At 41.2% G+C, this 72,089-nt stretch overlaps 1 protein-coding gene and 1 long non-coding RNA gene across 2 annotated transcripts; one reads left to right on the top strand and one right to left on the bottom strand.

The window, feature by feature from the left end:
- The first annotated feature begins 20,533 nt into the window (after positions 1-20,533).
- LOC144458868 (uncharacterized) lies at positions 20,534-29,709 on the top strand. The gene is made up of 2 exons (XR_013488238.1): positions 20,534-21,815; positions 27,155-29,709. It is a non-coding gene; the product is annotated as an uncharacterized LOC144458868 (long non-coding RNA).
- On the bottom strand, positions 23,017-24,746 carry LOC117264391 (uncharacterized). The gene is made up of 3 exons (XM_033638302.2): positions 24,278-24,746; positions 23,865-24,147; positions 23,017-23,728 (listed from the first exon to the last, which is right to left on the bottom strand). Exons 1-3 carry the CDS (start codon positions 24,664-24,666, stop codon positions 23,060-23,062), a joined length of 1,341 nt encoding a protein of 446 aa, XP_033494193.2. The 5' UTR covers positions 24,667-24,746; the 3' UTR covers positions 23,017-23,059.
- Positions 29,710-72,089: the final 42,380 nt, after the last annotated feature.

A 72,089-nucleotide genomic window follows, 5' to 3' on the forward strand; every position in this document is an offset into this window, starting at 1 on the left:
TCCTAACTTTACACATTACTATTTAGCTAACCAGCTACAATACCTATCCAAATGGTTATATCCTAACGAAGACTACAACTCCTGGCTCGAACTAGAACAGGCGGACTGCAACAACATAAAACTCTCTGACCTCCCGTTTATCACCACTACGCTCAGACGTCATAACTGTTTTAAGAACCCAATGATTGCTTCCACCTTGTCTGCCTGGTGGAAAACACTAGAAATCACAAACTCTCAAATAGAACCTTGCTTGCTCTCTCCAGTTTGGCACAACCCGGATTTTGAAATTAACAAAAGACCTCTCCATTTTAGCACATGGGAGATGAAGGGAGTAACTCATCTCCACCACCTTTTCCAAGACAATATACTTATGACATACACAAACTTATTTCAAACTTCTGAAATAAGAAATGGAAATTTTCTAAAATATTTACAATTGATAAAAACAATCAAGAAGAGAATTCCAGTGCCTCAGGATACTTTGCAGCCACCAGAATTTGCCAAACATATTACAAAGCTTTCTCCGAGAAATAAAAAGAATCTTTCTAAGACTTATAAATTACTGTCAGAGACCAGTTCTATACATTTACCAATTTTAAAATGGGAAAAGGAGCTGGGTGTATCCCCGGACCCTGACTTGTGGACTCAGATATGCAAAAATACATTTAAGATGACAAGAAACACTAATATACAACTTATCCAATTTAAAGTACTCCAGAATACACATCACCCAACAAAAGATGAATAGAATGGGCTTCAGTCAATCTGACAAATGCACTCAGTGTACTCAGAACACTGCAGACACCTACTTTCATGCTCTCTGGTTATGTTCACCCGTCCAGCACTTCTGGTCAACAGTCACTCAAAAACTCCCATTATCTCCCAACCTGTGCTTAATTGGCGATGTGATGACAATTGACCTCCCAAACAGCCACTGCAATTCTCTTCTTGTAGCTCTCGCCATCATCAAGAAAACAATCCTAGTCAACTGGAAAGATAAACAGACCCTCAACATCAACCATTGGCTGAATCTCCTTGCAGAACATATTTTGCTGGAGAAAATATCTGCTGGCCACAGAAACCAATTAACATACTTTACAGAAAAATGGTCACCATTTATCCACTCACTAAACGTGTCTGTATAGTGCCACTCAGCCTGTGAGCATATGCCACCTGTACATATAAATATTACAACTCAAGAAAAACTATTGTGTAATATGTAATGTGTTTCTGTTAATGATGTAACCCCTAATCCCTCTATCTCTCTCACCACAATATACCATGGCGGTTCATCAGAATTCAAGGCCTTAAGCATGTGTTAGGTGCACCCTCTCTCCCTTGAATCCGGGCCTGCTCCCTGGCTCTGTGGGGGATCGCGGGGCTGGGCAGTTTTCGCCTGGGGGGCAGGTGTGTCTGGACTGCTCGCCTTGTGTGCCCGGGGGTGGCGGGGTCCCCTTGTGTTCCCTGGGCCTGGGGCAGCGTGGCCGGTTCCCCCTGGTGGGCTGTTTCCGCCCCTGGTGGTGTGGGGTGGGTGGGCTCCTCCCCCCTTCCTTTGCTCCTCTCCCACCCTTCTCCCTCCCTCCTCCCTCCCCCCTCTCCCTGTCCCTCCCTGCTCCCCTCTTCCCGCCTTGGGCAGGCCCAGGGGCCCTCCCCGGGCTGGTGATGCTTTATTGTGGAAACTGAGTTTTCGTCGAAGGGCGTGGCCACGGCCTGGCGGCGAACTTTGATGTTTCACCGTGATGATAAACGTTGCTGTAACTTGACTCCACGTGGGAATATCTTGCCAAAACTTCACACATATGATGACAGTCCAGCCCTGAACACATCTACAGAGGAATTTTGAATCACCGCCATAGCGCCACCTTCTGGCAACAGAAAGCTACTTTATACATTCTTTGATGTCCCACTTCTAGCAGGTTAATCAGACCCACCTCAAACGTCTAAGTCCTTAGACCTTGATGATGCTTAAAAATGAAGCTTTTTAGTTTTCATCAAACGCTGTCAGTGTGGCGCCGCCTTGTTCGCCATCGAACACGATGTTGTTTTGAAGGGACAAGGGATGCTTGAAAACTCACCAAACGTGGCATACACATCACAGGTCACAAGTCCTGTTGTCTGATGTGATTTTTGTGCTTTGATGCACCAAGATGGCTCAACAGCACCCCCTAGAATATTTCAATTAAGCAGCCCCCAAAGCTGCTTTGACCTGCATGTATGAAACTTGGTAGGCACCTGTAACACTCTATTACGTACAAAAAAGTCTCTTGGAGCGATGCTCCAAACCCAACAGGAAGTCCACCATTTTGAATTTACTTGTGCCACTTTTGTGTACTTTTGCCCATTTCCAGGGCTTGTAAATTAACGAACTTGTCCTACAGATTTAATCAGATTGGCTCCAAACTTGGCCATGAAAAACGAAATTGCTGTAGCTCTGGCATAAATGGTCCAATCTCCACCAAACTTCACATGATTCATATTAGTCCCGCCCTGAACACATTTTCATTACCATATTGCCTGATAATCATAGCGCCACCTAGTGTCGAAAGGAAGTACTTCTTATCAGACACTTATCTTTGGATTAACCTGAAATGTCAATGCTGTGGTCTATATTTGATGTTCACAAACATGACATATCATTAGTGTCTACGTGTGCTGCAGAGGGTTTAATTTTGATGTCTCGCCATGAAACAGGAAATTGCTATAAATTTGGAGTAAATGGTCCGTTGTCCACCAAACTTGACATGATTCATATTTGTCCCACCCTGACCACATTTATATGACAATATTCCGTGATAGTCATAGCGCCACCTAGTGGTGAAAGTAAGTACTTCTTATCAGACACTTATCTTTGGATTAACCTGAAATTTCAATGCTGTGGTCTATATTTGATGTTCACAAACATGATCATGACACATGACATATCATTAGTGTCTATGCGCGCTGCAGAGGGTTTAATTTTGATGTCTCGCCATGAAACAGGAAATTGCTATAATTTTGCCGTAAATGTTCTGATCTCCATCAAACTACAAATGATTCATATTAGTCCTGCCCTGAAAACATTTATATGACCATATTTCCTGATACTCATAGTGCTACCTAGTGGTGACAGGAAGTAGGTCTCAAACACTTATCTTTTGATTTATCTGAAAGTTAAATGCTGTGGTGTATATTTGATGTATAAAAACATGATGTATAATTAGTGCGCTCTCCAACTCCCTCTAGTGGAAAGAGGAAGTGATACAAAATGTGAAATACGTCATTCCAGCACTGTATCAGGGATATGCCAAGTCACTCCTGCATGCGATGTCTAACTTTGACAGAAATGAATTGACACATCAGAAGACGTTCTGCCAGCCCCCCCGAGTTGCGTGAAGGTGCGAGGATCCGTTCATCGCTGCTTGCAGCTTTAAGTATTATTACGAACATTTAATCCCCAATTTCGCCCCTTTCCAAAATTCAAAAACTCACCAAATTTGGCACGCGCGTCTGGTCTGGCGAAAAATTTGATATTTCAGCAGTGTTCTATGTGGACAGGGCCAAATGGTGACATAGCACCCCCTAGAAAATTTCGTGTCTCGAGCCCCACCTGTGAGTTTCACCTACATGCATGAAAATTGGTGGGCTTGTAGAACATGCCAAGACGCACAAAAAATCCTCTTGGACCCATGCCGTAAAACCCAACAGGAAGTCGGCCATTTCGATTTGAATTTTTGACATGTCTGAACGAACTCCTCCTAGGGATTTCGTCCGATCGACTTCAAAGTTGGTACAGATCATCCTGAGAACATGCTGACCAAAAGTTATTAAAAGCTTTACTCTATGTCAAGGGGCGTGGCCGCTAGGGCGTGACAAACTTTGGCGACTTTTCGTTTTCTCGCCATCAAATTTCGAACGGACCTCACGCCCACGTACTTGATCTCAGCAGCTTCAAACTTGCTGGTCATGATGATGGCTCCGCCCCGAATGACCAGATATATTAATATCCCACCTTACTCATAGCGCTCCCCGGTGGTAACAGGAAGTGACCAGTTTTTACTTTAACATGTACTGATGACACAAACTTGACTGCATTAACTTCATTCCACTACTAATGCATGCAGAACAAGTTGGTGAAGGTACTTTATGAACGCTGTGAAGCTATGTCTAATGGTGTCCCTGTGGCGGCATGGCGGGGGGACAAAATGCCTCTATAGCGCCCCCTTGAAATTTTTAAAAACCCCTCCCCATAGGGTTTTTTTTTGGAGTAGGAACATGAAAATTGGTACACATGTGTATGTTGTCCAGACGCACAAAAAAGTCTCTGGCACCAATGGTCTACTCCAAACAGGAAGTCGGCCATTTTGATTTTGACTTGTCATTTTGGCGTGATTTCCACAAGTTGTATTTTAACGAACTTGTCCTAGGGATTTCCTCCAATCGACTTCACATTTTTTCAGATCATCCAGAGACCATGCTGATCAAAAGTTATTAAAAGCTTTTCATTATGTCAAGGGGCGTGGCCGCTATGGTGCCTCCCTCGCCACCAAGTACGTTTGGTTTTTTGGTGGCTTCAGCGACCTCATATCCTCATGAAAATTGATACACAGGTCAAGAATGGCGAGCGCTTGCATCTGATAGGGGCGTCGCCCATGGGGGGGACAAAATGCCTCTATAGCGCCCCCTTGAAATTTTTAAAAACCCCTCCCCATAGGGTTTTTTTTTGGAGTTGGAACATGAAAATTGGTACACATGTGTATGTTGTCCAGATGCACAAAAAAGTCTCTGGCACCAATGGTCTACTCCAAACAGGAAGTTGGCCATTTTGATTTTGACTTGTCATTTTGGCATGATTTCCACGTTGTATTTTCACCAACTGGTCCTAGGGATTTCATCCAATTGACTTCAAATTTTTTACAGATCATCCAGATCAAAAGTTATGCTCTGCATGTCTGCATGTCAAAGGGCGTGGCTGCTATTACGCTGACAGTTTTGATCCATCGCCATGCATATTCAAGCAGCTCTTTCTCCTACATAATTCATCCAAACTGCTTCAAAATTTCTGTACATGATAAGAGCCCCGCCCTCAACGTCTCCATATGCTCATAGGCAATCTTGCACATGCCGCCCCCTTGTGGAAACAGGAAATGCCCGATTATACATTGACATTGTCCGATTTACTCGAAACTTCACGTGTGATGAGGGTCCGCCCCTGGACACACCTGCACACATTTAGTTACACTCCCAGTGCCCCTGGTGGATGAACAAAACATTGCGTTTTTTCGCTCCTGCCAGGTTTTTTCTCCCTTGTCGCTTTGCGCCACAGCCCCAGTGTGCCTCAGGCCCCTGCGGTTGCATGGGGGAGCGAGGGCCCGATCACAGCTGCTTGCAGCTTTAATTATCATTATTATTATTATTTAAAAGCCTATTGTGATTAGAGTTGGGTGAGGGTTACTTTAAAAGTAATCAAATTATTTTACTGCGTTATTTTTTTGAAAAGTAACCAGTTACTTTACAAAGTTACTCCCTGAGAAAAGTAACTCAAGTACTTTTAAAGTACTTTGGAGTATTCTACATTTCCTATTGGGCAATGGACCACAGGGCGCTTAGCCTACATTTTTTGTCTCCAAAATTAAAGTTATGGAGCACTTGCCCTTCACTGAGATCCAATGAAGTGGACAGATACCTATGCAGGATTCAAACAAATAAAAGAGGCAATTTTAGGAAAATACTAAAAACAATAATACTAAAATAAAGATAAAATACCATCACTGAAACAGATAAGCAATGTTGGCAACTAATTGCCCTGTAGATTGCACTGAGGTTCAGCAAATCAAGCAATTAGAATTATACAAAATAAAATAATTTCATAACTGATGACAACACAAGGTAATAAAAATAACCAAATGAGACAAATCTAATATAAATGATGTCCTCAGATGTATTTTTATGATTGCATATGTATGTTATCTCCTCGGAAAGTCAAAGGGTTTTCCCAATGCGTCACAGACGTGGCCAGCAAATCCTGTTAGAGTGTGGAACGCGGAAATACGATCTTACGAGAAGCACTTGAAGGCAGCACTTTCGTCTGCATGTGTTGGTTACGACACACTCTTGTCATCCAAATGTAAGAGGACACCACTTCCTGGTGTGGACTTAATATATAATAATAATGGACTGATGAGAGACAGAGAGGAGGTAGAGCTGCTGCAGTCGGTAAGTGCTCCGTGTGATCTGCTGCTGCAGTCATTAAGTGCTCAGTGTGATCTGTCCTAAATCACATCAGATCACACTGGGCACTTACTTATATACAACTACTCATATAAAAGTAACGGAAGTAACTGATGGCTTGTTTGAAAATGTACTCAAGTATTTGATTACTCAAACAGCAAACTAACGCCTTAGTTTACTCATTACTGCAACAAGTAATCAAAGCACTCTAACGCGTTGCTTTGTAATGCGTTATACCCACCTCTGATTATGATATAGGATATATTGTAACGTGAGTATCAAATAGGCGACAAAGTCTTCTATTTCAGGTTTCAGGTTCAGGTTCACAACTGGCAGGGACTTCCAAGAAGTTCCTCCCCAGCTGGTCAGGCTTGTTTGAAATCAATCAATCAATCATCAATCAATTTGATTTATAAAGCCCAGTATCACAAACCACAATTTGCCTCAGAGGGCTTTACAGCATATGACATCCCTCTGTCCTTAGGACCCTTGCAGCGGATAAGGAAAAACTCCCCCAAAAAACCCCTTTAACGGGGAAAAAAATGGTAGAAACCTCAGTAAGAGCAACTGAGGAGGGATCCCTCTTCCAAGACGGACAGACGTGCATAGATGTCGTACAGAACAGATCAACATGATAAATTAACAGTAATCCTTATGTCCGTAAAGTATCTTACAACAACATTAATTAAATTAATAATATTATAATTCTAATTATGGCTATTGTGGTACAATATATTGAATGTATATATTAATATCTGATAGTATACATATGTGACAATAATCACATGTGAATAATAACACTAGAAGTATGACTAATGATAACAGCAGCAGGAGGCATCAGGCAGGACCACGGCAGCAGCACAACCACACACGTCACACTATTCAGGCACTGCTGTGATATAAGTTAACCTGCAAGACAGTGGAGCACAAAGGCTCCAGAGAAGAAGCTAGAAGCTGTAGTTAGTGACATGTAGTACAGCCGAGAGAGAGAGAGAGAGAGAGAGAGAGAGAGAGAGAGAGAGAGAGAGAGAGAGAGACAAAACAGGCACCATCGTATAAGCGAGAGACCAGCCTCTCACCAAACAAAGGGGGGCAGTCTCCACTCCAAGGGGAAGGAGAAGCATGCCACTAACATGGCTAGAGCTGTTCTCAGCTGACCTGTCCTGTGCGTAATTCACAGGCTGTGTCACCGGCTGCGTGTTTGAGCTGCGTTTCTGAGGCCCGCATCCTCCAGTTGTCTGGGGTTGGCTGTGCCGTGTATGTATTAATTTGATTTCTTTAAAAGGTCAGTTTATTCAGTTATTTAATTTACTAAACACCAGGTTTGTGCTTTTTTTTTATTTAGTGGCCCGTTGTAACTCTCTGGCCCACTACTGCCCACCACTCCTGGAGCTATGCTGCTGTTTTGGTTCTTCTTTATTTGCTTCTTGCTTTTGGTTTGGTTTATTGTTTTTGGCTCTTGTTTTGCTGTTATTTTTGGGGGTTTTTTTGGTTTATTTGGTTCAGTTTCTTTTTGGCACACTTGGAGCAGACTCCGCCTTGGTCGGGTGCGGCTGATCACCGCCTGGGCCTGCTCTGGTTTAAAGGTCCGGTTGTTTCACGGGCTATTCTGGGGCCTGCATATCGCCCATGCCTAGTGACCAGGACCCAAACATTTTAAAAGCCTTTATTCCTTATTTTCTTTTGATTGTGTTATTTAAAACTAATTAAGTAAATTCCTTGTTTTTTTGCATTTGTTTCCTTCATTGGGTTAAATTGATTCATTCAATTATATTTTCTTGTATTTAGTTTGCCATGTTGAACAATTAAATTGTTTCTTTGTTTCTTAGTGATGTTTAGTTAAACAAATAGTTATTTAGTCCACACCAGTTTGTTTAGCCTTGGGCATGTTTTATTAACTTTTTGTTTGTTTCTCGTTTCGTTGACAGGTGCTGGGCTGATGGCGGCAGTTTAACCCCCGGTGGTGGTGCGTTCTTCACGGTCCCCCCTTTTTGGTTTTGTGTGTGCGCGTGTGCAGTGTCATGGGTGATTCATTTGAGGACCCCTTCTCCCCTTTTGGTTTGCCCTGCTGCATGGTAAGCCTGTCCCTGTCCTTATTCCCCCTACCCTGCCCAAGTGTTTATTTTATTGATTAACTGGTGTGTGACCTTACTTTTCTTTGATTTATTTTGTTAATAAAGTTTCTTTGGTACTTGAAACCATCTCTAGCCCCGTGGTATAACGAATCTGTGTGACCTTGTGTGTTTAAGAACAAACCTTAGCTTAGGATTTCTGGGGGTGCAACTCCCCAGGTGGTGTTGTCGGACTCAACTTCTGGTACTATACCAACTCATCTCGCCACCTATGCTCAACTCACCCTGCCAGCATGCACTAACCCCAACACCATATCCCTTCCCCATTCGAACCAACTTCTGGTCTGTTCCAGGATGAATCTCCCTTGGCTTTTTGGTATCCTCTTCATCCTACGAGTCACCTTACCAAGCGAGGTGGTTGACCCTGGTCTTCCAGGTAGAGAGAGGAGGAGGCGATAAGAGGAGGGGATAACAGGGAGTGTAGAGACAGGAGAGGCATGGCACATGGCACACCGACAGCCGAACAGGTAGTGAGGAGTTTTTTTTTCTTCTTTTTGTTTTCTTTCCCCCAAGCAGGTTCTTTTCCCCATGCTCGTTTAGGTGCTGGGGTTTTGTTGTTTTAGTTTGTTGTGTTAGTTTGGGCTGGAGATTGCCGGTAGTCACGTTATTCATCTCTTTTGTTTTTTTTTAGGTTTAGTTCATGTTTGAGATAGTTTCGGGGAGACGCTGGGAGCGACGGCCCACTGTATGGTTGGCCCAGCGTCTTCCCTCCTTTTGTTCCTTTTGGCTGGGGTCTCCAGTCCCTTTTGTTTCCTTTAGTTTGTTTGTGCTTTTGTTTAATGCTTTGGGGGTTACACAATGAAGCTGGTGGGTAAACTGTTACCTTTAGGGTGGCGTCCTCTTTTTATATATCCTGTCCCTATTAAGCCGGGTTTTGTTACTGTTTATATTGAGGCCGTAACACAGCCGCCAGCATTGGTTCCTTGTTCTCCATCAGCCTCTCAGCTGCCAACTCTGTCAGCACTGGAGCACTTCAAAGGCACATGGCTGAACTCAATGAAGAGATGCCAGAAATCCAACAGAGACTCCTTTTGCAACAAGGACAATTACAGAACATGGGTAAAACCCCTCAGGGTGATATAGTTACTGTAAACCTTCATTCGGCTTTGCTCAACAACACTGTGCATGCCTTAGAGACATTATCAGATGTTGTCAAGGAGGACATAACTTATGTCCGTGTAATTAGAGATCTCATTCAGGATCTCATCAGAGAAATCAGCTCCTCAGTCAACAGACTTAGTGCCAGTAGGATCCCATCCTACCTGGTACCCCTAGCCCTTGTGGAGCAGACTCTCAAATCCGCTACTACCCCGGTAGTGCAGCCTTCACAGGTATACCTGGCTTACAACCTTGGCAGCGCCATTCCAATTTTTTGTAAACCCACAGACTCTAGAGTTAGGATTTATCTTTAACCTGCCAGTTATTGAGATGCCAAATGACTACCGCTTGAAGTCAGTGTTGAACGTTGGGTTTTCGAAGGGTAACACACACGTGCACCTCAGAACACCACCAACACTTGCCTACCATGACGACAACCCCTCACTCTACTTCATTCCCAATCTTGCACTAAGATAAAAGATATCCACTGGGTTTGTCCAAGCAACCCCTTTATCCGAGAGGTGGCTGACTACCTTTGTGGCTTGAGGACAGACGCTCCTGAGCAGAAGTGTCAAGGTAGTTTGTCCCTCAAGGATGAAGGTGCAGAGACAAGGGTAGAGCGAGTTGGTAGCCGATGGCTCATTAGCACACCTGCTAATTAAGTCCTTATGTCATATGACCGCAATGATACAGCCACTAAGCTGACCCTACCGAACCAGACAGTATTCTTAACAGTTCCTAAAGGAGCCACAGTGCATATTGGTGACATTGTCCTCCATTATCTCAATCAAGACAGGCATGACGTGGAGATTGAGATTATGGACGCCTTTGTTGGTCACAATCTCACAATTGATGACACCATTCAAAACGAACTCCTAACTGAATGGACTTAATTGGTTAAGTTCAGTCTAAACCGACTGGGCTTACCACCACATTTTCTGGTCATGTAGCAAAGTCAGCTTACGTAGACCACCCAGTTAGCATGGCTGCCCTGGGGCTCCTGCTTAGTGTTTGGATCATCACGGCAATAACTGCACATGCCATGTACAAATACATCCAGAAACTGCAAGCCAGACTAGATTCCCTCCTCCAGGTCTCACCACGATTTTCACACCAGCGTGCAGCCGTACAAATGGTTAACCCTAATCCTCCAAGGAGGAGAAGGGAGAGCCTACTGACCTTTTTCTAACCACTATTTCTTTCTCCTCCCTCTTCTGTCTTTCTTCTTCTTCTTGTGTACTTCCTGTGTACTTCCTATGATTATTTGGAAGTATTGGTGGTTGTAATAAGAGCAGTGTACCCTTTTTATTGTTATCTGTGATGTAACCATGGCTTAGAAATCTTGTCCTGTCCAGACTGGCCTCTATGTCCTGCCCAGACTAGCCTCTATGTCCTGCCCAGACAAGCCTCTGAACATGAACTGTTATGAACTGTTTGGACAATTATGGACTTTTCTTTGCCAGAGACAGGTGGATTACTCGACCAGTGTTCCCGAAAGAACACAAACTGTTTGACCACCACTCCTGCATTTATGGACGCATGGACTGTTTGGCCCTTAGGTTGCTCCAAAGGTTGTGCTCAGCACCCCACCCTTCGGACCAAAGGGGGGATGTTGGGACCTCAGCCACATGTTTTAAACAATAGAGAGGCCTTAACAAAACCAGCAAGTCTGAGAACAAAGGAAACGCGCCAAGCTTCCATCGGTCCGGTAACTATCAAAGGTGTAAATCACTTTTGAAATTCAAACTCTTGCTCCCTATTGGGCGACAGCAGCCAGGTCCAGGTGGAGTCAGAAGGAATCCCTTCTGACGTCACTGAGACTTTAATTGCCACTGCGCGCTGACGCCCCTTGCAATCCCCGAGTGACAAGTTGCTGGAAGGAAGCCATTTGAAGTGCTAGGGAGCACTTCAAATGTTTGAATTCAAGCGACCTAGGCCGCCCTTTTGTTGCTTGACTCGCTGGACGAGGAAAGACACTTTTTTCTTTTTGTTTTTAACACTCTACGGAGAACCGGAGGAACGCCGCACAACCCCGCCGTTCGTCAGCATCTGCAGACTTTGGAGAAACCCCCTTTTCTCCAGAGGAAGACGGAACCACCGAGGCCCCGCTTCTTCAACGAGTCGACTCCGCTGATCCCTCTTCTGCCATGCCGAGGACAGCATCTTTCATCCCCACGCACTCATCTCAGAGCAACAGACGGGACACATGCTGTCGTGCCATGTGACTCGAGTAAGAGAGCTACAGTCTGGGCAGAGACTTTATATTTAGCGTGTGATTTAAGTGTGACTTTTTAACTGTGACTGTGAACTTTGAGGACCGCTGTGTCCCTTTTCTTTTGATAATCGATCTTTGATTGCTGTTTGCTGTTGTGCTCGCCAGAGCAAATTGATTGTGCCATTTGGTGGATAATATGCCGATAGCTGTGCCGGCAGCGCGCTCACAATACGCCGCATTCCTATCTGGAACAAAGACCAGCGGACGGTAGGCTGACCCAGTTAGTCTACTGGCCTCTGAGGGATAGGAAAGTGTTTGTTTCTGTGTTCCTCCTTGGCCGCCGTTACCTCGCGCGAACTATGAGCACCCGCTCTCCTCATCTTTCTCTCTCTCTGTCTCTCTGTTAACTAACCTACACGCACACTCGCATGCACACACATGTACAAGTTATACCTGTGGTAAAGTCACACATTGCCCTGTAAGCAACTCCTTAAGAGCAGTTCGCCATTACCACAGTCTACACACCTACACGTGTTGGCACAGCTACTTTGCTAGAGCATACAGTATGTTTGATCCCGCTGGACGTCATCTTGTGCGTACTATAAAGTGCACATGAGGCCAGCGGTTTTATGACCCATTGTCTTGCTCTAGTATCCCTCCTCAGTACTTGGGAACGTCTTTCCCGTCCACCCTTTTAGGTCTTTGGTAATTACTTACAATTAGTAATTGATATTAATAACCAACTTGCCTTTAGCAAATCCCTACACAGGTTAATCTGTATTTTATTTTCCACATGTACATGAACAAATGCTTCAAGAACCCATAACTTCTGGTTATATAGACTTTCCACCATTTTGATTTTTTTGAAAAACACCTAAAATCGATCTCTTCCTAGTAAGTTTGACTGATCTGCATGAAATTCGATGAACATAATCTAGGGACCAATATCTAAAGTTCCCTCTTGGCAAAAGTTGGAGAACTTACTAAAACTGAGCTTAAGGCAATAAATATTGCGGAGGGCGTGGCTCATCACATAAAGGTGTATAACATCTCAAGGGTTTCACCGATCACCACGCAACTTTGTAGGCATATGACCAGGGGACCAGGGGACCAGGGGACCCCTCCATTATTGACCCGATCAAACAAAATGGGGGCGCTAGAGAGCTAATTTCTTATCTAAGCCTAACCGCCATATTGATTTTTATTAAACTTGGTAGATATGTAGAACAGGACGCCTCAAGGTGGCTGGAGAAATTTAACTCTAATTGGCAACTGGGTGGCGCTATAACAACAGAAAAATGCTTAAAAATGGCTGTGGCCAAATGTTTTTTTTTTTTTCTAATTTTTGGTATGACTAAGTCATGGTATGGTAGGTATGCTGTACATAATCATGGAAACTGTCAGTGTGTCATTCTGTCAGTCAGTCAGTCAGTCAGTCAGTCAGTCAGTCAGTCAGTCAGTCATTCTACTAATGTGCCCCACTTTTAAGTCAATACAACATATAAACACTTAAACTATCTGCCTTTCAATGTGCTACCTCAACTACTAATGTACAGTTTATTACTAACTATCCCACTATTGGCAATGGTACTACTGTACTTTCAATAAAGCAATCATACTATCAAATTCACAAAAACTCTGTCTGAATACATTGCTCTTCTTAATGGGTTCAGTTGACTATTTAATCTGCAATTTCCTATGACCTGTATCCCAAACACACACCATGTGAAACTGTACGTGGGCAGCTGTGCACTCAATGGGTATGGACTAGTGTGTATAATAATAATAATAATAATAATAATAATAATAATAATAATAATAATAATAATAAATAAATATATATATATTTTTTTATTTTTTTATTTATTTATTTATTTATTTATATATATATATATATATATATATATATATATATATATATATATATATATATATATAAATAAAAATCACAACTACGTGCCTTTGGATATGTATGAAATGTATAAATGTAACGTATCCTTGATTTGCAGAAACGTACAATGCCAATATTGTTGACTAGCAACCTGGTCACTGGCTGCTCAGTGATACATCACATGTTAATAAACCATTGCTACCACCTCTTGGAAATCCAAAGTAAACTAAGAGGTTCCAGACTAATTTGCATTTGTGACTTGGCCAGGCAATGTCAGGCTAGTAGTTGGCACCTCGTGAATTAATCATTTTTATTAAGTATGATATAATTCTGCTCTGCTACAGTATCCACATACACATTTTAGAATATGTGACTTGTTCCTATATGCTGAATATAATACAGTTGGCTCTGTGCTCAACAGGAGATTGGACCCACTAAGAACTGTAGTGGAAAGGGGCATGTCGAACAAACTGAAAGCTATAACAGACAATTGCAGACACCCTTTCCACAGCCTCCTGGAGCGACAGGAGCAGCTGCAGTAGTCGGTATGTACTTTATTTTGTTTTTTGTCTTTTATGAGCTGCTAGACAGCTGAATTTCTCTTTGGGATAGATAAAGTTCCTTCTATTCTATTCTATTCTATTCTATAAAGGCTCTTTCTGAATATACAAATACAGTCATTGAAGTCATTAGTTTGGGAAAAGGTTAAAAAATTTGCACAATATTTTTTCTGTAAATTGTGTGCTTGTATGCTTTCATGTCAGTTGAGCCTGTTGTAAACAGAGGAAATGTGTCAATAAGTCTGATTACTGTAGTGACTTTTTCAGACTGGTTTAGTGAGAGTGACATGGAAAAATTGCTGCAACACTGAAAGAGTTATGCAGTGGTTAAAGTACAGTACAGTGGGTGACTGTATTGCTTCCATTTTTACTCAGAACACAGGTCAGGAGGAGTGTTATTAATCATTCATGTTCATAACACATTCTTGCAGATCTCTTCTTTTTACTGCTGTGTATATGGAACCAACTATTACTTTAACAAAGTGGACAATGTTTCCAGTGTGTCGGGGGACTCTTGAGAGCCCTCAAGGAGCAGTGAGCCTCCCAGCTGGACTGAGATCTCTGCAGTCCTGGAGGAGTTAGAGATAACAAACACATTACTCTATTTAAACTTGAAACAGTATTTTTGTTATCCCAGATGATTAGGTTGAGGCAGACCAATGGAGGGAGTTCTCAGTTTGAATGACTGATTTTATTTTAACACAGACTGAAAGAGCAGTGCTTTTCTGACCAGTGATAACATGTTCAGCCACATGTCATCATTCAACTGCTGGCTGTCAAGGTAGTGTCCAGCAAATGATGTGGGCTTCGTAAAGAATTGGCAGACTTTCTGGGGGAAACTTGATCTGATTAGAAAAGATGGCATTCATCCCTCTTTGTATGGAGCTGTTCTTATATCGAAAAATGTCTTTTTTTTCAAAGTCCAAAACGTTCATAACCCACTGGGTTGTCATGGTCTCAGACATCCAGAGGGAGCTGCTGCTCCTACACGTCGAAAGGGGCCAGTTAAGGTGGTCCGGGCATCTGATCAGGATGTCTCATGGGCAGGGCTGGACTGGCCATCTGGCATACCGGGCAGTTTCCCAGTGGGCCGACGTGCTATTTGGGCCATTTTTTTTTTCACACCCTCTCCCCTCTCCTGGCTATAGAGGCCAAGGGCCTCATGTACAAAGGGTGCGTACGCACAAAAACGTGGCGTACGTCCTTTTCCATGGCAAAGTTCAGATGTATCAAGAGTGAAATGACCGTGGAAATGTGCGGTGCCTCACGCCTACTTCATGGCTGGCGTACGCACGTTTCTACAGCTGTTGATCCTTTGGTGACACTTAGAGGTGATGCTGGGAAACTGTTATAATAAATAAATGTGAAAACAATTAGTCCTCAAGAGTGATGTGCACATCAGAGACACATGAACAATTAACACTGATGAACAATTTACACACCCACGTGTTTGCAATTAGATGAGTGGATATAAAAGCATGCGCAAAGTGGTGCCAAAAATACTGTTAACAACGTTTTAGCAGTATTTGCCGCATTGGTTCCCGAGGGCAATCCTCCTGGAACTGTGCGCAGAGCTGCGGCCGACCTTGGAGCGTGATACAGCGAGGAGCCATGCGCTGCCTGTATCCATACAGGTGCTGACCACACCGGGACTCCAAGCCAAACAGGCATTCCGGAGGGAGCTGACCGACCGATCGGGACTGTGCCAGTCGACCCTGAGCCGAGTCATGCCAGTTGTGTGGGACGGAATTATCCGCATGTCAGCCAGGTATATCAAATTCCCATATGCAGCTGAACAGGCCAACATTAAAGCGCAATTTGCAGCGAGAGCCGGTTTTCCTAATGTTATCGGAGCTATCGACTGCACACACATTATAAAAGCGCCATTGCAGGATGAATTTGTTTTTGTCAACAGGAAGCATTTTCATTCGATCAATGTACAGACCATATGTGATGCGCAAATGCAATTAACCAACATTGTGGCGAGGTGGCCTGGTTCAACACACGATTCATACATTCTGAGTAACAGCATGGTTGGGAACAGACTACAAGCTGGCACTGTGCGCGATGGGTGGCTTCTTGGTGAGTAAATAATTTATTCGTTTAATTGTCCTAATATCAATCCCCATGATACGCACTGAACATGTGCGCCCCCAAATATTATCCTGCCTTCATAGCATCAGTACTAGTCAGTGGTTAAAGTTAGTGACTTGTTGTTTTTTAAACTACAGCTTCAGAGCTTTCGAACAAGCCCCTGATTGTCTCTGTGTGTAAAGTACTCATGTCAATAAGCCCGTGCGTAAAGTGCAACATTTCCTAATCAGCCTCACCTTTTCCCCGGCGCACTTCTGCATTCATTTACAACAATAGCGTGTGATCTGTGTAAGTGGTGTATAAAATTAACAAATATAAACTGTAAATCCAGTTCACATAATTAATTGTCTGCTTTCAACTGACCCCAGGCAACTCTCCGTTCAAACGGGTGAGCTCCTCCTCTCCTGTCCCCCCGCCTGTTTTGGCCACACTTTGGCGGTGGGCAGCCCTCCTCTGCTTCACGTCCACCTTAATGTCGGACCACTTCATTTTTAATTCTGCGTGTGTACGCTTTTCTGACCCCACAGCATTGACAGGCTCACACACACTCTCCCACTCACTCCTCTTGCGTTTTGTATTGATGCCGGAGGACTGTGTGCCAAAACGTACATCTTTGCGCGCCTCCACTTAAATGAGTAGCGTTTCCAATTCGCAAATTTTAAAGTACTTAATTTAATGAAGAGTGGATTCGCTGGGTCGCAATATTTTGAGTGGTTTACAATTTTTATGGCTCTCTTTTGTAATTTAATTATTGGATCAGTGTTTGTTATGTAAGCGTTTCCCCATATCTCCACACAGTACGTGATGTATGGGACAATGAGTGAACAATATAGCATGTAAGTGGATTTCTGATTTAAAAGTTCTTTCATCTTGTATAGAATTGATTTTAAGAATGATTTTGGACAATTTAGATTTAATATTATTTATATGTGTTTTCCAGTTGAGTTTATCATCAATTATCATGCCCAAGAATTTATTTTCATACACTTGTTCAATTTCGACATCATTAATTTTGAGTTTAACTTCACAATTTACTTTTCGGGTACCAAAGATTATAAATTTAGTTTTACTTAAATTCAGTGATAATTTGTTGATATCAAACCAACTTTTAAAAACTTTAAACTCTTTTTCCACTGCACTCAAAAGCTGCTCCAAATGTTTACCAGAGCAATATATACTGGTATCGTCGGCAAACAACACAAATTTTAACAGCTTTGACGCATCACAAATATCATTTATATGCAAAATAAACAATATGGGACCCAGCACAGATCCTTGTGGAACACCATATGTAACTTTTAATAAATTAGAATTTTCATTGTTCAGATGTACATATTGGAATCTGTCTTCCACATAGCTTTGTAGCCATGTATAGGCTATTCCTCTGATACCATATCTCTCCATTTTTTTCCATCAAAAGCCTGTGGTCGATGGTGTCAATGGCTTTTTTTTTTTGTTTTTTTAAGTCAATGAAAACCCCCACTGTAAACTCTTTATCAACTGCAGTTGAGATTTCTTCTACGAGTTTGGTCACTGCCATCGAGGTAGACCTATTAGACCTAAAACCATACTGATGGTCATTCAGTATATTATGTTTATTTAGAAATTTATCAAGCCTGTGTATGAACAATTTTTCTAGAATCTTTGACAATTGTGAGAGCAGAGAGATCGGTCTATAGTTGGAAAATTGATGTCTGTCTCCATTTTTAAAGATGGGAATGATTTTAGCAGTTTTCATTTTAGTAGGGAAGATACTGGTTAGAAAGGATTGGTTGCAGATATGCGTCAGTGGAGTTACAATACATTCTATTATACTTTTGACAAATGTCATATCAAAACCCATCCAGTCAGTGGACTTTTTGTTCTTGAATTTATGAACAATATCAATTATGTCCTCTTCAATTACACCATTAACAAAAATAGAATAAGTATTTTGTCTGATTATAGTTTCATCCATGCCATCCTTATCTCTTGGATCCACTATCTCTTTTGCTAAGTTAGGTCGAACATTGGTAAAATACAAATTGAATTCATTAGCAATTTCCTTCATTTGATCTATAATTGTTTTGTCTTTTAGAAAGTAGTTTGGATATTCTGCTTTTTCAGAGCACTTTTTCATAATGCCATTGATTACTCTCCATGTTCCTTGAACATTACCCCTGTACTGTTCTAATAATTTAAGGTAATGATTCTTTTTATTTGCCCTAATTATACTTATTAATTTATTTTTATATGTCTTATATCTATTTTCTGCATCTTTAGTTCTGTGTTTTAAAAACAATTTATATAGTTTATTTTTCTTTTTACATGCATTCTCAATTCCCTAAGTAATCCAAGGCTTTTTTATATTATTATTTTTCATACTCATCTTTTTTTACAGGGCAATGTTTATCATACAATTCAAGTAGTGTGATTAGAAAGGCATCATATGATTTATTTGGATCACTCCAAGTGTAGTTCCTAAGGTCCATCTTGAGGGGAGCAACCACTTCTGGCGTTGTGTGTCGAACTAACTTACAAGTATTAATGTTACTCTCTTTTTTTGTCTTAAAAAAAATGGTGAAAAATGTCAAAGACAGGAAGGTGATCATTTATGTCATTTATGTCAGTTATTTCGGTTTCAAGTGTATTTCTAAATATGTTGTTTATCAGTGTGGCAGTGTCTATTGTTATTCTGCTTGGCTTTAAGATTACAGGAAATAGACTGCTGCTATGCATAGAATTGATGAAGTCTTGTTTTTGTGTTTCCACGTGGGTTTAATAGGTCAATATTTATATCTCCACATACTATTTGAATCTTATTATTCAGGTTTCCAAATATATTGGCTAGATGTTCATTGAATGTAGCCACACAGGATCCAGGCATCACACAGCTAATAATTATATTTTTGAATTTCTCAGAGATTTCAATTGTTAGACATTCCATTATATCTGCTACAGTACTTGACATGCTTTTGATTAATCTGCATCTTAAAGCGTCGTCCACATACAAGGTGACCCCACCCCCTTTTTTATTGTTCCCATTAGTTGTAAACAACTCATACCCATCCAGTTCTACATTGTGGGCTTTTTCATTGTCTAACCAGGTCTCAGATATAGCTATTACACTAAATTTATTGAAATTTGCTTAGGTAGTCCTTAATTTTAGAGTAATTTCTATGCAGGCTTCTACTAATGAAGTTTAAGTTTTTATTTACTGTATTTACTTTATTAATCCCCCTGAGGGGAAATTCAATGTTTTCACTCTTGCTTGTCAATTACACACAGGTCCAAAAGACACACACACACACACACACACACACACACACACACACACACACACAAAGTGGAGAGATGTCAGAGTGAGGGGGCTGCCCCTGGTGAGGCACCCCGAGCGGTTGGGGGGGTTCAGTGCCCTGCTCAAGGGCACCTCAGCAGTGCCCAGGAAGTGAACTGGCACCTCTCCAGCCACCAGTCCACGCTCCATATTTTGGTCCAGACGGGGACTCGAACAGGCAACACTCCGGTTCCCAACCCAAGTCCCTATGGACTGAGCTACTGACGCCCCAAAAGTATAAAATTGAAATGTATAATTGAAAAGGACCCTCCAGTTTTTACAGTAGAGCAAAATTGTTCATCTGTGTAGTATTTACAATTACTATTTATTTGATTATAAAAGTGGTTCTCAGGGTCAAGTTCATTTTCAATCTCATACATTTTATATTCATTGTGGTCAAATGTTTTAAGGTTCAAGCTATTACTATCATATTTTCTATATAGACGATGTACATTGTCAACAACACAGTCCAAGCCAGTGGATAAAGACTCTTCCTCATTGTCTTCATACAGGAAGGAGCAGAAAAACGGGTAGGGGAGACTGGGGTAAGTTGAGCATGGGGCAAGTTGAGCCGCCCCTTGTTGCTAGGAAACGGTAAATAAAATTGAGCATGTGACCAAATATTTAGGAGGAAAGCATCATTTCATGGAGTCTGTGAAGGTAAGAACCACATGGGTTAAGCAGTTAGAGATTTATGTCCAAAAAAGCATTTTTCACTCATGAAAGTGAATTTAGTCTATCCTAAGTTTCATGGGGATTGTGTTTAGAGCAAAATAGATCATTTAATTTGTTTTATACATCAATTGTGGTCTCTATTAGCTACAAAATGAGGTAGTACAGCTAGCATGAAAGTGCACCATTTTAGCTGTGGGGCTTAATAAAGTCAGTATGGTAGCTATGGGGTAAGTTGAGCAATTTGAACAGGGGTAAGTTGAGCCACCGGCTCACAGAGTTGGTGGCACAGCAAGGAAGTCCCGGCAGTTTGTATTCCCCTGCAACCTGGACAGATGGGATATTGAGTAAAGGGGCAGGTGGGATATGGATGGAAGGAAGAAGGGGGTGGATGGAACGAGGAGTTTAGAGAGGATGAAGGAGGACATATAGAGGAAGGATGATGAGAATGAGAGTTTTGGTTCAGTATGCTCAAATGTTTTAATAAACAAGTTGAAATCATAATACCTTAATTTCCACAATTGGCCCTCCTGTTAGCAAGGACACCAAACTAGGATTCACATCTACGGATTTAGTTCAGCGTTTTCTTTCCAAAAACATAGCTGTTAAGGTTCTCTTCCTAAGCGCACTTTAAGGCATTCTCAGGCCTGTGTCAAAATGTTTTAAAGTTGTTATATGCAATGATAATTTTAAAAAGATTGGTACCTGTTGAATTGTGTATTATAAACAAAAATACACATGGATTTGAAGAAGCGTCTTATTTAATTCAGTACAGACTTGTATAACTGTGGAATATCTTAACCCAGGAAGGGAGGGAGAGAGGGGAGGAGAGAAGGTGAGGTGGGGGGAAGGAGGGAGGGAAGATGGCTCAGCTTACCCCAAACACGGGGTAAGTTGTGCCACCAGACCACTTTTTTTTTTTTGGACATGCTATATTATCAAAACAGTTGTGTTCACTCATTCTGTTTGTTTGTAGGGATGCACAACATCCTGAAATATATGCACATATATTAGTTAGCAACAAAACTATAATATCCTTGATGTAGTGATCCCGAATATGAAAAGTGGCTCATCTTACCCCGGTCTCCCCCTATGGTTTGGACCCAAGAGCAATATAACAGAAAACGGGAACAGTTGTTAATGACTTACTGTCACCACAGCAAACAGGGAGCGGAGCAGAATGAGTCAGTTCAGTGCACAGTTCGTTTTTTGGGCGGAGTGCCCTCACACAGTCTCTAAGGCTCAGACGTGGGGGAGAGATGAGGCCGAATCCGGCCGCGGAACCGAAGGGAAGCACCAGAGCCCCCGGACCCGAACAGTTCAGTTCTTTCACAGCGTGTCGTGAAGGGAAGGAGCTTACTTCAGCCGTTGATGACGGAGCGAGGAGTCCGTAGCCTGAAGAACCAGCCGATCATGCAGAGGTGCCGATGAGGAGAGAGCAGAGGAGCAGTCGGAGACAAGCGAGGGGGTCGAAGCCAGGTGAGCAGTCAGCAGAGGCAGAACACGTGGTCAGAGACGGAAGGCAGGTGAGGAGAGCAGGTCGGGGACAGGCAGAGTCGGCAACGGGTGATCAGGCAGGAGAAGAACGCTGGAAAGTCTCGCATAATGCTGAAGAACAATCTGGCAATTGGTGAGTGTGGGACTGAGGCTTTTATGCTGGCTTGATTGCTGGGGATGAGCTGCAGGTGTGAGTGATCGGGAGAGTGAGAGCAGGTGTGGCTGATCAGGAAAGTGAGAGCAGGTGTGGCTGATCAGGAGAGTGAAGCAGAGGGAGGGAGAGTGGAAAATCACTGCAGCAGAGTGACAGGAGGGGAATGGGAGACAGAGACTGTGAGCACGGTTACATGCGCACAATAATCAGATAACTGTGAATAATCAGGTAATGGTAATAATCCGATTTGACGCGTTTACATGCACTTCAATAATCTGATAATCAGAAAAACCTGGTTTACATGATTCAGTCCTTCAGTTGGATTTCTCCTCAAGTACATGACATAAAACTCAAACTTCTTGTTACAGTAGGTACTCATATCCTTGAAAAACCTCGAAAAGTATGCAAGTCATATATTTGCAAAATAAAGCACTCATCATGCCAGCTTATATTTTTACAGTACTGTTCGTTTTTATCATTAACAAATACATGTGAGAGCATTCGAATGTGTAGTTTATCAATGTGGAGCCAATTTTACATACTTTGGGTAGATTTGGAGTAAAAGTACTGCAAAGTGCAATATACAAGTGTATTGTATATAAACTATATAAACTTGTCACAAACTTGCATAACATATAAGTAAGATAAAATAAAAGTGACAATTTAAACACTGAGAATATAAAAATATATTATTTTATGTAAAATCTTTATCTGAAAGGAAACAAAAGCTGTCAGATTACAGTTTTTCTCAAATGCTAAAACACATTTCACAAACGTTTCCTCTATGTTCCCCAATGTCTAAACACAACACCCTTTTCTAAAGCTACATAAACACAACCACACCTTCTCACTTCAAAACTCAAACTTTCACACCAAAAGAGCAGCTCGAAGCTTTCAAAAATGTAAACACTATACACATCATTACACACTACAGCAAAACAATTGAAAACACAATGCTCAATTTGTGAGAAGGTTCTTTGTTTCATAACTGCCAATGCATATTTTTTTTAGAAACTTTACAGTAACGGATCTTCTTAGATCTCTGTAGAGGATTAGGCATTTAGATTTGTGAGTTTCATATGAAGAGTATAAATCTATAGAAAATACTGCATCTACACTACTGTAACACAACTCAATGCAAAAACAGAATCTATTGCACACAACAACTCTTGAAAACATGTTCAGGGTGTGAAGTTTTTTTATTTACTTTATTCACACCACAATCACTGTGCGGCATCATGTCGCTGAGCTGCATCGGGCCACATCACTTCATCCACATCGCAGGCTATATTTTCTCTTGCCAGGCACCGCAGGAAAAACCCCCTGGAATGGCGAATCCATCCTTGGAAGGCCTCCACTGGGATGTCAGCACAGGCCAGCTCCATTGCCCTTAGGAGGTTCTCTCTAGTGTATGGTTGTCTGTCATAAACCTTCCATCTCCACGATGAGAAGAACTCCTCTATAGGGTTCAGGAAAGGGGAGTAGGGTGGCAGACAGACGTTTAAAAACTGGTTACTGTTGGTGGTGAACCACTCTCTGATTTGGTTTGTTCTGTGGAAGCGGACATTGTCCCAAATGATCACATAAATGGGATGTGCGGGCCCAGGATGGTGTTGTTGGCGGTCCAGGAGGATGTCTTTTAGCTCCTCTAGGAAGGTGAGGAGACGTTGGGTGTTGTAAGACCCAAGGACAGCATGCCGGTGGACAAGCCCCTCCGAACCCATGGCCGCACAAAGAGTAATATTACCCCCCCGTTGGCCAGGAACCTCAGTGATGGCTCTTTGGCCAATGATGTTACGGCCTCTTTGCCTTCGTTTCTGCAAGTTGAAGCCAGCCTCATCCAGGAAGAGGTACTCATGAGGTCTGGCCATCGCGTCCAACTGTAATATCCTCTGTGAAAATGTGAAAGTGCACAGGTGTTCAGAACAACAGTCAATCAGGTAGCACAGTATTGTCCAGAAGTAATGTAGGCCACTGAGCAACACAGTATGTCCACTAACTGTACTGTGAACATGGATGTATACTTACTTGCACATACTTGTAACGTAGGTCTTTGTGTCGCGCAGAGTTGCGCTCAAAGGGAACCCTATAGACCTGTTTCATCCGCATCTTTTGGCGCCGGAGAACTCGGTCTATTGTGGCCAAGCTGACATCATCAATGCTCTCAAAGTTGACATTATCGGCAATGACTTTGTCTCTGATCTCCCGGAGTCTGATGAGGTTGTTCTCACGAACCATATCCACAATGAGGGTTTCTTGTGCCGCTGTAAATATGGCAGCCCTCCCACCTCTATGTGGCATTCTTTCAACTCTAAAGACAGAAACGTGTTGTCAATTGACATGTTTTACAATAACAACTGATTTGAAATATATAATAAATAGACTACTTTCACAGGCTTGTAAAACTGTATTGTGACAAAGAAAGCAATAGAGTACAATACCTGTTGTGTTGTCTGAATGCCCTGATAATGTTGGCCACGGTGAACCTACTCAGGTTTGGACGGACTCTTAGTCCTGCTTCAGCCATTGTCATGCCATGGACAATGACATGGTCAATGACTGTTGCTCGCATCTCGTCTGTAATGATGGTGCGAGGTTGTCTTGCTCTTCCTCCTGGACCTTCTCCTCTCCCTCCTGGACCTTCTCCTCTTCCTCGTTGGCCTGCTCCTCTTCCTCCTCTGATTTGAACTCCTCTTCCTCGTTGGCCTGCTCCTCTTCTTTCATGGCCAGCTCCTCTCCCTCCTCTGACTCGGATTCGTCTTCCCCTGACTCTGCCTTCATCCATTGTGTTTGTTTGGAAACTGTGCACTCTGAACTTGCTTTTATACATGTGGTCACAGCATTAGCAACAGGTGTCTTCAATTTTGAGTCGTTGTGTGTAATGAATGACGCCAGGTGTGTTCATTGTGTTCAAATAATGCTGACTGTGGCAAGCATTTTGCATCACATGAGCTTTCATTTGAGAATATGAGCAGAGTTCTTTTGCAACTTGTGTTTTAGCAAGGAAAAATGTGTTTAGATTTATGAGAACGGAGGATTGTGTTTTGTGAATTGTGTCTTCATGTGAAATGTGTTTATGATATTGGCAAATGATGGCTAGATTTAGTAAATGTGTTTAGACAACTGGTCATTTGGTTTAGAGGATTGGCTTTTGTGTTTTAGCATTTGAGAAAAACTGTAATGTAGTGGAGTAGAAAGTACAATATTTCCCTCTAAAATGTAGTGGAGTGGGAATATAAAATAGCAAAACCCGAAAGAAACCAGATTAAAGGGTATACATGCACCGAATAATCTGACTACTGGGGAAAAAGCTAGATGTGTTTATCTGATTTCTCATAATCAGATAATGGTGTTTATCTGATAAAGTCTATCGGATTATGCTGTTTACATGACCACTTGAATAATCAGGTAACTCCAGAAATCAGATAATGATCGGTTTATTAGTGTGCATGTAAACGCGCTCTGTGACAAGCAGTCCATATCAGGATCTGTCATTAACTTATTGTATGGCCCATGTATATCCAACATCCATCCATCCATGCCCATGAAAATCATTTTCTACTTACAAAATGGTAGATAAAAAATATATTTGCTTTTTTGTTGAGAAAGATAGTGATGAGGGCTCTGAGAAACTGTGTCATGGATTATTTACCTTGGATGGTTGGATCTTTTTTATTTTTCTCTCCTAATTCTCTGGCTTGGGTTCAGTATGGAAACTGCATGAAATACCTTATTTTTGCCTTCTCAGTCTTGTGATGGATATTACTCATGTCCTATGTGTATGGAGTTAGATTTGCCTCATTAATACCTGTAAATGCACAGAGGGTGAACTACAAATATTTCTTGATCTGCACACATGCTTTGCTATCCACAAATACAAATTTCTAATTTGTAACTTGTATTTTGGTTTTTGGAAATAGATGTGTATTTGTAAATATATCATTTTTTCATTTGTAAAAAGAAAAGGCATTTGTAAAACTGAAAATTCTGTTTGTGAAGTGTGATTCAGCATTTGTGGATCACCAATCACACACATGCATCGCTTTCTTCAATGACGTAATTTTGAGATGTTCTTGTCGAATTTCCGCACAGATCCACAAACAAATAGCTTGTGATTCACAAATGGCCCACCCTCCTCACCAGTAGGTGGCAGTATTGTTCTATGCATACCAATATTCCTTCCACAAACACAAATTTCATATTTTTAACTTGTGTGTTGGTTTTTACAAATAAATGTGTATAGAGTGTGCCAGTAAACCCAGAACTCCGTTAGCGCTTTTAGCACTTTCGGTTCTCTCGTCTAAAAGTCAATACGTTTTATGAATGGGATTTTGGTAAAATGCCTCAAATAAGGTCTGTGGTTAACTAAAGCTTAAGCGAGTTTCAGGTTTTGTTCTACAACATAAAACATGTCAATAAATACCCTACTTGTAAAATTTTGAAGCTTTTACATGTCGTAAAAAAGGCAGTAGCTAACAAGTTGCTCAATACGACTACAAACCCTGTCGGGGACATTAAACATCATCACCCCCGAACAGGCGAGAGTGCTGGCAGTCCGCCATTACAGCTTCTTATTTAGCTTAAACAGTCCGAGTTCCCTATTAAGCGGCTGAAATCAGTTGAAAGCTTAGTGGCGGTGACGTCAAGAGTCATGCGACCGTGGAGTAGTCATGTAGTCTGTTAAAGCCTAACGTTAGCTTTTTACTTCTGGCGATCGAATTTAAGCTTCAAATGCGGTATGAAAGGTGTTCATATGTGAAGATTATCTAGCTGAACAAAACCTGTAAGTATCATAAACTTGTGTTAGCCACAGAGCTTATTTTCTGACATTATCCAAAACGCAATGCAAAAATCACATTCACTTTCTCTTCCGGGAACCAGCGCGATGCTAAACTTCCGGGTTTTGACGTCAACCCTGGCACACACTATTTGTAAATATCTGTTTTTTATTCGTTAAAAAAAAAGCCATTTGTAAAACTGAAAATTCTGTTTGTGTGAAGTGTGTTTCAGCATTTGTGGATCACCGATCACACACATGCATCTCTTTCCTCAATGACATAATTTTGAGACATTCTTGTCGAAATCCACACAAATCCACAAACAAATAGCTCGTGATTCACAAAAGCACGCCCCATCCCCAACGCACCACACTGCACCGCACCCCCCTCGTCAGTAGGTGGCAGTGTTTGCAAGTAGCTGAATGGTTTTCACTTGACCCCTTGTAGGGCAAAATAAGAATAAGAATAAGAATTAAAGTTCTCTGACTGAAATTCAAGTAATTTTTTTCTAACTTCTTGGCATGAACTCTCTTATTATAGGTGCCAAATCTGATGACCTATTGTCCCCTCACTGGGTACCAGCTGTCTTCACACACAGACCAGCCACCAAGAAGAGGCAAAGAGAGAAAAACATGGAGAGGTATGAGCAGCACAACAAAATGAAGAACAAGAGGGCGGAGCAAGATTCAGTGAATGTCCTCCTAGAGTTGTCATCAGTGCCTGATGCTGAGCTGGCACAACCTGCTGAGGGTGAGCAATGGTGTCAAAACAGAATGTGTAAGGAAACGTTTGACAGATTACAAAGGGAATGTAACAAGCTTAGGGAGGAAAACCAAAGGTTTAAAGACAGCATTAAATCAGGAACATTTGATGAATTGGCTTTTGAAAATCATGATGAAAAAGTGAAAAGAATGACTGGAATCCCCACATATTCCAAGCTACAAGTAGTTTTAATATTTCTGATATCATTTCTACAGACTGGTACACATCTATCTCCCTTTCAGCAACTTCTGTTAACTCTTATGAGGCTGAAAATGAACCTTTCCCTTTCACTGCTCAGTTGTCTTTTTAGGATCTCAATTCCAACTGCCAGCAGAACATTTCGGAACACCATTGAAATGATACATGCAAGGCTTCTCCCAGCACTCGTGTTTTGGCCAAATCGAGAAGAGCTCCAGCACAGCTCTCAATGCCCATGGTATTTAGACAGGTCTTTCGTAGATGTGCCTGTATTATTGATTGCTTTGAAATTTTTATCAAAAGCCAAGAGACCTAAGAGCAAGAGCACAGACCCATTCAAAATACTAACATCACCATACCATGAAGATTGGTATAACACCACAAGGAACAGTGTCTTTCATATCAAAAGGCTGTGGCGGCAGAACATCAGACAAACACTTGACTGAGAACTGTGGGGTTTTTTTAGATCGCCTAAACCCAGGTTATGTGATATTGGCTGATAGAGGCTTTGATGTGGCAGATTCAGTTGGTCTGTATAATACTGAGCTTAAGATCCCAGCCTTTACCAAAGGCAAAAAGCAACTGGGTCCCGTGATGTTGGAGTCCACACAAGTTGCACTTGCATCAGTACAGATCCATGTAGAGAGTTATAGGCGAGGCTAGAAATTGGTACACCATACTTCAAAGTACAGTAGGAATTCAAATGTGTGAAGCTAAGCATCCAAAAGGTGTAATTCCTCTAGACAAAATAGTTCCTGTGTGCTGTGCACCAACAAATTTGGCTCCCTCAGTTGTTCCTTTAGGCTAAACTCTAATGTTTACACAGTGGATTATTTTCATCAATGAAATAATGACTGACACTAATAAGTTCATAGTTTTAGTCCATTTCACATCCACATCTGTATATACATTTTTACATATTTTGGAACACTTTTGCTTTGTGTGTTAAATAAAATACTTCAAACTTATACTGTTCTTTTTTTTTCCTGTTTTCCCTCTTTTGTTATTTCCCACACACAGTTGCTGCATTTCCAACTTGACATTTTCAAACATGTGGTGTAAAGTTTCAAACAACTTTTGTGCATGTACTGTCTTTTACAGATTCCTGACTTGCACTTAAGTCTGTCATCATTATGCGGGACAGACACCCCACAGTAACATCCTTTGCCCTCAGATGGTTTGGTGGCATGTGATGTGGGGCTGTAGACACACTTTGCTAGTAGTTGTGGAATGATGCACTTCTGGACAAATGTGTGTAACAGATTTTTAACAGATGGTGTCAAGAAAGACATGATCAGGCAGGATTCTCTGTATGTGAATTTCCCCTTTGCCTCCCTTCCCTGGTCCCCAGACAGCAAAGTCACAGTAGCTAGCCTGTGAAAAGTGAATCTGTGTTTGCACCTGAAAATAGTACTGATGGTCCCTCTTCAGTGAAAGTTTGCCCTTAACCTCTTGCAGACAAAATGTGCTGTCTTGTGTGCTCTTCTCCATTAATGTGCTCTCCTGAAGGCTGCTGGGCGTCTTAACCTCCAACAGACCATCTTATGCCTTTGAGAAATCGGTTAAGCGTTGTTCAATGTTTTTTTGTTTGTTTTTTAAAGTCAGCTGCAAATGAAATATAAAAAACTGTATGTCTGCTTCGCACTTTGGTTTTATTCATATTCCACATATTAAACAAAGTAAAAGTTTATTCAGTGGCTATTTCAACTTGTAGTATCTTTTACCCACACACATCCTGTCTCATCCTGCTGAGTAGATGAACATGTGGAAGAAGGCAGAGGTGGTGGTCACCTCCACCTCCATCTCCACCACGTCTGACAGAGGCAGAGAAGCTGGTCCTGAGTCAGGTCTCTGGGAGACCAGAGGCTGAGGGCGTAACTCACCCCCAGGACCCAACAAGAGGCAGACATACACTTATCTACAGATAGGCTAGTACTTTTTTTTAAAAAAATATGTATGTTTTTATTGCACTGTGTGGGCTGAGCACCCCATGATTTCATTGTACCATGTATAATGACAATAAAGTCTATTCTATTCTATTCTATTCTATTCTATAAGTTATTTAATGTCATCCTTAATGTGGCCATGCCTACTGATTGTTACTTTTGTATTTGTAAGAAATAAAGAAAGCAAAATGAAATGTGAATGATTTCTCTTTTTCTGACTGCTGGAAGGTGATGGATTAACCTGCAAAGTGATAAAAATGCAGAGGATTGTTCAGATCTGAGAGCACGTCAGCGGTCAGCGGATTCTCTTCCCAGGTGTAAAACTAGACCTGTGAATTATTTCTGCTTCAACGTGATGGGACTGAGAAGGAAAGGACAGCTCCGTCAGACTCTGGGTTTCTTCAAGTAAACCTGCCAGCGAGCAGGTTGGGTTCACAGAGTCAGTTACCATGGTGACTGACACAAGAGTCAGTTACCATGGTGACTGACACAGAGTTTAAGTTACCTCTCATTCTGGAATGGAAATAGCAGAGTTTCCCTCATCTCAGGGTTCACTTACTCTAGTTTTCACATAAGCCGCTTTCTGGAATAGCCCTCTGCCCTACACACTGACTAATTATTCGAAAAACCAAAAGTAAAAGAAAAAGTAGTTTAAAAGTCCTATGAGATTTTTCTGGGAAAACTCTAACGACTCATGAATTAACGTTTGATAGTTACTGTTAGCTAAATTACCACCTCTTAATACGGCAGCATTGTTTACCCATCCTGATCGGTAATTGTCTGTCCTCTTGTTGCTACGCCTTTATTCTAGCAGCGGTGTAGGGTGATGAATTCTCCACCAGGTAAAATGTAAACATCGCCGAAGTCGAGCTTCGGCAGGGACCTGGCGTTTTTTTTTAACAGTATATACAGCAGAAAAAAAAATGTAGAAAAAAAAGTTAGAGATTTCCACTGTGAGTCACTTGTCATTGTCACTTATATTGATCCAAGTCTCTCAGATTTCTTACCACCACCACCTTAGCTTGCTCTGGTGGTCCATTTAACCGTATGAACACTTTTCCATTCCTTGTCCATGTTGCTGGGATTTTGTTTTGCTTCCTGAGGGTACAGCCATTCCAAGCTATTTCAGCATTTTTCTTTGTCAAGTGTTCATTGACATACATCCCAGAACCTTTAAGTTTTTTTTGCCTGTTTCAACACTTCCACCTTGTGCTTCCAGTTTACAAACTTGACAACAATTTTAGGCTTGGTGTTTTTATCCTTACATGGAAGAGTGTGACAGGCTGAGGTTTGTTGACTCTCCAGGTAAATGTTTTTACTAGTCAGGAATTGAACAACTTGAACAACAGCTCCTCAGGTGGTGCATCCTCACCTTGTTGGTCACCAGCTGGGCCAGCAGCCCTGGCATAACTTCGATGTGTTGTCTCCAGCCCAGTGATTATAACGAGGGCTTGGAGCCAGAGGGGCGTAAGTGGCATTTTGGGCGAATATGGGTTCAATATATCAAAATAAAGGTCTCGATGAGCTCTATCCAATGGTGCCAAAAAGACCTATCTGAGATCAAACTGTATTGAATAAAGCAACAAAACAATAAAGACCTAACACAAAAGTGTGAGTAATGTTTGGAGCCAGAAGGGCATAAGTCCACTTACACCCTTCTGGCTCTGAAAAATACATGTAGGACCCACATGTTTCAGAGCCAGAAGGGCGTAAGTGTAGTTGGTGCCCTTAAACAGCATTCAAAATGGCTGACACGGACATGGAACTGTCTGAGGCAGAAAAGATTTTGATTAATATTATGAAACAAACTGATGAATCCTATATTGAAGAAGTTGAAGGTGAGTCAGAGTGGCTTTTGAATGTATCTCCTCACAAGAGTGATGACAGTAAGACATTATCATGCCTTGAGAGCCTTACCTTGTTAGCCTAGCCTAGCATGGTTAACGTTAATCCCATTGTTTTGGTCTGATCTGGTTAACTGTGCCTCCTAGCTAGCCTAGTGTTCTGACAGAATATTCTTTTGAACTTTCTCATAATCTACTTTACCCTAGCTTCGAACTAATAGATTCAGGGCACTCATGTAGGATGTTAATAAATATTAATGTGTTAATCATTAAGGGACACAGCCACATGAGGTGAGGAAGAGAAATCAACTTGAGGGACACATGGAGACAGCACAAGATGGAGGAAGTGAGTTCTGACTTGCGTAGAAAATAAGTTTGAACATTCACCTTATCTAATCCTTACCCTGAATTATTAGTAGCAGGGCATTCATGTAGGATATTAATAAATATTAATGATATCATTTAGGGACACAGCATGAGATGAGGGAGAGAGATGAGGAGATGGAAGAGAGAGAGGGACACATGGAGACAGCAGAAGATGGAGGAAGAGAGACAGACAGGGAGACAGATCATGCAATTGATGAGGGACACATGGAGACAGAAGAGGATCGAGGGACTGAGACAGTAGACGTGCTAGAATTTGTTCAGGAGGGAGGGGCTAACAGTGGCCAGGAAGAGGAGACAGAAGAAGATCGAGGGAGTGAGACAGTAGACATTGAGCCTGTTCAGGAGGGAGGGGTTGAAAGTGGCCAGGAAGAGGATGCCAACACACCACAGAGAGGAAAAAAAGACAGAGAGATGTTGAAAATTGGAAAAGAAACCAACGTAAAAGGTTAAGAAATTCTGGCCAAAGCTACATTAATTCACATGGCATTCATGTTGTCTATTGTATACAGTACTTGAAAAAAAATGAATGAATGTAATGAAATAAATTGAATAACTCATGAATTGCCAATCAGAATTGTGTTTAGCAAGTTCAGTGACTTTTATACAGTCTCTACTGTTCAGCAGATGCCCAGAATGGAAAAGTGAAATGAGAAAAAAATAAAAAAATAAATAATGAATGAGTTAAATGAAAATGAATTACTTATTCAAGTGTTATTCAAGTGTTAATTATTCAATCAATTCCCCTTTTGACCAATTATTTTCTGCATTGTTCAGCAGATACGCCCAATATGTCCATAGAAGACTTGGAAATGTTTGGTGCCAAAAAGGCGTATCTGACATTTTTGCCATATTTGTTTGATTTTAAAATGTTTTAGAACATGTTCATTGTGTTAATATGCCATACGTTTATTACTTAAATACTCATTCATGTAAGTATGTCTGTGGTTGCAATGTTGTGGTTTAAGGTTAATAGATACAGTTGATTGAAGTGTGGTCAAAATTTTGTTTTCTCTCTCCTGTAAAGTTTGTCAAAAGCCACTTACGCCCCTCTGGCTCCAAGCCCTCAATAAGATCATCAGCTCGGGAATACTGCTCCAAGTCATCAACCCTTTGTTCCAGCAGCTCAATCATCTGGTCTTTTTGCTTGATTGTAGCTTTCAACTCATGGATCTCCTCCATTAGGCCAGTGAGAGTTTTTTGCTGCTTCACCACTTTGCTGATCTCCTCAGACATGAAGTTGAGAGAGTTTTTAATCTCAGCCAATTCCTCTGCCAGCATTTTGATGTTAGTCGACATCTTGATTCAAGTAGGTCACAAAGTGAAGAAAAAATAAATAAAAAACGAACTCTCAACACTTCTCTGTTGCGAAACACCATGTGCTTGCAGAACCTTGTCCTTGATCACAAAACTCCATGTTGTCAAAATTTCCAAAAGGATGAAAGCAAATCAATACTGTGCATAGAGCACTGGTTTGATTTTGACTGTATGGCACCTTATATAGGTGATTTTTGATATACTTTACTGTATATATCACTGTATATGCAACACGTGGAGACACACTGACCAAGAAGCAGCTGGTAGCCCAAAGCTTTAACATCAAAAGGAAGAAACTACTATCACAGCTGGAACTAGAAAGACTCCAACAGAAGGGGGACACTCCTGAGCACCATGGAGATACTGAGCTAAACCCAGTAGAGAAGAGCAGTGCTGAACAACCTGATGATACCTCACCATCAGCTATGGCACCTGCATCCCCCAAGCTGAGGATGAAGATTGTGGAAAGACTGAATACAGTCAATCCCTGGATAAGACTGCCCCAGATCACTGACCAATCAGAAAAGATGCTTGCAGATGTTAACACAGCTCTACTCAATATCCCCACTACCAAAAACTCAATATATTAAATAAATTAAAAAAGGTCTGCAGGTGGTTCAACAAATATCTCATTTAGACCTGCAGGTCTCCATCTCCAAATCAGAGGTCAGAGCAGCGCACAGCTTAAGCAAAGAAGACCGTAGAGGAAAACAAAACTACCATGTCTAAAAACACCATTATAACACTGAAATGGTCGCATGACAGAATGTCTCTGCTACTGCAGCACTGATAACCTTGGATGGTCAAATGCTCCCATTGAAACATATTAAAAATGTTCACAACATATGCCGGAAAAAGCAGATCAGATAACTCTGCAACCTGATCTCACAGAAATACGTGAAATGACCACGACCTCTTAACACTGCATTCCGTGGTGGCAGCACGTAATGGGTTGAAATTACGTGCCGGTACCACGGAAACAATGCCAGTGTAAAGTCAGTTAGGATCCTTTCCTGTGGTGGACACACGAATTCCCTGATTCAACAACGTCACGTCAACCTTGTAACAATAGGAGCTATTGTTTACATATATGTTCCCTAGGAACTGTTGCAGGAGAGCTGCTTTACAAGTGTTGTAACACGGACTGTTTTGATTGATGCACCAGGAGTAAACAGGCTAGCCCTGCACTCCAAATCGCATACTTCCACTATCTACTTTTAGTATGTACTGCAGCTGCCCTTAAAAAGTATGTAGTGTAGTATGCAGTATGCATGCAGTATGCATACTATTGGGACACACTACATCCGCCATCACATCGCTCCCTGAACTCCGACCCTCTTGCTCACTTCCGCTGCCGTCCGTAGCACCACATTTGAATATTTTGTTTTGTTGTACTTCGAAGATGCAGTAAATCTCCTCTCGTCGAGCTCGCCAGAGTCGTGCATACCGTTGGAGGTGCCGGAGAGCTCTGTCGCTGTTATGTTGTAATGTATGTTGTTGTTTCTAATAAACTAACATGTTCACGTAAACAGTCCCAAGCCTATTATTAGTGACCTGTCTATTGAACTAGTCACCAGTAGGCATATTAACCCCCTTCACACATAGCTCTCTGTTGCTGGCAGATGTTTGTTGTTAAATATATTTACAGCTATGCAGCTGCTGGCACTATATTCTGTCTGTACGTGAAGCAGCCTTACATTCACATTACTTTTATTTGTAGTGTAACATACTTGCACATTCTTACTACATTACTTAATATGTATTTGACTTTTACTATTTATATATTTACTAGTCTATACTGCTCATACCTGGCCCATAGTGTATTCATATTTAGTCATATTCATTCATTATTTATACCACACTTACACCACTGCCTATACTGGTAGAATCTTCTATATTGTAGTCATAGTTGAACCCTAACATTGATTATACTATAATCACAATAAAGTTGAATGTTGTTACTGTGTTCTTGCAAAACTGTATGATATGTGACAGTATATAATCAGATCATTGCAGTCCTAATATGTAGTGTCTTAGGATCTCAAATTAAATAAACCATGTATGAAAAGAAGTGTGGGCGTTGGTTGTACATGCAGCTCAGTCAGTGCGATGTAACTTCCGCTGCGCAAAGGACTGTGGGTCAGAATGGCCAAAGAAGCATGCTGACATGTATGGCAAGCCGTTTTAACATTTAATCACTAAGTCCGACTATCCGGAATTACCATTATAGATATCTATAACGTCATTTTGACTAGTAGTAATGTCATTGTGACTAGTATGAATTTTAATTTAAGATATCTGTAACGTCATTCTGACTAGTCAAAACTGAATTACAGATATCTGTAATGTCATTTTGACTAGTCAAAACTGAATGACAGATATCTATAACGTCATTCTGACTAATCAAAACTGAATTACAGATATCTGTAACGTCATTTTGACTAGTCAAAACTGAATTACAGATATCTATGACGTCATTCTGACTAGTCAAAACTGAATTACAGATATCTATAATGTCATTCTGACTAGTCAAAACTACAGTTACAGATATCTGTAATTCAGTTTTGACTAGTAAGATTCAAACTATTTTTGCCATTCATGTGTATGGGCTTTGTCATTATAGATATCTACAATTACATTATGACTATCTATAATTCCAGTTTGAGATATCTACAACGTCATTTTGACTAGTCATAATTCAGTTGTAGATATCTACAACGTCATTTTGACTAGTCATAATTCAGTTGCGGATATCTACAACGTCATTTTGACTAGTGAAAATGACGTTGTAGATATCTACAACGTCATTTTCACTAGTCATAATTCAGTTACAGATATCTACAACGTCATTTTGACCAGTCATAATTCAGTTGCGGATATCTATAATGTCATTTTGACTAGTTATAATTCAGTTACAGATATCTACAACGTCATTTTGACTAGTCATAATTCGAATTCAAGATATCTACAACGTCATTCTGACTATCTGAAACTCAATTCAAGATATCTAGAAAGGACCATGTAGATATCTTCAATTGATGATAATTAAAGATATCTTGAACTTGAATTATGACTAGTCAAAATTAAATTGTAGATATCTCAAACTGGAATTACAGATATCCACAATTCAGTTGCAATTATCCGCAATAACAATTGCAGATATCCGCAACTACATTGGAGATATCTATAATGTCAAACCCCATACACATGAATGGCAAAAATAGTTTGAATCTTACTAGTCAAAACTGAATTACAGATATCTGTAATTAGAGTTTTGACTAGGCAAAATCTAATTAGGGATATCTTGAATAAGAGGTTTGACTAGGCAAAATTATGTTGCAGATATCAGTAATGAATATCCAGTCTAGCGATTAAATGTTAAAACGGCTTGCCATAGACATGCATACCAAAGAGCATGGATACCAAGCGGCAAAGCTCAATAGAACGCCCCATAGCAACAAATTCCCCCATGGTTTTGTCCTACCGCCGCCATTTTGGAGATATATATATATTGCATACAAAAACACACAGACAAACTGAAGTATATCGTTATTAATTATGCTTACAATGCTACTCACCTCGTGATAGCTTGGTCACAGTTGCTTTTTCACGTTTTTGTAAAGCAAAATATAGACTTTAAAAAAAACAAAACGAGGAAAAACGGCCGAGATGGCATCTCTACATATTACATCCACTTATGAGAAGATTAACTTAATTACTCCTTCAAAATCACCCCAAAAGCCAATCTACCAAAAAATAAATAAATAATAATAATAAAAAAAATCAATATTTTAACTAGAAACACATTAATGGCGACGTCATATAGTCAGGAATAAAGATTTATTTACAGTTTGTACAGTAAGGGGACAGTAATAATAATAATAATATAAGCTATTTTAATATGATATATTTTAATGCAAAAGCAGTAATCAGTTCTGATAGCTATAAATGGTCCAAGAGGCCATATATAGGCCTATATATACATATATACATATATCTTCCCACGAAAACTGGCATATTAAATTGATATTAAAACACTTTAAAACGTACACCTCTGTCGGGATCCTTCGGGAAACGGTGGAAGGCCAGGTGCGGGGTGTTCCACCGATAGTTGTTGCAGTTAATTCCACTATACTGTTTTCTTTTACCTTTTTTCTCCTCTCTCCTTGACATCTTGCATGTTGTCTGGGCGCAACAGTCCAAGCTCAACAGTCCAAAATGGCGTTAGCGCCCCTAGTGGCTGTTGACAGAAATTCAACGGAGCTTCGCCTCTTGCTATCCATGCTCTTTGTGCATACTGAGAAATATGACCGGATGTAGTAGAACATGGCATACTGCATCTGACATACTATGTATTGGGACACACTAATTCTTTTTCTGGCATACTAAATAGTATGGTAGTCTGGGTATTGGAATGCAGGGTAGGCCATAGACTATATGTAGACGCCGCATCAAGTGGGTTTGCCCGCTGCTGCGATACGTCAACGTTGCCGCCATATTGGATGTGGCAGGGCTGCGCTGTAAACTAATACAAGTAAATGGATTTAATTTCATAAAGCGCCTTTCTACAAAGAAATTTACGTTAATGCCTCTAGTTTATTCATTCACACCCGCACTAATATACTTGGGAAACAGTTAGGCACCAAAAACAATGTATTTGATCTTCTCAGATGGCTAAGATAAGAACTTTATTGAACCCACACAGGAGCAATTCACCTTACATCAGCTATAGAGAACAAGGTAGTGCCGAAAAACAATGCACAGTATACATATATATATGTATGTATGTATGTGTGTATATAGTATATATATATATATATATGTGTGTGTGTGTGTGTGTGTGTGTGTGTGTATAGTACAGTAGGCCTACAATAAAAATACAAGACAGTAAAAGGACAGACAGATACAAAAATAGCAAATATTTGCATATAAACTAAAATGCCAATGGTTCCAAAGCCTTGAGGTGAACCTAACAGAGGAATATATTTGCCATTTTAATATCAAGAACACTTAGCCGCTGAACACCTAGAAAGGCTACAAATGTGTGATCTTCCCCATTAATTACATCATCACAGATTTTGACAGCTGAACAATCTTTTGTCTGGTTGACTGTAAGGAGTTCAGTGGAAATGCTGTTCCTTCATGCGTCTGAAGCAGGATTTACAGGAAGTCAAAAAGCTTACAGTCTGTCACTGTCTGGGCATGTAAAAGAACCACAAGATCTCAGCAACACACTGTTTTGTGCCACTTAGGTGAGACATTTCACATCTGGAGCTCCAGTGTGTACTTTGATTCTTTGATTCTTTGGTCTTTAACAGGAGGACTTGAGCAAACACTTATGAGATGTGAATAAAGAGGCGTTTTTAGTAGATATCAAGTTTATTTTTACAGCTGACACACATTCCTCTGTGGGTTTTCAAGGCCTATAATTAGCAACTGATATTGATCCAGTGTGAACTCTGAAAAAGATGGGGAGAAACATAAAAATGGAGGTGATTTCTGGGAAAGCTATACAGATGATGAATCACTGACATGCTACCAGAAAATGGAATTGCTCTGACAAAATAACTTACAGAAACCTTGGAAAATGAAAGACTCCTTCCTGTGCGTAATCTGTTAAACCACTGGGTTTATTACTAATCTATAGCAGAGTATTTTTGGAGTTTTTTCCCTATATTCTGCACCACTGCTACTGTTATGAGTCAATTTTTACACGCCAACCATTTTCTTAGTCAGATTCGTGTTGTTATGAGTTCACAACACGGTCAAGCAGAAGTGGTTTCACAGCAACCCACTATGTTCTCAGCATGAATGTTCAATAAAGATAACAGCTTCAAAGGGAAATATGACACATCCACTGTAAATGCACATAGTCGGTATCTCTGTCTGTATCAGTGGCCTCATAGTCAGCCAGCCATCACAGTGCAGGTGTGTCTACATTTACCTCCAGACACTGATTTGTGTATTGATATGGCTTCAGCGACACAGTATGGGGCAGAAAAAACCCTGAGTCTGGAAAAAGATTTTTCTGTCCCTAAACTGAAAAGGAACTTGTGTTCACCCTTGACCTATACACCAATAAGCTGTGAGTCATTTGGCCATGTTGAATATTAAACATAATGCCATCTCTGTCAGTTGAACTATAGGTTGAGAATTAGTGTCAATTGTTTTTTGTACTCATGAGGACTGAGACAATAATCAACAGTGATTCATGCTCTGTGGGATGAAGGCAGTTCCCATCAGATTGCTGTACATGTTTTGGCAGATGTTACTGACATTGCTGCTGGGATACTCCCCACCCTGATGACTGTCCTCAAATGAGAAGGTGTTCTAAGCATCAAGCAAAGCTAGACTACTGCTTTAGGTGCCATGACTCAAACAGGCTCAAACACACAAACTGTAGATCCATGAACATTTGTGCATATACTTATTTTGTATTCATTTAAAAGATATCTATCAGCAGCCTTCATATTCTAACACATGTTTAGTATCACTTCAAATTCATCATTCCTGACTCATGTTTACTACCTCTGATTGTCACCAATCACATTAAGACAAATCTTTATTGATCCCAGCAGGGAAGTTTGGTTGTTTCAACAGCACATTATGATAGTGATGGGTGACAGTATGATTAGTAGCAGCAGAGTCATGTCTATGTTAAACAGCATACACCACCAGACTTAAATATTGACATAATATAGTATAAAATGGTAAATTATGATATGGTATGGAATATGAGATATAAGGTAAAAGGTAACACAAGATGTAGTGATATACTATAGCAATATAACAAAATAGAATGTCAGTATTTTAAATTCTATTTTTAATTCTAATTTAGAGTCACTAATTAACCTGTGTGTCTTTGGACTGTGGGAGGAGGCTGGAGTACCCGGAGGGGTAACGGGGAGAACATGTAAAATTCCTTTGCACAAACCTTCAATCAGCAATCAGTCCTTAACCATCTATAAAAGACACCACCTCTTTGTTTGTGATTGCAAGTTTGGATCAAGCCAGGGGTGTGTGAGGAGAGTAAGAGACCATGGCAGAGGGGTCAGGGGGAGAGGAGCTTGCATGCGTGGTGGAGGAGTCGCAGCAAGAGGAGAAAATAGAGTTTCAAGTTTCAAATGAAATTCAGGCAACACCAACTGACCATGTCATAAAGCATGGCTTGTCCTCTGAATTGGAGCACTGTGGCAACTATTGTCAGACTTTGTCATAATGAGGACAAGTAAGTCACAATGCTGGTGATACCATTGCTACAGCTTTACTGTATTGCCATGATTGAAGAACACACGGTCTGTAGTAATGCAGTTGATTCATCACTCCTTTTCATGTAAGTGTCGTAATTTACCTTAATTATACAGTACAGTACAATACAAAAATTTTGACATGCTTTTTGCATTTACTTTACAGAATCAATAGACTATCACACAGTGCTGAACAGGAGGCTGCCATTGTGGATATGGCTGTGGCAAACAATACGATCATACTGTGTGAAATCTAGGCAGTAGTTATTGCAGATCAGGCAGTTTTTAGAAATAATAGTTTTCTTAGGGAATAATGGAGCTTGAAGCTGAAGGGGCACATAACAAATTAATTTAGGTGGATGAAACCTGCTTCAACCTGTGTACAGTGCACAGTTAGGTTGAGCAATGGTTATAGCTCGAATAGGCTATTTAATTGGACTACTGTCTTTGTCCCGGTATACAAGCACAGGAGGGGAATCGATTTATTGACCAAAGTATGTCCGACTCCGCTACAATAGGTGGCGATATGCCCCCTATCAGCTTTATTAGTACTGGACCTTTTTCCGGTTAACCTAGACCAAACAATACATAAACAAGTTAGCAACGTTTAGCTAGTGGCAAACTGGTACCATGGTGGACAACTTTACAGCTCTGTGTCTCATTTATAAAAATTGCGCACACACAAAGTAAGGTCTGAAAGAGGCGTAGGCCACTTCCCAAGCAAAAGTTGTGATGTATAAAAACAGACTTGATGGGTGAAACTTTGATCCATGCTTATGAACATTTGGGAGACAGAATTTGGCAACGCAGAGGTGGAAGCCTGACTGCAGATATTGTCAAATATTTTTTGGCCTACACCATTTTTGGCTATTGTCAGTACATACATTTTAAGTATGGATCGTACACATTGTTTTATAAATGAGACCCCTGTACATTTTGTCCATCTAAAAATGCACAACTCTGGATGTAGATCACTTCATATTGTTACAGGCTTCCTGTTCTTCTGTTACACATTTAATGCTATTCGACTCAAAGCTTGGGGTGGAAACTGGAGTGCCTCGGCCACTTTGGCTGGATTGACTGTATACATGCAGGAGTAATTCGGCTCTCAATCACATTATCTGCGTGTGTTAGTCTGACTTTGAGAAATTCAATTTGGTATGATTTCAGTCAGACTAACATGTTTACATGTATTTTAAAAGTCAAGTTTTAGTCAGACTAACTCAATAAGTCAATTTTCTCTAATGTCACATAAACATGCTGACTGCCAGATCAGTGGGGTGCCAATATGACCACGCGTGCTACCATCTCCGATGATGGTGTCCTTTGCCACATAGCAGCTATTGGCCCATACAGCACAGAAAGAAAGAACAGGTGGTTCTACCCAGAGACTGAGGGCTGATAAGGCCTGGCATGACCATGTATGTCATCATTTATAATTTGAATTTATTTAAGGATAGCCCCTTGACATGCAGCGTCTCATTTTCGAGGGGGTCCAAGAGACTCATACAGAAATACAGTACAGGCCAAAAGTTTGGACACACCTTCTCATTCAATGTGTTTTCTTTATTTTCATGACTATTTACATTGTAGATTCTCACTGAAGGCATCAAAACTATGAATGAAGACATGTGGAGTTATGTACTTAACAAAAAAAGGTGAAATAACTGAAAACATGTTTTATATTCTAGTTTCTTCAAAATAGCCACCCTTTGCTCTGATTACTGCTTTGCACACTCTTGGCATTCTCTCCATGAGCTTCAAGAGGTAGTCACCTGAAATGGTTTCCACTTCACAGGTGTGCCTTATCAGGGTTAATTAGTGGAATTTCTTGCTTTATCAATGAGGTTGGGACCATCAGTTGTGTTGTGCAAAAGTCAGGTTAATACACAGCCGACAGCCCTATTGGACAACTATTAAAATTCATATTATGGCAAGAACCAATCAGCTAACTAAAGAAAAATGAGTGGCCATCATTACTTTAAGAAATGAAGGTCAGTCAGTCCGGAAAATTGCAAAAACTTTAAATGTGTCCCCAAGTGGAGTCGCAAAAACCATCAAGCGCTACAACGAAACTGGCATACATGAGGACCGACCCAGGAAAGGAAGACCAAGAGTCACCTCTGCTTCTGAGGATAAGTTCATCCGAGTCACCAGCCTCAGAAATCGCAAGTTAACAGCAGCTCAGATCAGAGACCAGATGAATGCCACACAGAGTTCTAGCAGCAGACCCATCTCTAGAACAACTGTTAAGAGGAGACTGCGCGAATCAGGCCTTCATGGTCAAATAGCTGCTAGGAAACCACTGCTAAGGAGAGGCAACAAGCAGAAGAGATTTGTTTGGGCCAAGAAACACAAGGAATGGACATTAGACCAGTGGAAATCTGTGCTTTGGTCTGATGAGTCCAAATTTGAGATCTGTGGTTCCAACTGCCGTGTCTTTGTGAGACGCAGAAAAGGTGAATGGATGGATTCCACATGCCTGGTTCCCACTGTGAAGCATGGAGGAGGAGGTGTGATGGTGTGGGGGTGTTTTGCTGGTGACACTGTTGGGGATTTATTCAAAATTGAAGGCACACTGAACCAGCATGGCTACCACAGCATCCTGCAGCGACATGCCATCCCATCCGGTTTGCGTTTAGTTGGACGATCATTTATTTTTCAACAGGACAATGACCCCAAACACACCTCCAGGCTGTGTAAGGGCTATTTGACCAAGAAGGAGAGTGATGGAGTGCTGCGGCAGATGACCTGGCCTCCACAGTCACCGGACCTGAACCCAATCGAGATGGTTTGGGGTGAGCTGGACCGCAGAGTGAAGGCAAAGGGGCCAACAAGTGCTAAACACCTCTGGGAACTCCTTCAAGACTGTTGGAAAACCATTTCAGGTGACTACCTCTTGAAGCTCATGGAGAGAATGCCAAGAGTGTGCAAAGCAGTAATCAGAGCAAAGGGTGGCTATTTTGAAGAAACTAGAATATAAAACATGTTTTCAGTTATTTCACCTTTTTTTGTTAAGTACATAACTCCACATGTGTTCATTCATAGTTTTGATGCCTTCAGTGAGAATCTACAATGTAAATAGTCATGAAAATAAAGAAAACGCATTGAATGAGAAGATGTGTCCAAACTTTTGGCCTGTACTGTATATATACACACTGTATATGCATATATATACATAGTACAGTAACCCAGGATTAGGAAAATAAACACACTTCATACAACAGCTTGAATGACACAGTAAGATATTACAGTATTTGACACAAGAGACTGATTAGTGCGTAAATTAAAAACATGAGCAGTTTGTTCTGAGATGGCAGAAAAGGGATGACTTAAAACAGTGAAATGAGGAGATTGATCTTAGAGAGAGTGGAAGATTATTCCAGTCAGATGGGGCTTTGTATCTAAATGCTTCACCGCCAATTTCTTTGGAGATGGTGAGTACAAAATAGAAGGGATATTGCTTGTTTCTGAGAGAATATGAGGATCTGAAGGGAATCAGAAGTGATATTAAATAACAGGGACAATTAAAGTAAATACATTTAAAAATGAATAGAACCCACTGAAACTGTCTTCTGGATTTCAGCTGTAGCCAGTTAACCCTATGGACCCTAGGCCTTTTTGGGGTATTTTTACTGCCTTTACTTTTAAGATCATATCACAGTCATTATAAAGGCTACATACACATGCTATATCTTGTTTTTTTCAGGACAATCTGGGCTAACCATCAATACATGTCCTCCTATGTGCCTGTATTTTATATTAATTTTTATATCACTGAAAAAAACAAACCTGTTTGACTAAATTCTTACATTTTGACATGTATCTCACCACAGGAAGTTGGAAAATGACATATTCTGCCATATATGAAGAGGGGAGACTCTCTGGAATCTGGCAATATAAGAACCATGATGGTGGGACATTCTGTCACTTCACAGTTGTCCAAAACATGTGGTTTGTGCCAGGCGGACATTATTGCCAGTAGTTTTTCATTATTGCAAGAAATTCCAGTCAAAGTCAAAAATGTGTTTTATCTGAAAAAAACATGCAATATTTACATCTAAGATAATAGAAAAATAGTCAACCAAGTGTAATGATGTCCTCCAAGATAATATTTGTTTTTCAGTTTCAGTTATATATTGGGGGGACATTTTGGGCATTGGTGGGGGGCACGTGTCCCCCTCAATGTATATGGTGACTACTGCCCTGTCAGCATGCATAATTAGGCCTCAGTTGTTTGAGTGCGCAAAGGTGAAGTGCGCTGGTTTTGTCATACAAAGTTTGATGGAGTGTCAACTGGACAATATGGAGATATTTGCATCTTGAAAGCTGGACTACAAATGTGGATAGACAGGGAGAAACACACGCAAGCCTAAGATGTGGTAAGATACGATATCCCTCACTATATGAAGTGACTGATAACAAGATCTGTATAATGGATTGTAAAGAAATTCGTCAGGTTTTTATTTTGTAGACAATTGATCTGTATTTATAGCATGATGGGATGACAGCACAATGATGTGTGTGGTATCACTGGAAAGCTCTGCTCCTGCGCTTTCATGTGATATGTGTGGCATTTCTGTGCGAGCCTGCATTCGCGAGTAATCCATCCAAGAGTAATGTGTGTGCAAAGCTGTATGAAAGCTCTGTTATACATAATTTTAGTGTAAATTTATCATTTTTTTTCACTGTGAAAACATTGGACTACTGACAAGTGCTTGGTCTTCTCGGAAAGCTACGATTCCGTTGTTTCACGTGATATGCGTGGCTTTTCGCTATGATGAACGGTTGCGGAGAAAATCCATAGAGAAGAACAGGTATGAATTTGGATGCACTATGCGTCGTTCAGGCCCATAGGGTTAAGTGATTCATACAGGTGACAATGGTGAGTTCTGAAGGGACATCGCAAAATAAACCTACATAATGAATTAAAAACAACATTAAGGGGCCTGAGGTTGGTGTCAAAGGTGTTTTGGTATATGATATCGGCATAGTCTATGATAGGTAATAGCAGCTGGGAGATAATCGATTTTCTGATTGGAAGTGTAACAGTTGATTGAGCGATATAATGAGGAAAGACAGCCGTAAGTTCTTTTTATGATATAATCAATATGGGGTTTAAATGAAGGTTCAGGGTCGATCCAAAGTCCAAGATATTTAAATGAGTCAACTTTATGTAGAGGTGAGCCATCAACAAAATGAATGGGCAGATTATGATGATATGAGTGGGTGTGTCGTGTACCAAAAAACATGCTGCAAGACTTCTTTTGATTGAGTAGGAGTCTATTGTTAAAGAGCCATTGTTGAACAGAGTTGAAATCAAGTTGTAGGGACTGTTGGATTTGAGATATGTTGGAGTTGGAGGTGTAAATAACAGTATCATTGGCATAAAGATGAACAAGACAGTTTGTGCATAAATGAGGTAGGTCTTTGATAAAAATGGAAAAAAAGGAGTGGTCCCAGGGTAGAACCCTGTGGAACACCTTTATCCACAACCAAATAGTCAGACTGAGAACCATGAAAAGAAACATACTGACGTCTATTGTGGAGGTATGTATTAAACCATAATACAGCCTGTTGACTTAAACCAATAGAAAACAGTTTGTCCAGAAGAAGATAGTGGTCAACCATATCAAAAGCCTTAGATAAGCTGATGTAAATCGCATCAGTGAGTTGGCCTCTATCGAAGGAGGAGAAAATGTCGTTCGAAAATTTTAAAAGAGCTGTGGTGGTGGAGAAATTTGATCTAAAGCCAGATTGGAATGGGGATAAAATATTGAACTGATTGACATACAGTGATAGTTGATTAAAAATAAGTTTCACAAAGACTTTGGCAATAACACAAATGATTGATATTGGACGATAATTATTCACATCAGATGGATCTCCTGATTTGAAAAGAGGTGTAACTCTGGCAGATTTACATGTGGAGGGAATTGAACAGGTTGATAAAGATAAATTAAACAGGTCAGCAAGTGGATACATGATTACATGAGGTGCAAGTTTAAAAAACTTAGCTTCCAAACCATCTGGACCGGTACTGCTATTTTTCTTCAAACCAGATAATGCACAAAAAACATCAGTAGGTTGGATTTTGTTAAAAGAAAATAAATTATTATAAGTAGGTGAGTTATTGTATGTTAAGTGGTTGACTATATTATAAGGAGGAAATTGTTGAGAAACACAGATACTTGAGAAATGTTGATTGAAAGCATTAGCAATACGGAGGGGATCAGAAATATATTCATTATTAAATCTAATCTGATTTGTGACATTTTTATTATCTCTGTTTAGAACATGATTCAGCTGCTTCCAAAACCACCTGGGGTTATGAAAATCCTGTGAAAGACTCTCTCTGTAATAGTTGGATTTGGCGTTTCTTGTTTTTGTCTTACATTGGTTTCTCAAATATTTCCCAAAAAGTTTCCCAGTCTGAGGGATGTTTAGATAACCGGTACTTAGCCCAAGCTTTATCTCGTTGTTTAAAGAGACTGATAAGGTTTGAGTTTATCCAGGGTAAATGTCTGCCTTCAACTCTGATTAATTTAGTGGGAGCATGTTTATCAATGACTTTGGTGAATTCGGAACTAAAAAAATCTCAAGCATCTTCAGCAAAAGGTATAAGTTTAAATCTATTCCAGTTTATAGTAATAATGTCATGAATGAAATGATCAACATTTAATTTCTTACATTGTTTCAATTTAATATATCCAGGAGAAGAAGTTGGCATTTTTATTTTCCAAACACAGAAAATTATGGAATGGTCACTGAAGCAGTCAGACAATATGCCAGATTTAATAATTCTTTCAGGATTGGTGACTAAAATCCAATCTAATAAGGATGAGGAACGACGATCAACTCTAGTTGGTTCTTTGATTATTTGGGTAAGATTTAGACTGTTAAATAAATTTCTATCGTTGGAGGAGGAATGATCGAGCCAGTTATTATTGAAATCGCCTAAAATTATCAATTCATTATGCCTCTCAAGGGAATCTGTGGTTGACAAAATGTTTTTCATTGAATCAGCTGGAGCAAAGGGGAGGCCTATAGATGTTACCAGTGATCAAATTTTTATTTTTATGTAAGTTAATGTTTATAAAGAGGCATTCAAAGTTGACTGGCTCAACGTTAGGGGTGACAAGCTCAGAATTATAGTTTGCAGACACATAAGTGGCCACCCCACCACCTTGGGAAGACCTATCAGCTCTGTATAGGACAAAATCAAGATATGCATTTTAGCATCCTTAATATTGCTATGTAACCAGGTTTCAGATATTGTAACAATATGTGGTTTATGGAGAGCAACCCAAACTCTAAGAGAATCAATTTTAGAGGCCAGACTCCTGATGTTGAGATGGGTAACCTTTAAACCTTTAGTTGAGTCAATTGTACCTCAAAAGAGAGTAGGAGCAACCAGAGAGAGAAGGTAGTGGAGGGCGAGTAACAGGGAGGGCAAACAGCCAGACAAACACACACGCACACACGCACACGCACACACATACACACACACACACACAGATAGAAGCAAGCAAACATGCAGACCAAACAAACAACAACAACACAGAACATACACATACATAAAAAAACAAAACAAAAAAAATACATTAAAATACAAAAAAAAAATCGGCACAGTGGTGAGTGAGCCAAACACACATCCACGCAGAGCATCGTCTGCTTACAAAAATAGAAAATAAATGTGAAACATAAGAAACACAAGAGTAGTTATTATTAATGTTGCAGACAAACAACAAAAAAAAGTCCACAAATAGAAAGAATATATATATATATATATATATATATATATATATATATATATATATATATATATGTATATGTATATATGTATTATATGTTTTATTTACAAAACTTTGTCCCTATATATATTGTACCGTATATAAAGGTCACATATGTAGTAAAATGACTGTAAATTTTTATATTGTATTTTCAGACTGTTTTGGAATGTTTTTCCTCTCCCAAAATTTGTCACTACCGAAACATATAGTATTATACAAAAAAAAAAAAATGAACCTGTTATGCTTGTTCCTTCCCTTGTCTATTTAAATTTTTACAAATTTTGACCGAAGGTTTTCACAATTAAATCTATAAAAATTAATATTTTAACAAATTTCGAAGTTCAAATTATAGAATTCTTCAAAATCTAAATGCAACCTTTCTTTGTAAAATGCATAATGCTGATCAGATTGATTTCAGAGTTAATAATTGATGAAACAGAACATAAATGTAACCGATTAGCATCATAATACTTTAGTTGATAACTCAATATACTTTATTTTTTACAAAACACCCAGTGTTTCGGTAGTGACTGCACTGTTTCGGTAGTGACTGTCCTGTTTCGGTAGTGACCATTATACTGTTTTTAAGGTTGCATCATATTTCCTCAAATGTATGCCTTATGATGGGAATTACAAATTCAAAGACAAATGTTTTGTGGTCAATAAAACAATTTAATTTTTGAGAGGGCAGAGCAGAGTAGAGTAGAGTAGAGCAGAATAGAGTAGAGCAGAGAAGAGCAAAGTAGAGCAGAGTAGAGCAGACAGAGTAGACAGGGTTCAACGCTAAGGTTTTTTTTCACTTGCCCGGTTGGTCAGAGATCTACTTGCCCAAAGTCAGTTTTTACTTGCACTATAAAAATTGTTTAATTTAAGCGGCTATCAAATAACAAAGACTGCAGTTATTTTTATGTTATGTAATCTTTATTCACACTGTATTTATTAATTAAAACAACATATGTCATGTATTGTAGCTTAATTCCTACACAATAATGACAGTGTCAGGGCTTAAAATGAAAAATTTGTTAATCGTTCTCTGTCTATAATTTTGAGCCATGCCCACCTCTATTTATTTTTCACCCCTCTCTCCAGTTCTGCTGGAGAGAGGGGTGAGGGGATTCTCCAGTTAACACCGGGTTTAATATATTTTGCTTCCATCTCTCTGCCCTGCTCTACTCTATTTCAACGCTACTTAGCTCTCTCTCTACTCTACCAATAGACTACCACATCCACCTGTGGCACAAAACGCACACAGCAGTGTTTCCCCTAGGATGGAGTTGTAGCAGCGGAGGTGAAGCACACGCATGAAAAATAATTTTCACATGCGTGAAACTTTTTTGTATGCTTGCAAAGCACAGCCTGCTGGGATGTTTCTATGTATCTACTGGCACCAGAAGGGCTCTTTAGGACTAAGTACATACAGTACATGTGTGCACAGTAATGAGCAGGTGAAATGTCTGTCTAGCTTACATATGAGGTGTCTCAAGATTTAGGAACATACAATTTTATTGAATATAATAAAAGTAAAAAGTCACATGACATGCTGCTGTTTTGTGCTATGACCTATTAAGTGTTGGAAGTTGTTATTTATGTGACAACGCCTGAACGCAACACAAACTCAGCAGGAGTGCCGTGCTACGCTGCTGTGCGAGCAGCGTGTTTGTCTGTGCTTAACAGCAGTCTGTTGGTGGTTATTTACACAGTGTCCATAACAATAACTTTGTCAGCTGACAAACTGCACCGGGCTTGGGGTCAGGTCTGGTCAGGAAAATGTGGCCTGAGCCGCTCTAGCGTGCTCACCTGTGTGTGTGGCGGAACTCCGCCATGCGCGATACAGAGAGCAAAGGAGAATTGTTAACGCGTGACCATGTAGAGACAGAAATGACACGATGGCATAACACCATAAATAGTATATTGTTATGTTATTATATGAAGCGTCCGTCGCGCAAAATAATATCAATGGGGGCTGTGGGCAGGACATTGTTACACAGCATGTGCTTGTGACTTCAGGCAGAGAGACTGCTACATCAGAGCCGAAGGAGCACGTTTTAAAATACATTTATTTTATCAATTAGTTATTAATTTTTACTATTTTTAGCAACGTGCCCGATCGGGCAAGTGAGTTGTTAGTTTACATGCCTGACCTTGAGTTTTACTTGCCCCGGGCAATCGGGCAATCCTTATTGTTGAGCCCTGGTAGAGCAGAGTATAGTAGAGTAGAGCAGAATATAGTAGAGTAGAGCAGAGTAGAGCAAAGTAGAGCAGAGTAGAACAGAGCAGAGCAGAATAAAGTAGAGAAGAGTAGAGTATAGAGTAGAGCAGAGTAGGGTAGAGAAGAATAGATTATAGAGTAGACTAGAGTAGAGTAGAGCAGAGTATAGAGTAGAGCACAGCACAGTAGAGTAAAGCAGAGTATAGTAGAGTAGAGCAGAGTAGAGCAGATTATAGAGTAGAGCAGAGTATAGTAGAGTAGAGCAGAGCAGAATAGAGTAGATCAGAGCATAGTAGAGTAGAGCAGAGTAGAGAAGAGTATAGTAGAGTAGAGCAAAGTAGAGCAGAGTAAAGCAGAGCGAAGTATATCAGAGTAAAGCAGAGTGGAGCAGAGTAGAACAGAGCAGAGTAGAGCAGAACAGAGCAGAGCAAAGTAGAGTACAGCAGAACAGAGCAGAGTAGAGCAGAATAGAGTAGAGTATAGAGTAGAGCAGAGTAGAGTAGAGTAGATTATAGAGTAGAGCAGAGTAGAGTAGAGTAGAGTAGAGCAGAGCATAGTAGAGTAGAGCAAAGCAGAGCAGAATAGAGTAGAGCAGAGTAGAGCAGAGCAGAGTCGAGCAGATTATAGAGTAGAGCAGAGTATAGTAGAGTAGAGCAGAGCAGAATAGAGTAGAGTAGAGAAGAGCAGAGCAGAGCAGAGCAGAATATAGTAGAGTAGAGCATAGTATAGTAGAGCAGAGCAGAGCAAAGCAGAACAGAATAGAGTAGAGCATAGTAGAGTAGAGCAGAGTAGAGTAGAGAAGAGTATAGTAGAGCAGAGTATAGTAGAGTAGAGCAGATTAGTGCAAAGTAGAGCAGAGTAGAACAGAACAGAGAAAGAACGTAACGTGCTCATTCAAAGTGGACAGAGAGTTCTCAATGCTGTTAAGCTTGGTGGCAATGGGATCGAGTTTGATATAAAAATAGGTAATCATGTCAGATTTAATCTGATGAATAGAGTCGGGTAGCGATTTCAATTGACTGACAAACTGATCCATTGTGTGGTAGCCTCACCTTAGATATGTTGACTAACACAAACTGTCCAAAAACAAAATAATTGAACGACTAATAGCTTCAGCATCTCAGAGCGAATCTCATCCACACCCGGCGCCTTGCCACTGGGGAACTTTTTAACTACCTCAGCGACCTCCGCCAGGGATATGGGCAAGAGTTCCCCTGAGTCTTCAGGCTCTGCCTTGTTCTCAGTGGACATGATGGCCCGGGTTCAGGAGGTTCTCAAAGTGCTCCTTCCACCGCCCAACAATGTCCCCAGTTCGGGTCAGCAGTTCTCCCTCTCTGCTTAGCACAGCCTGAGACAAGCCCAGCTTTCCCTTCCTGAGTCAGTTAATGGTGTGCCAGAACTTCCTTGAGGCCAACCGAAAGTCCTTCTCCATAGCCTCCCTGAACTCCTCCCACGCCCGGGTTTTTGCTTCAGCGACCGCCACAGCTGCAGCCTTTCTGGCCAACCGGTACCTGTCTGCTGCTTCAGGAGACCCCTGGGCAAGCCAGACCCGAAAAGCCTCCTTCTTCATCCTGACAGCCTCCCTCACTGCTGGTGTCCACCAGGAGGTTCTTCAGTTGCCGCCCCAACAGGCCCCTTCTGACCACAGCTCCTAGCAGCCACCTCCACAATGGAGGCTTTGAACATGGCCCATTCAGACTCCAGACCCGATGAACGGGGTCCTCTGCCAGACGTTCCCAGTTCACTCTCACTACACGTTTGGGTTTACCAGGTCTGTCTGGCAGCCTCCCCCGCCATTTGATCCAACTCACCACCAGGTGGTGATTAATTGACAGCTCTGCTCCTCTCTTCACCTGAGTGTCCAAGACACATGGCTGCAGATCTGCTGATACGACCACAAAGTCGATCATTGATCTTAGGCCTAGGGTGTTCTGGTACCAGGTACACTTATGAACCTCCCTGTGTTCAAACATGGTGTTCGTTATGGCCAGTCCATGGCTCACACAGAAGTCCAATAACAAAGCAGCACTCGGGTTCAGATCAGGCAGGCCATTCCTCCCAATCACCCCCCTCCAGGTTTCTCCGTCATTGCCCACGTGAATGTTGAAGTCCCCCAGGAGAACTGTGGAGTCCCCAGCCAGCACCCGTTGCAGGATGCCGCCAAGAGACTCCAAGAAGGCAGAGAACTCCGCACTACCGTTCGGTGCATAAGCACAAACCACAGTCAGAGACCTTCTCTTTGTGACCTGCAGTCGCATTGAGGGGACCCTCTAGTTCTCCCGGGAGAACCCCAACACAGCGGCGCTCAGTCAGGGGCTTGTGAGTATCCCCACACCCACCCGGCACCTCTCACCCTGAGCAACTCTGGAAAAAGCTAGAGTCCAGCCCCTCTCCAGGAGCTTGGTTTGAGAACCAGTGCTGTGCGTGGAGGTGAGCCCAACTATATCTAGTCAGTACCACTCCACCTCCCGCACCAGCTCTGGCTCCTTCCCCACCTCCTTCCCCCACATATGCCACCAGCTTTGGCATATGTGTGGAAACAGCAGAGTCTCAGATTTCATTTGAGATGAATGCCATGTGTTTTGAATAACGTGTGGTCGAGTTAGAGCCCGAAATATACAGAGTGGGTCGGGATATCAGTGCTGTATGGAGTTGGATTTGTTGTTGTTTATTTAGTTGTTGTTTGAGCTGTGTTTGCTTTTTAAGTTAAGTTTAAGTTTTATTTACTTTATTAATCCCCCTGAGGGGAAATTCAATGTTTTTCACTCTTACTTGTCAATTACACACAGGTCCGAAAGCATGGAGCATGTGGCCCAGGTTCTGCTGTTTAATTTGATGTGCAACATCACTATATCTATATATCTGTATATATATATATATATATATATATATATATATATATATATATGTGTGTGTGTGTGTGTGTGTGTGTGTGTAATTATTTATTTTTTTCATTGTATTATTGGCTTATTGAGTGATGGGATTACAGTATCAAAAGAGCAATATATCCTATAGCCGCAAGAAGGATTTATAACTTGCAAATAAATCTGTCTAACCTTGGTGGTTTGTTTCTAACCTATGTCAAAGTTTATTATAGCCCAAAATCACAATGACTGATGAAGTGTTTCTTGAATCCTCAGACCAGTAATGTCAGTGTCTCCAGATCTCGGCTATTAACTTGGTGAGAACAATGTAAAATTTTATAAATAATACTATGAAAACAGACTGTAATAAACTGAAATTAGTCTTAAACACATTTTTGTGCATTGTAATTGTTGAGCATTTTTGCATGAACCATAGATTCCTTTTCCTATTATTTATACAATGTTTTATTTTGTACCCCCAGGTTTGATGGTACACTGTGTCCTCTCTTCCTTGGAAAAGCTTACTCTAAATTCCTGTTGGTGCCTCTTTACCATCCCATTATTGCTCAACAGGAGCCAGGATCTGCAGGTGCCACTGCCCTGCACAAAGACAAGCCCTCCTATCTGATTCCATTCCTGCTTTCATTGCTGGTTTTGGGAATAAAAGCGTGCAGACAGTCATGTCCAACAAGTGAATATTCCACCTCTGCTTTTTCAACAACCTGCATACTGACATGCTAAACAACCCTTCTCCACATTCCTGGGCAAGCTGAGGCACTGTGCACCCACTCAGTCTGTGAAAGTGGAAATTTACTGCTTCCACAGTTCTGCTAGGTGCTGCAGTATTTCACAGTACACCATGTGTTTAAACAGTCATGACTACAGGGCTGTATTACAGAAAGCCATTCAGTTTTCCTAGGCTATTGTTTTTTTTTGGATTATGTTCCCAACACTCAAGTGGTAGTGACCAAAAGAACAAACATTGTGCCAGCCTTTGACCTCAACACAGAACAAACTGTACATACATAATGTCGTCACCCTGTAGAAACTACTCTTTCAGGAATTTGTTTGTAGCATTTCATGAGTACAGCTGCTGACTAATTGATTTGGCAGGAGAATGGGACATAGAATAGAATAGAATAGAATAGAATACAATAGAATACAATACAATACAATAGAAAGAACTTTATTTATCCCAAAGGGAAATTCAGCTGTCCAGCAGCTCATAAAAGACAAATACAAAAAACAAAATAAATACATTAAAATAATAGCATACATAGAGATAAAATAAAAATAAAATTGTCCATTACACAGTCCAGTCCAGTTGTGAAAATTTGTTAGTGTGTGTGTGTGACTAGATTCAGGATGTATTAAACAGTCTTATTGCCATGGGGACAAAGGATCTTCTGAAACGCTCTGTTCTGGAGAGGGTGTCTGCTATTGTCCATTATAGCTTTTAGTTTGTTCACTGTGCCCCTCTCCACTACAGTTCTTAGTGGGTCCAATCTCCTGCTGAGCACTGAGCCAGCTTTTTTAACCAGCTTGTCCAAATGCTTGGTGTTTTTGTCTGTCAAGCTAATTCCCAACACACTGCAGTGTAGAGAAGTGCACTGGCCACCACTGTGTGACAGAACATGGTCAACATCTCCAGACACACATCAAAGGACCTCAGTGTCTGCAGGAAGAACAGGCGGCTCTGCCCCTTCCTGTAGAGGGCGTCAGTGTTAGAGGACCAGTCCAGTTTATCATCCAGGAGGACCCCCAGATATTTGTAGGTGTGCACCACCTCAATGTCCTCCCCCTGTATGGAGACTGGTTGATGGCGTGACCTCTTTCTTCTGAAATCCACCACCATCTCCTTGGTTTTGGCTGTGTGGAGACAGCACTTACTGCACCAGTCCCTGAAGGCATCCACGAGGTCCCTGTATTCCCGTCCCTGATCGCTCCTGATACAAGCCACAATAGCTCTATCATCAGAGTATTTTTGTATGTGGTAGGACTCTGAGTTGTATTTAAAGTCGGCTGTGTAGAGTGTGAACAGGAACGGTGCTAAAACAGTTCCCTCTGGAGCGCCAGTGCTGCTTCCAAGCCTGACATACTGAGGCTGCTCTGTCAGGTAGTCTGTTATTCAGGAGGTCAGAAAGCGATCTACTCCCATCCCCTCCAACTGCTCTCTCAGTATGGGGGGCTGGATAGTATTAAAAGGACTTGAAAAGTCAAGGAAAAGGATCCTGATACAACACCCGGGCACCTCCAGGTAGGTGTAGGCCCAGAACAGCATGCAAAGAATGGCATCTTCCTCTCCCAAGTGCACCTGATAAGCAAACTGGAGGGGGTCCACAGCATCAGTGACCTCTGACTTCAGGAAACAGAGGACCAGGTGCTCCAGGGTCTTCATCATGTGACATGTTAAGGCCACCTGTCAGTAGTCATTTAATATGGCCGGGCGCCCCACTTTGGGCACCGGTACAAGACAACATGTTTTCCACTGCACCGGTGCCTGTTTGAAGACTCCTGCTGAAGATCCACTGAAGGGGATCTGCTAGCTGGGCTGCACAGTCTTTCAGGAGCCTTGGACACACTCCATCAGGGCCTGTAGCTTTCCTTGTATCTAATCTCTCGAGCTCCTTCCTCACCTCATCTGCTGTAAAGGACAGTGGTAGTTGGCTGTGGGTGGTAGATGTTGTAGCTGTAGCTGTAGCTTTAGCTGTAGCTGCAGTAGTGGGGAAGGGGCTACTTCCAGGTGACAGTGGAGCAGCAGCAGCAGGTAACACTGTGGAAGGGGGGGTGGATGCAGGGGTAGGGTGAACACTCTCCACCTTTCTTTTGTAGTCCACCTTTACCTGTCTCAGTCTCCCCTTCAGCTCACGTTGAACCTCCCTGAGCCTCTCCTTGACCCCTTGCTTGAACGCCAGCTATTTCTGGTTGAGGAGCTGTTTGATGTTACTGTTAACCCGGGGTTTATTATTAGGGAAGCAGCGTACAGTCTTTACTGGCATCACAGTGTCCCTGCAGAAGTTTGTATATTCTCATCCACCCTACTGTCCATGTCCATGTTGTTGTCCTGTGGCTCCAGTAGTACAGTCCAGTCTGTACATTCAAAACAGTCCCTGAGAGACTCACTGGTCTCCAGGGACCACTTCCTGACTGAGTGGGTGGTAACAGGCAACTTTAATACACAGGGTTTTTATGTGGGCTGGAGAGAGACCAGATTATGATCTGATCTGCCACGAGGTGGTCCTTTTTTCTTCACTGAAATTTAGCGTAACGTTTTTTGCCCCCCTTTCTAACAACAACATGATTGGTACCAATGGATGCCTAAAGTTAGGCCTATTCAATTGGCGGTCCGCGGGCCACATCTAGCCCTGAAGCAACCTCTAAGTGGCCCGGCTAGGGATTGGTACCGAGACGTTTTAAACACCCCAGGAAAAAAGTAATCAAGACTGTAGTATTAATAAGCTCCGCCATTATCGACTTTCATTGTTACTTTTTAAAGTTTTGGTTTCATGCATCATCATGCTGCAGACTCTTCTGCATTCTGCATACTGACCTTCTCCACATACACGCAGACACACACACACGACAGAGTGGGCCATGGTACAGATAAAGGAAGTATAACTCAAAATTACTCTAGTTAACGACAACTACGCTTGTTGCTATAGTAAAAAGCCAATACTTTATTGATACACATGTTTAGCATATAGAAAGCAATATTTCAATCTGCTCTGTCCACAATCTCTCATTCACAGCCGTTAGGGTTCACAACTGTGGTTTACACAAGCACATCATGCGAGCGGGACCATTAGCAAATTGTTAAAAACAAGCTAAAATGAAAGCTGTCTGCATGTAGTCTGTTTAACTGAGTTTGTCACTGACTCTAAAATATACCTAAGGTAGTCTACCTGCAGAGATATTATGGAGTTTATGTAGTGACTTTGCTGTTGTAAAATTGACTGTTGCTGCCATAGACTGTATAAAACTGTCCAGTGTATTTTCTTAAACACTGCATGTTTGTGTGTGTGTTTGTCTGTGTGTGGGAGAGAGAAGGGAGTCATTAGTAGAGAGTGTTGTTAGTGTTATTAGTTAATGTTAATGTCACTTGTTATGTTTCTATGCATTGATAGCTATTTTTTTAATCTGTTTCTGCATTATGTGATGCTCCTCTGTCAGATATCTGAGTAAATTTTCAAATGTTTCACATTTGTCACAAAAAGCTTTGCTACTTTTACAACAATAATTTGCCCCTGTTTAGAAATTTGTCATTACTAATAGCTAAAAAAAAAAAAAGGTTTTTAACAGGTTGCCAAACATTTTTGTTCATGGGCCAGATATTTTTGGCCCATGAACAAAAACATCTGGCAACCTGTTAAACATTTTCTGGTTTTAAATCCAGCCCAATTGAATATGATACCTGTGAGCCTGCTACAGCAGGTTTTATGCCCTGACATTAGTTGGCCTCACTCTTTACCATCAGCTCTGCCTGTCATACCTGCTGTTTCTTCACATTTTTATTTCTTTTTACCAGACATTTGTCCATTACCTCTCTACTCCTTTCATTTTCATGTTCTCTCTGTACTCTGACTTTTCCTGTAGGAGCTCCTGACTTTTGGTGAGGCATTCTGACTTAGCTCATCAGTAACAGCTGGGGGGACGGGAGTATCAGATGGCATGTTGAACTGTGTTTTAATGATAAAATAACATTGATTTATCATGTCAGTGCACATAACTTGTATTGTTAGTGATTTAAGTCAGTAAGTAAATTTTGGTACTGTCATCTGTGCCCTTAAACCCCCCGACAGAGGGCCTGCTTCATACACATCTTCCCTCCAGCAGCACAGAAGATCTATACAATCTTCACAGTTTCAAGGTGGACACCAAAGGTTAGAGTGACCAATTCAGTATCTGGCCAAATGTCTCCCCCTCGGCTCCTGAGATATGACACTGAATGTTGGCCAGAAAAGTGTTTTTGCAGAACATTATGATGTCACAGTGAAACTGACCTTTTACCTTTCAGATAAAATGTCATCACTTCATCATTTTATCCTATTTTTTGGACTGGTCCCTAAACACAGACGATCTCTACAAAAAGGGGCTGAGCCGCCTCTTTTTCTTGAGGAAGCTCAGATCTCTCAACATCTGTATTAAGATGCTGCAGATGTTTTATCAGTCTGTGGTGGCAAGTGTGTTGTTTTATGCTGCAGTCTGCTGGGGAGGAAGCATCAGACACAAAGATGCAAGGCAGCTGGACAAACTAGTCAAAAGAGCTGGCGCTGTGATTGGAGTCAGGTTGGACACACTGGAGGAGGTGGTAGAGAGATGCACACTGAAGATGTTCGAGGCCATCATGAACAACCCAGATCATCCACCCCACAACACCTTGATGGACCGAAAAAACTGTGTTGGACGGCTCCTCTCTCTTCCATGCAGGACAGAGAGATACAGAAGATCCTATATTCCGACAGCCATCAGGCTTTATAATTCTTTGACATATAATAGATGAGCTGACAGATAATTGAATTTCCCCTTGGGGATGAATAGAGTTATTCTTATTCTTATTCTTATTAAACATTTGTGTGAAATGTTGTCATAATTATCATATGAATTCTTGAGCTATGGCCAAAAACATGTTTTGTGAGGTCTCGCTGACCTTGACCTTTGACCTTTTACCTAAACCATTCATTCAGTCCAAGTGGATGTGTGGATGTTGGATGTGGATGGGGATTCACAAAAATGGGACGGACGGACAGACAGACAATCCAAAAACATAATGCTTCCAGCCATGGCTGTTACCTGCACGGAGGCACAAAAACAATTAACACTTTTCATTTATGTCATCTGAAAAGAGCAACCAAAGCCGGCTAATTCATTTTTGGCTCTTCATAAGGGTTTACTGTACTTATTTTTGTTGTTGTTAGTTTTAGTAACAACTAACTACTTAAACTTGTGGTGGGGAATAGAAGATCTTACTTGATCTCAGCAATGGGATTTAGACAAAAGAATCCTAACTTTAAACATCAAGGTTCAAGGTTCATTTTTTGTCAGTGTCTAATACAGGGTTCCACAACAAAATGCAGATTTAGTCCCCTAATGCACCTTGAGAAAAACAAGACACAAAAACAGTAGGGCACTCCAACATGCATTTTTAAAATTTGCATCAGGAGAAATGGAAACAGCAGCAATGAAGACCAATGGTGGATGAAGGTGGTCATGGGGCCCTAGGCTACTCATTGTGAGTGGGGCCCTCACTTACTCACCATGCCAGCAGAAAAAAGTAATTTAGTGCCACATGTAAAAGCATTTTAGGAATATTACATGGCTCATACTCTCGCATATTGAGACAGCCTTTACTATAAACAGCAATACCACATAAAAATGGCTTTTACATTGCATCTGCAAGCTGTTAATAGCTTTGAGCTTTCTAACTCAGCAGGTATGTCATCTGCAGCAATACATAACACCCTGTTTTCCTGAGGAAAAATCACAACATCCATATAGAAACAGAAATCAACATATTGTGCAATACTCAAATAAAAGAAAGCCATAAGAATACAATAAACACAGCAGAGCACATAACAACAATCATGCAACAGCAGCACAATCTTAAAAACAAATTCACAGCCCACCTTTAGAACTTTCTTCTCCTCGTTTTTCTTCAAGAGAAGTTCTTAATGAGGCTGATGAAATCCAATTTTGCATATAATATCACTTTCAATGGACATCAGGGATAGGTGATTCAGTCTGTCTTGGCCCTTTGTGAATTTCAGTCTATTTTTAACCAGTCCTAGTTTTGAAAAAGAACACTCCCCACTGGAATTGGTTGCAGGCAAAGTCATAAACAGTCTGAGTGCTATATCATCATTTGGAAACACTGACTTTAGTTTCCTTCCTCTTATAGGTTGCAGCAGTGACCTTGATGAGGTATCCGTGTTTTCTTCAATAAACTCTGAACTGTCCGATTTCATCCATAAAACCTTCCTCCAGATCACCTGAATATTTTTTTCTGGAGATTAGCTGCTACTGTATGAATATCTTGTATGTAAATGGAATGGAACCGAATATTGTTCAAAAATCCAAATGTCTGCCAAATATCTTTGTGATCAGTCTGCCAAATATCTTTGTGATCAATGCATGATGGCAATAAACACTATTGCTTTGAACGAGTCTTGGACCGATTGCTCATTGTTGGGTTCAGTGGCTACATCAGCTTGTTTTTTCCTTTTTCTGTGCCTCTGTGTGTCTGCTCTGTAGTGTTGGGACATCGTTGGAGACACGTTTTTTGCGTCACTCTCAAAATTGTCAAAGTCATCACGTAGGCTGGCAACATAATCCCGCAATGAGCTGACCAAATTAACAGCATTACATACATCCAGTTTAACTGCCTGAAGAGTAGTACTAGTCTTGGGTATGTGCCACATGTTACACAAAAAGGTATTCTCTACTTTTTCCATCTTTACGTACAGTGTCCTGGCTTCATCCTGAGCAGTAAGATTTTGGTTTGTGTTGTCAACTTGACTGACTCTTGGAATCTGGCATGACTCTGCTACAGTGCTTTTGTTACTTGCGCGTGTGCTGACCATCTAGAATCTGAAAGATCTTTTAAAGTCTCTATCCTGTGGTTGTCATTAGGCTCTAAACCTGCTGTAATTGTCTGCCAACGGGATGTGGATTTGGAGGAAAACTTAAAAAGCATCTGCATGAAATTAAAAAGGTCCTTCGTCTCAAGGCAACAGTTAATGTTGTTTTGCCCCACTAAATTGAGTGTGTGTGCTGAACACGGTACCCACTCAATCAGAGGGTTAATCTTTTTAATGTGTGCTTGAAAGCCACTGTAAAAACCTGACGTGTTGGCTGCATTGTCATAACACTGTCCTCTGCAGTTATTGATATCAATCTTGTAAAACACAGACTGACAATGTGACACTCCTGAATGAGTCTCAATTGGCAGGAACTTGATAAAATGCTTCCCTATGCAGCCTTCAGGTGACACATTACTCATAATGAATGTAAGATGGTGTGTATGTATGACATCTGGAATGGAGTCGGCACTGATTGCAAATACTATGCCACTTTTATCTGGTTAGCTCTGCGAGGACCTGCTCTCCCATCATTTCAGTATATTCTAAACATGTTGCTGATGAGAGATACGATGGTGTTCCTTTGCTAGTATTGCCATATTTTTTAATATGTGCTCTCAAGAAGGGGTCAACTTGCTTAAGATTTCCAGCACATCCATAAGGTTCCCATTATCAGGTTGCCCAAAAAGTTCACTATGTCCTCTAAGAGGTAGTTGTAGCTCTGCTAAAAAGAAAACCACCACAACTACCCTCTTTAAAACCTAAGTTCTGAATCTAACCACCGGGTATCAGCGTAGCACATAACATATGCAGCCATAGCCGTTTTATGGCTCTCTGTTCATTCATGTTTAGCTAAGTGCGCGGCCTCATTTTACCAGTCACTAAAGCCTGCTGTGAGTGCAGACTGAATATCACTATCCCCAAATAACTTACATGCGAAACAAAACATAGTGCCTTTTAAAGAGGAATAAAGCAACCAGTCTCTTGGTACAGTTTCACCATTTTCCAGTTTCCTTTTAAACAGGGTTTTGGAAAGATATCTTCTGGTGTTTGTGTTGCTCTGAGGCAGCTACATCTGTGTCTCTGTTCCGACAGGTTTTAGGTACCATTTTAACCCAGTATGTCCTCATGTGTTCATCAATTTTATTCCAGCATCCAGGATCCGAGCTATAGGTAGCGGGATTTGCGGACTCCACTTGTGCCCTCTCCACAGGCGCAGCAACAGGTGAGGTCTCCATGGGGGGGATTCCTGGTGGCTGGAACATGGCTAATTCCCCGGTACAACATACCAGTGTATTGAGTGGTTGACGTGTCGATCCCTCTGTCTCAGACTTCTAATCTGAGTGAGATGGTAGGGAGGAGTGGTTGCGGTCAGCTAGGCTGGTGTTTGGTCCATGGCCAGAGCCAACTGCAGCTACAGCTAACAAACCTGTTGCAGTTTCAGCTGCACCAATGTTAGCTTGCTGATGGCCCTCCTGCTCTGGATCTTGTAGTTGTCTGTTAGATGAACATTCTGTAGCTTTAGAATAATTTTCTTCAGTAGATCTTGGTCGCGCTGCTCTTAACGCCATTGTGCTTTTTCTTTTTGCACTCTGGTATCATATTTTCTTTCTGACATTTTGCCACTGTGCTTTACAGCAGTGACATATTAATTGAAAACCTAATTATGTGTGAACCTCATTGGGCCAGCTCATTGGGTAGATGTGGGCAAGTGGCCCACATACCATTCCCGCCTCATTTGAATTTGAAAAGTGAAATGTGATTGGTTGTGTTGTTGGCAGTTATTGGCTCAGGCAATAACACTTTATCAGTCAGGCCACAGTCAAGATGCCGTTCACTGCAGAAACTGCTTTAGATGGAAGGGGCCAAAAAAAAAAAGAAAAAAATAATTTTGAACAATAAATGCTGTAGGATCAGATCAAGGTCTAGGAATGAAACAACTCCGAGACAAACTGGGACAGCAGCAGAAGCTTGGAGTCTGCTTGCAAGACAAGTATGAGGTCATGGTTTTCCACCAGAAAACCTGGAAAACATAAAATGAGGACGAAACAACATAATGACAAAGCAATTATTGAATGACCTGACACTGCTCTCAGAGCAGAGATAGAAAATGAGAGTGAAACGTGTAAATTTGGAAAACTGTGTGGAACACAATTATAGTTACATGAGGCTTCCCACACAGTTCTCCTGGCTGGTGACCTGTCCTCTCTTAAACTGCAGCCGATGGCTGCTCCTCATTCAGTCATTGTCTCTGTGCAGGGAATCTAACACCTCAGCAATTCCAGCTGAACAGGAAAAAGGCTGGATTTTGTTTAGCATTGCTGTCTGTAGCCCCTCCCTGTGGAATAGAGACTGTGAAGTCCTGCTCACTGTTACACAAAATCACATGTTAATAAAAACACAGGAGTAAATTATATTTCACGCACTTTGTGAATACTGGGTACCTACGGAGTGTTTTAGAGGATGGGAGAAATGAATTATACTGTATGTGTTTTTGTAAATACTTGGCACCCACAGGGTAGGGTACTGGTAAATGGAGCAGTCAACAACTGACAGTTGACAACAATGATACCTCATAAGTTATTATGGTACAATGTATTTCACAGTTGTGATGTGCTACCAAGGTGTAATACACAATAAAAACGAAAACTTTTGACCTTTGCTCAAGGCAGTTGTGACAATACTTTTTAAATTTCTTACAGGAGTGCCTTTGGCAGGCAAGCTACACCCATATATCTGTATTCTACTTCACTGAATTTGAATTCAGTTGACAGGAAGACAACGTTACTGCTAGCTGACAGAATAGGTGAGTGAATGACAGTTTTTTTATAATTATTTTAGCGATGACCAAGCAGCCCACTGTAAGTTAATGTTTAAGAAAAAATTAAGTTCTTCCTAAGTAAAGTTAATGGTAGAAGCTTTAGCTGTGACACAATGGGTTGAAAGCTACTGGCTAATCATGCATGATGTGAGCTCATTAAAGCGTTTAATTCAGGTTGGAGGTCACTTTGAGTCAATGTGTAGGAAAATGGTGTAGGAACTCGATTGTCATTACAATATACATGTTGAAATGTCCTTGTGGCCTTGCATATATAGGTAAAACCTTGAGACCTCTCAAAAACAGAATCTCTGAACACAGATGTGCCATCAGAAACCATGATCAAAGGAGCCCTGTGGCCACTCATTTTAACCTTTTGAATCACACCGTGGCCTCCCTGAGTTACATTGGGATCGAACATGTTCAACTACCAAGGAGAGGTGGTGACCTTGATAAGTCACTCTTGAGACGTGAACTATTTTGGATTAACACCTTAGATACTATGTCGCCCAAGGGCCTTAACGAGGAGATGGACATTCGACCTTTTTTGTGATGTGATTTATTTGTGATGATCTCTGGCACAAGTGCTTAGTGTTTTTGCTCCTTGTTGCCATACTTCACTTGACATTCTATACGCGTGTGTTTACAATATGTGCGGTTGTTTATTGTAAAGGGGCCCCTCTGTCAAGACGGTTGATTTTTCTGTTGATTTTTCTGTCCTTTATGACGGCTTGACAGCGAGATGTCTGGTACAGTTGCCTGACTCTGATATGCCTTTTTAAGAGAGTTATCTTTAAATGTTTTTCCAGCGGCATCCTTGTATGTGGTATTTTGTATATATTTACACTGCTCTAAGTAGCTTGTGTTTGTGTTTGTGATGTATCCCTTAGTGTACAGCACTGGTGTCCGTACACTATTGCTGTGTATGTGTGGGTCTGCTGATTTGTGTATGTTCTATTGTGCATCCACAGACAGGGGTTGTGTGTGTCTGTGTGTACACGCTGGCACATGTACTTATCATCTTGTCTTCTATTTTTTGCATGTCTATTTTTTGCATGTTGATTTTTCTATGTGTTATCTATACTATGTCAGATATCTCTGACAATAGGTCATTGTTTTTCCTCCTTTTTCTCTGGGCCTGTAACGTATCATTGCATCATGTGACCGCGTCATGTGTGTATTTAAGATGGCAGCACCCTTTGTCTAAAAAAAGTCTGATAAGAGCCTGACGCTCGAAACGTTACTTACCTGAATAAATTTCGACTGCAGTGTGCGAGCTGTTTGATTTCTCTGTTGGTTGCATCGTTTTCAGCTCAGCACCTGCCCTTCTTCCGGTTTGGATGTGCGTGTTTTTCTTTGTTCATTACAAAAAATAAAGAATATACACAATTGTGACTTTGGGAGTCGTATTTGTTACTTCCGTATTAATAAAATCACTAAACCAGAAGTGACATAGCATGGGGTCCATATCGTTGGTCCGACAGCCCATTGGTCCGACGTCCCATTGTTCCGATATGTGATTATACTAGGCTGTACTGTATTTGTGAGAGGATCAGCAAACGCAACAAAAGTAGGCTAGTGGTCGAGATACAAGTGCCATAGAGAGAAGAGAGTGAAACAACATAACCTCCAGTTATTAACTCTGGGGTCTGGGTTGTGTGGGGAGCTCTCCGTGGTGCTGAACGGCTCCCAGCGGGCGTATTTCTGTCTTGATGATGCGCCGCAACCGGCTCTGGGTCAGCTGGGAAAGGCTTGAGGCGAGGCAGGCTCACGGCTTATGTGTTTGCCACTTTCTTTTTCATTTTAATCCACACCATGATCTTTTCCTGACCCTAACCACGTGTTTTTTGTACCTAAACCTAACCAGACCTTAACCACAGGGTATCATGATGATTTCAGAACAATGGGACTTCGGAACAATGGGTTTAATATGGTCGGAACAATGGGCAGACCCCCATAACATGGGGGAGTCCCCAATTCCAAGTACAGTAGAAGTACAGTAAAACAACGAGACAATGGCTAGCTTTGACAGTGAAGAGGTTATAAATGTTTATGCTGGGACATATGATGGGCCACAACCCTACAACTTTGAGCCAGCCAGACGGCAAAGGGAGCCAGAGCAGCCTAGGGTTAGGAGAAATGACGGTCAGAGGAGAGATATAGAGTTGTGGTGTGAGGAGAATGAATGGAGAGCTAGGCAGGTGTCCTGGTGAGTGACCGGCGTAGGCTAGCTAGTACTAGCTAGCAAGATCTAACGCTGTGTTCACATTTTAACAATCAATATGTGTGATAGGTTTGTGTGATAGGTGCTTGTGTGGGAAATGCCAGGCCATGCCCTCTACTGTGAAGAGCATGTGCTGCAGGGAGGTTCCTTCCTTCTGGGCCCTGGTGGAGAATCTGACCCCCAGACCCGAGGACACTGCATGTCTGACGCAGCACCCAGGCTTTGAGGCATGCTGACTGAACCCGTTTGTGCTCCAAATAGCCTACCTCAATTTCAGGCAGGAGTATGGTCCTCTCAAGGCCACCAGACATGAGTAAGTGTAGGGCAGAAATAATGTACACCGTCACCGTTTTTTTTTTTTTTTTTAGAATTTTAGAATGTGTCCCTATCCCATTCCCCAGGCAATACCGCTACACAGCCTATAGGCATGTTGTCCACTGGGCCTACAGAGTTCTGGGCAGGCACATAAGAAAGCCCATTCCATCCTGCGTAGTCTCAGCCATCAAGAGACAGTTACCAGAGGAAGAGGGGACTTACAAGGGCCTCGAATAGCCTCATTTGGGGGGCAATTAATAAACAGATTTGAAAATCACATTCACAAAGTGTCTTCTGTCCAGTGTTGGGCAAGTTATTCAGAAAAAGTAATTCCCGGCAGTTACTTATTGCTTATTACTCCTCAAAAGAGGAAGACAATTATTTATTTGTTGACTGATTGTTGAGTGATTACTTTACTCGTTACTTTACAATATAATGTAAGCCCCATATGAAAAAAGTGCATTTGTTTGGCCAACTTCTCTTGTAACTGAGTCAGTTTTATTAAATCAATATGAATGAACAATTAGACATACAGTATTATGTGCAGCAAAGACAAATGGTTGTACCAAAACAAATAATGCTGCCTGACACCACTGACTTCTGTCAATCTCAGAGCAACACGTCAGCATCATCATTGTTAAGCCTTATTAGGACAAAAACAAATTACTTTCTGGTAACAAAGTCATTCAAAGTAACTCAGTTACCTGACTTAGTAACTATAATGTAAATACTGCTTTGGAAAATGTTATCCCTTTACTCGTTGCTGGGTAAAGTTTAGAGTAATGTGTAATATGTTACTGCCCAACACTGCTTTTGTCTAAACACAAACGCATCAGATATCATGTAAACTACATTAGAAAATATACAATGTTGCTATGTACAAGTGAGACATTAGGATGTGCACTGTTCAGCAGCTGCACTACAATTTCATTCATGTGACTTCAGTAAGAATCAATTATGTACAGTGTGTCACATAGACAAAAGTATAGAATCTTTTGGTCTCTAGATGTTTCATGGTTTCATGCTTTTCTCACAATTTTTCAAAAACAAGAGCTATCTGCTGTTAGGCTAATTTAGTATAAGAAGTTGAGAATCGGCTCACATAAGGATACTCAAATGTCAACGGTATGCAAATGCCATATTGCATATCACATGTGCAGGATTTATATCAGTGTCCTGTGCTGAAGCCTGAGTGTCGTGCACGATGCTGGCCAATGGCTTCATCCTTACTGATCTGCTGGAAGGATCTGCAAAGGGGGGCAGGTGTGGCTGAGGACAACAGAGCACTCTTCTCTCATAGAGCCTGTGGCGACCTGGAGTAGCCCACTCTCAGAGACTCCATGAGAGCTGATGCATATGCTAGGAAAAGGAGACAAATTCAGTGACATGGTTGACTTATGAATAGGGATGTAACGATTATGGGTAAAATGATAAACCGCGATAAAATTCCAGATGGTTTGTATTACCATTTCAAATTTTAATTATCATTAAAACCATGTTTGATTACCGCACTTTGAAAAACTCACAGTGATACTGCTCATTGCCTGGGAAAGCAGCAGCAGTAGTCCCTCAGACACAAGTGCACATGCGCAGTTTGCAATGTTTGGCCTTTGAAAACATGGTGGAAGGTACCGAAGGCACCTGCACGGACAGTGCTCCGGAGATTTTTTGTGCTGTGACTTGGCCGTCAGACATGACACGCTACATGATGGTACACGCCTATTATCCCCGGTCGTCTTTCACGATGTGTGTGATGTCATCGGGTTATTCTTGTTCCATTTTTATTACTTTTACTATTATTTCAGTCACTGTGTCTGTTCATGTGCCAGTCAAAATGTTGTAGTAACGTAAAAAGTGCCAGCTTCATTTGAAGTACTGTACGCAAACAAACAAGTCACTGAATCCTCCACCACCAAGTTCCTCCAAATGTTTCACAATAAAAGCCTATTTAAAAAATGGAGGGATTCTCTCAGCCGAGGTTATAAGGGGCTTTTAATGTGAAACAAATTCAGGAAGTGTTGAGTTTGAAATGACAGCGTGATGCATTAACTTTCTGAAGCCAACGGGAGCGGATAAAAAGCAAAAATATAAATACACAGAGGGATTAATAAATAACCGCCCGTTTATATTGTAGTCTGTTTCAAATGAAGCTGGTAGCCTCTGCAGTTGTGGTGAGTAAAAGCCCTGCCACATTTTTTTAATTTTCTTACTTTATGTCCTCCATTATGAAGAAATAACATTGTTTGCTAGTTTGATGCTAATGGCAGTACTCTGTGGGTTGACAAAATGCCTCTGCTGTTTCACACCATCATTTTCCCCTTTTACTCTGTGTGTTACCATCCCTAGAGGAAATATTAAAAAGGCTGGGGTGTTGTTGCCCTACAGTTGTCTATGGCAGCACCTAACTCTGTGTTTCTATTGGTCAAAGTGATGGCTGTGATGGGAGTAAGAAAATCAAACATTGTGCTCTTTATTTTATTTGTTTTTTAAAATAAAACTTGGTTAATGATTTCAGTGTGTGTTTAAGTACTTTATGAACATTTTGAGCACATTTCAACAATACCGCAATAATATCGACGACCCCGGGCATGAAAATGGGTCAGGGGTGTAAAAGGTGAGAGGGATACGAGACCCGGCACCTGCTAGGGGGTCCCGGGGTTATGCTCCTCGATTGTTTTTTTGGTGGAAAAATTAGCTTCCAAATGCTCATATCTGATTTCCACTCTAGTGTGGGTCACATGCAGAATTACAAGATTGCACAGAAGCAAAAGTATGAATGTATGATTAAGTGCAAATAAAGTATCTTTACATGTTCACATATGTTGTATGAGAGACGAGACAGGGGGCAGACTGGGACACAAATTCAGCCCGAGACATTCAGGTGCACTGGCCCACACACCGGCCCACAACTTTCTACCTATAATCCTCTATATGCTTGTACACACTACACAAACGCTGTCCTCAGAATCAACTGCATAAGAAAATCAGCAGTTATTGTTTAATTCCAGGCTATAAAATAAATGCAAAAATGAATGGACCACAAATGGCTATGTGCTTATTATTTAACTTAAAATAAGAGCATATGACTCTATCCTAATGCATCTAATTTTATGCACAATATAATTGTCTGCCCTGTCCTGCCCAGCCCTGCTCTTGTATTACATGAGCCCAATTTATATCTCCATGGCTCACAGTCATGAACTTAGGAGGTATAAATTGGGCAATAGGTCCTATAGTCAACTTTTAGTCAACTTACTATTACAACAAAAAAATCCCACTTAGTACTACTAAAAAGGTTTTCCTCTGGCTAAAATGTAATGCATAGTAGGCTATGCCTTCATATTGCAGCTGTCATATTTCTGGTCTCATCCTCCTTCTCATCACGACTGTGGTTAGTCTGTCCCTCAGCTTCATTGTCCTTGGGACTGGGAGCACCACCTAACGTTAACTGCGTGCATCCACAGGAAAAAAAGCAAGCATATATTTTCTTTTAGTACAGGTTTAAATTATAACAACTTAATGCAATACCTAGTAGACTAACTGGCCTCTTGAAACAGACACCAAGAAGAAACACGCAATTTGCCAAAGCCAACCTTGCACATTACACACTCACCAAAGTTATCTAATTTTAATACACCTGCTATAATGGCACTGTCGGCTTCAGCTCCATCTCCGTTGTTAGCAACACCAGCAGCCTCAGCCCGTCAACCAAGGCCGCGGCCAAACAGGTCAGTTATTTTGGAGCACTTTGCTGTCTCTTCTTGTAAAGATTTAAGTTTTTTTATTTGAGTTTTTCTGTGCTACCTTTTCTTTTTTTTACCGGCTTTATCCATGTTTTCTGTCTAACGGTCAAACTAGCCTGGTCTGCCATGAGTAATGACTGATGACTGCGGCTGAGCCAATCAGATTTCAAGAAAAACGAGAGCCTGTTTCGTATTGGAGGAGGCCGCTCTTATCTCCTCCTTCAAGCATCAAAACATAAGATTGACACCTACGTTCTCTCTGAACATCTCACAGCAAACAAACAACATGGGAGGGACGCGCATTGCAGCACTGACAGCTAGCAACTAGTTTGACATCCACTAGTCTCACCGGGCCAACCACACTGGCCCACTTGGTGACCGCCTATTGGGATTCGTCCGCGAACGTCCCGATGGCCAATCCGCCATTGGACGAGACTGACGACTTCTCTCATGAAATGCCCATGCGCATATGTTCGCTACGTCTTTTTTCTGAGAGAAAACAGCAGGGTCAACACTGACAAGGAAGAGCCACTGCACTGGAGTAAGAGCAGAGAGGAAGATGTAAAGACAGGGTCAGAGACACAATAGGTGGGAGCAGGGATCTGAAAAAGACAAATATTTTCTTCACATTACATAATATTACCTACTGTACATCCCAAGGAAGGAGAAGCCGGTGTGCTTGGGGGCAAAGTGCAGCATGAGCGAGTGAAATGCCTCCAGAGAGAAGGGCTGGTGCTGTGGGAAGAGCTGCTGGACATCCTTCACCAGTGCTGGTCTGGTAGCTACACTCTCCAGTTTGATAGCTACAGCTGATCCTGTGGAAACACATTTTGTTCTGATGTCACTACAACTGTCTCCATGTGCCCTTATTATTACATACAACACTAATATAAAGCTTTTTGCATAACCACTGTCAAGTGTGATTTGAATAACACCCATGTTTTTACCATGGCACAGCAGACAAGCTGTGGTCTAGAGCTGACAAGTTAATGTCTCACTCAGTCAGTCACTTATTTATAGGACGTGGGAACGCTGCCCCATTGATTGGTCTCTAATGCGCTTGTTACTAGGGCTATTAGGTTGAAACACCAGATAAAATATGATAATGATTCATACATGAGACTGGAGAATTTAACACACTTTTTTAGTTTTCACACCATCTTTTGGTGTTGGATCTCCTTTGTAATAAATCATTAAGCACACAATGAACAATTAAACATTTTCAACCACATACTGTCCTGGGTCCCAGCCATGCCTTGTCCCTTGCTTCTCCTTCCAGAGGTGGATGCGCACACAGCAGGGAAATGTAGGGGTGTCATGCTCATGGATGTCGAACACATGGTTGACCATGCTCTCCCACTTAGCCTGCATGATATCTTGGTTTCCGTCAGGCGTGGACGCAGCAGTCCAGTAGAGGTGGTTGATTATGGCTGGCTTCCACAGCTTCAGGTCCTCACACTCTCTCTCCTTCGCAGCTGCATCCAGCGCTTTCCCTATACCTGTTTCACAACACAAACACTTATGTTAAAAAAGGAAAACAAACAATCAAAGTAAATTAAACTACATACACCAAGATACTTACTTTTACCAATATGCCAGATATCAAAGAAATGGCGTTTTCCTTGTGGGCACATCTCCTCCCGCACCCACTTGGCAACGTAAAGCATGGGCCACAAACACAATTTCAATTAAAAAAAAATCTAACTGATAGTCAGAAGCTAGACTTTCTGGTATTGTCTTTACCAGACCAGGAGAGTCTGACCTATGTATTTAAAAAAAAAAAAAAAATCAGAGGCGTGAGGCATCAGTCATCAGAGAGGATTAGTCCTCCACCCATCTCTTTCAGCTCACTGATGAGTTCTGCCTGTTGAGTCTGCCAGGTATCCACAATGGTGGGGATAGTGTACAGGCGCTGATGGCGGAAGAAGGTCCCGGCACTGATGCACTGCAGCCCAAACACCTTCAGCATCTGCAGAGTCTGTGTAGCCATGCACTCCACTCCAGGCTCCACTCAGTAGGAGGTTGCAGGCAGGAATGTTTCACTTCAGCATTGGCTGGTCTGCCAAGAACGCTGGTACCCACACGCACAGACTTAGGAGATGTATAGGAAAGGCAGAAAATAACCACTTAATCTATAAACTATAATAAAAGAAAACAAACTAAAAAAGATTTATATACATAAATTACAAAACAAAAATGAACATACAGGTTATGATACAAGCTAATTTTTTGATCAG

The sequence above is a fragment of the Epinephelus lanceolatus genome, chromosome 20, assembly GCF_041903045.1.
Source record: "Epinephelus lanceolatus isolate andai-2023 chromosome 20, ASM4190304v1, whole genome shotgun sequence".
NCBI classification, from domain to species: domain Eukaryota; kingdom Metazoa; phylum Chordata; class Actinopteri; order Perciformes; family Serranidae; genus Epinephelus; species Epinephelus lanceolatus.

What these genes read in the sequence shown, in the direction of transcription:
- LOC117264391 (XM_033638302.2), bottom strand. Translation starts at nt 24,666, where the DNA reads ATGTATAAAAGCAAGTTCAGAGTGCACAGTTTCCAAACAAACACAATG. An exon ending in GCATTCAGACAACACAACAG is followed by an intron (nt 24,148 to 24,277) that starts GTATTGTACTCT and finishes TTCTGTCTTTAG; the next exon opens with AGTTGAAAGAATGCCACATA. An exon ending in TACGTTACAAGTATGTGCAA is followed by an intron (nt 23,729 to 23,864) that starts GTAAGTATACAT and finishes ACATTTTCACAG; the next exon opens with AGGATATTACAGTTGGACGC.